This window comes from Colossoma macropomum, unplaced genomic scaffold (assembly GCF_904425465.1).
Source record: "Colossoma macropomum unplaced genomic scaffold, Colossoma_macropomum, whole genome shotgun sequence".
Classification (NCBI taxonomy): Eukaryota; Metazoa; Chordata; class Actinopteri; order Characiformes; family Serrasalmidae; genus Colossoma; species Colossoma macropomum.
Genome location: NW_023494808.1, coordinates 16,413,202 through 16,481,535, shown reverse-complemented (window position 1 = coordinate 16,481,535; position 68,334 = coordinate 16,413,202). Strand labels below are relative to the sequence as shown.

At 39.0% G+C, this 68,334-nt stretch overlaps 3 protein-coding genes across 4 annotated transcripts; 2 read left to right on the top strand and 1 right to left on the bottom strand.

Annotated features, from left to right (window-relative positions):
• The first annotated feature begins 19,176 nt into the window (after window positions 1–19,176).
• mrpl39 (mitochondrial ribosomal protein L39) lies at window positions 19,177–29,271 on the top strand. The gene is given in 11 exon segments (XM_036557768.1): window positions 19,177–19,356; window positions 21,042–21,229; window positions 21,231–21,249; window positions 22,055–22,194; window positions 22,378–22,477; window positions 23,711–23,778; window positions 24,091–24,203; window positions 26,181–26,246; window positions 26,415–26,568; window positions 28,954–29,001; window positions 29,117–29,271. Coding segments are annotated over 11 exon segments (1,011 nt in total). The 5' UTR covers window positions 19,177–19,319; the 3' UTR covers window positions 29,195–29,271.
• Window positions 29,272–36,639: 7,368 nt separating this feature from the next.
• Window positions 36,640–59,562, top strand: jam2a (junctional adhesion molecule 2a). Of its 2 annotated transcripts, XM_036557199.1 has the most exons (11): window positions 36,640–36,880; window positions 46,220–46,285; window positions 46,856–46,966; window positions 47,158–47,307; window positions 47,593–47,777; window positions 50,335–50,437; window positions 52,598–52,705; window positions 52,853–52,865; window positions 54,122–54,193; window positions 55,543–55,576; window positions 57,426–59,562. In XM_036557199.1, the coding sequence occupies exons 1-11, from the start codon at window positions 36,844–36,846 to the stop codon at window positions 57,462–57,464; spliced, it is 918 nt and encodes a 305-aa protein (XP_036413092.1). In that variant the 5' UTR covers window positions 36,640–36,843; the 3' UTR covers window positions 57,465–59,562. The 2 variants fall into 2 exon arrangements, with proteins under 2 accessions (XP_036413092.1, XP_036413093.1); XM_036557200.1 differs by lacking the exon at window positions 54,122–54,193.
• A 204-nt stretch (window positions 59,563–59,766) lies between these two features.
• Window positions 59,767–63,878, bottom strand: atp5pf (ATP synthase peripheral stalk subunit F6). The gene is made up of 4 exons (XM_036557201.1): window positions 63,753–63,878; window positions 63,285–63,461; window positions 60,716–60,840; window positions 59,767–59,886 (listed from the first exon to the last, which is right to left on the bottom strand). Exons 2-4 carry the CDS (start codon window positions 63,452–63,454, stop codon window positions 59,858–59,860), a joined length of 324 nt encoding a protein of 107 aa, XP_036413094.1. The 5' UTR covers window positions 63,455–63,461; window positions 63,753–63,878; the 3' UTR covers window positions 59,767–59,857.
• Window positions 63,879–68,334: the final 4,456 nt, after the last annotated feature.

Sequence of the window (68,334 nt, the reverse complement as noted above, 5' to 3'; positions counted from 1 at the left end):
GTACACGTGGATCAGACACAGCAGTGCTGCTGGAGTTTTTAAACACATCAGTGTCACTGCTGAACTGAGAATAGTACACCAAACAAAAATATCCAATCAACAGCGTCCTGTGGTATAGGGGGGCATTAGTGCACAAAGCATGGGTAACTTGCACATCTGTGAAGGCACAATTAATGCTGATATATATATATATATATATATATATATATATATATATATATATATATATATATATATATATATATATATATATGTTTTGGCAACATATGCTGCCATCCAGATGAAAGGTTTTTCAGGGAAGACCTTGCTTATTTCATCAAGACAATGTCAAACCACATTCTGCATGTATTACAACAGCATGGCTCTGTAGTAAAAGAGTGCTAAACTGACACCTGCAGTCCAGACCTGTCACCCACTGATAACATTTTTGGCGCATTATGAAATGAAAAATACGACAAAGGAGAACCTGAACTGATGAGCAGCTGAAATCCTATATCAAAGAAGAATAGGAAAACATTTCCCTTTCAAAATTACAGCAATTGGTCTCTTCGGTTCCCAAATGCTTACAGAGTGCTGTTAAAAGAAGAGGTGGTAAACATGCCCCCGTCCCAATTTTTTTGGTTTCGTGTTGTTAGCACCATTTCAAAATGGGCATAAATTTTTCAAAAAACAATACAATTTCTGTTTTGCCAAAACATGTATATATCATTCAGCATTAATGGTGCCTTCACAGATGTGGACGTCACCTATGCCATGTGCACCAATGTCCCCCTGTACCATGATGAATACTGGCTTTTGAACTGTGCACTGATAACAAGCTGAGTGGTCTTTAGCCCGGAGGACACAGCGTCCATGATTTCCAAATAAATTTTAAATGTTGATTCATCAGACCACAGGACACTTTTCCACTTCCCCTCAGTCCATTTTACAAGAGGTCAGGCCCAGAGAAGGTGGCAGCATTTCTGGATCCTGCTTATATATTTCTTCTTTGCGTTTTAGAGCTTGTGGATGCAGTAATGACCTGTGTTCTCGGACAGTGGTTTTCAGAAGTATTTCTGAGCCCATGCAGTGATTTCCACTACAGAATCATGTCTGTTATTAATGCAGTGCCGCCTGAGAACCTCCCTTGTCCCTTGCATACAGATATTTCCCCAGATTCTCTGAATCTTTTAATGATATTATGTACCATAGATGATGAAAAGCAAAAATTCTCTGCTATTTTACATTGAGAAACGTTTATTCTTGAATTGTTGCACTATTTGATTGTGCAGTTATTCACAGAGTAGCAAACCCCTCCCCATCTTTACTTCTGAAAGAGTCAGCTTCTCTGAAATGTTCTTTTTATATGCAATCATGTTACTGACCTGTTGCCAATTAACCACCAGGTGTTTTTTTTTTCTAGTATTACACAACGTTACCAGCCTTTTATTGCCCCGTCCCATCTTTCTTGGAACGTGTTGTTGGCATCAAATTCAAAATGGGCAAATATTTTTCAATAAACAATAAAATTTCTCAGTTTCAACATTTTATATGTTGTCTTTATACTATTTTCAATCAAATATAGGGTTTAAATGATCTGCACATCATTGCATTTTGTTTTTATTTACATTTTGCACAGCGTCCCAACTTTTTGGAAATGGGTTGTAGATATATTGACTTGATTTTCAATGTGTTAGGTTAAGGTAGACATAGGTACATAGGACTGTACAGAAAACTGGACATGTTTGTATGGATATAAAATAAAACTTTATATAAAGGTTGAAAGGAAGAATTGAGAGGCCCAGGTAAAAAGGGATGAGACACAATAACTTTTTTTTTAATTTCTCATCTATGCAACCTTGTAGTATTTCCTGTCCTTTGCATGAGCTCATCAACCTGTTAGAGATGTTAAGAGAAACCCACCTGCCACTTTGGTTTTTGAGGCGTGAAATGAGAACGAGAATGAGAACATACAAAAAGCCATTTCACATTCTGACTAAGAAATTCTCCAGCACATTCAGAACAAAAGTGAAAGGATGTACAGAAGTGTAACTGCTCTTCTCGTATTGAGTTTTACTCACCTTGCTACTTTATCTCCTCATTCAAATTTCAAGCACTTCAATTTCATAGAAATATGATGCGTTGATTATAAAAATAAATTCCATTCCACTCATATCACAAACACTTATAACAGTGTGTGGTAAGACTATCTCCTAAATCATTGTTCCTCTACTGGAAACTTTCTTATTTTCACGGATTACAAATGACACATTTCTATGCATAAAAATTTCCAGTGAGAATACTGAACCAAATTGAAATTGATGAAAAAACACCTAACTTCAACACAACAGTGCTGGCTGTATAAAACTGTCATCATGGTTGAAATGAATAGCAGTTCAAACAGAAAACAGTTCTAACATGGAGCGGATCAACAATATTTTCAGTTGGGGGGATTCCATTTAAAAAAAAAAAGTGCCATGTTGTTTCTTGCCAGAACTCTTCCAGAATCTTTACCACAAAAGCCATTTTCATTTATTTAAAGTGACCTTTGCTGAGCTTAAATATCAAGAAGTCTTTGGCGTCATGAAGCCCTTTACAAGAAGCACACTTTGATCCTTAAATGTCATTGCCTTAATTCGTCACATGTAGCACTGTCCTTGAACTCTTCTGTTTTTCCTCTAACTCTCTCTTTTCCTTTGTCTCTCTGGTTTACGGTGGTGCACCCACACTTCTCTGAACCACGGGAGTAAATTTAGACCGCGAAAGACGAGGTGTTAAGACTCATGCAGATACAGAATCCGTTGGGGACGCAAGCAGCCATTGGTTTTCCGTGTGAGTGAAATTAGCCGTGTTCGACTCTACTTTCCCCACCCTCTTCCTCTTGATCGATGCCTCACTGTTTCTCTCAGCAGAAGGCGTCTGGTTGCAATAACTGAAGGAAAGGAGACCATGTTGCACCCATGATGGACTTCAAAGCCACTGATTGCTTCTGGTAATGAGCGATCCCCTGCAAGGTTACAGGGAGCAGGGACAAATATCATTTCTGTATTCAGATTAAGGTTTGCCAGAGTGAAATAGTCTTGTTTAATGATCATATTTCAGGTTCTTTTTGTGTGTTTGTGTGTAAACTCTGGATGTTTTAATCATGGTGCTTCAGATGAGACCAAAGAAAAATTTCCAGCGTTGGTTGGAGAATAAATTCTGTTCTATTTTCAGGTTCTTTTTTCTGAAATTTATTGTACCTCCTTTATTTTTACGTTTGGGAACTGTTCAGTTTAAACATTAGGATTTGATCAAAACATTAAAAAAAATCTGTTACATTTTTTGGGGTTTGGACTACTTTTTCAAACCACTGTACATCCTTGTACACATTAGTGCAAAAGAGTCCACCACTCCTGCACTAATTTGGGCCAGTGTGGCTGCAGGAACAAAGCACATGTTGCTGCTTTGAAGACTGAGACCACCTGATTAAGCAAGCAGTCAGTTGTGCTCATACTTAGTTGGAATGAAACCCTGCAGCCACACCAGCCCTTTGCATATTAACACTGGACACCCCTGCACTATATGTATCAGTACGGTTAAACGATCCAAGTGTGAAAACGCCCAAACAGACTTAGGGCGTTTTCACACTTGGACCGTTTCAAGTGGCCTCTGCTGAGTCATGGTTAACTGTGCATATGTGAACAGTCAAATGAACTCAGACTGCCTTTAAACAGACCCACGGACAAACCAAACCCTCGGTGGTCCCCGAATGGTTCTTTTTGTTGCCTAATTGATTTGTGCATTGTGAAAACAAAATGACCCTTTGTGGTTAAAGAATCTCTAGGCTTACTGTACATACATAGCCACCATCTTCCAGCACAGTCTTTCAGAATGGCTGCCCATGGATTTGTGCAATCTAATGAAAAGACTGCAGTGCTAGAATATTAAAGCAATAAGTCCCAAGAATCCATAGTTACAGTGAATTTAACATGGTTAAAGGTTGATGCTATGCACAACGGAATTAAACATGCTGCCCATGGTAAAATCACTGTAACGCACAGCCCTTTTGATTTATAAACAACTGCAAACAATAACAGTATGATAATACTAGGTATGCATCGATACCGATACTGGTATTGGGCCGACATAGTGCTCATTTGCTTGTACTCGTACTCATAAGAATTCACCAGCCTGATACCTGCTGATAGTGTGTGAGCATACAGTGCTGCACTAATGAACATATAACTCAAGCTGTAAATGAAGGAGGCTCTGCTCACACAGAGAAGTGTTACTGACTCCATGGGGTTCGGACAGAAAACCTCTGGTCAAACATTCCGCCCTGGCAGATTCCCACCAGGAATACACTGGGCGATTTTAACCTGCTGTTAAACACGTCATCACAACTGCTTCCCCAATAAGGGTGGAGACACGCAGCATAGGTCAGCTACTTGATGTGGAGCATGTTATTTTGAATGAAACAGACTTATTTTCCTTTTTTCATAGACAGAATTATCTGTAGAGGTTGTGTTTCATGTAGCATGGATGGAGCATTTTCATACTGAGCTGGGCGATATGGCCAAAAATATTATCACGATAAACAAAATTCATTCCGTTCAATATCGATAACTATCGCAATAAATGTCAAATCATTATTTCTTTCAAGTTTGAAGGCTGATTTTTGCTCCTGAGTGGTTAATTGCTGTTTTTAACGATCTTCTATGGTCGGAACATGACAAACACTCGCCAAACAGTTGAACATTTCACAAATCTGTCTTGGGAGAGTGGGAGAAAGTTTCTGGTTAGCTGTTTTTACCAGCTGGAAAAGCACATCCGCAATTTTTGTAATAGTCATAATTTAAGAAAGAAAACAGATTATTTTTAGCTGTCTGGTGACGAGTGCTAGGCTATCCTGTTACAAATGCTAAACAAGTGGCCAACAACAGTGCTGAACTGTTTAGTTACTCAACAACGTCAGCTTAGTACGAACAGCAAACATTAGCTGGCTCGGTAGGTCAATGATGGATCACCTGCCTTACTGCCATCGCTCCTACCACATTCATGTCAGAGCACATCACAGTATTCAAACACCAGCTAGCAGACGTCTGGATTTCTCTATAGTAATTTGAGGGGTGAGACGCAATATATCTAACACTAATCCTCCTTTTAGGTATGTTTAAACTGAAATCTTTGTTTTTGTGTCTTATTTGTTCTACAGTAACATCAATTTGCGGTGTTGTGCGAGTGACAGAGCGCTGCTTCAAGATAGCCAGCTGCCTAAAAACAGCTAGCCTGGAAAGATTCTCCCGCTTTCCAATGCCTCACAGCTTCCTCAGTTTACTTTCGTTTAAATCAGGGCTGTAACTGCATGAACCCACTTCTTTCTTTCACTTTTGTTGCTTGGGAATGCACTAATACTTAAATACGACTGTTTGAGCGCCGTAACAGCGCTGTAGATGTGTGGTGCACATGTAATTTATCGCTGCTAAAGCTTGTTAGGATGTAAGAAAAGAGTTCACTCTAAGCCAGTATAGTTACACCACTTATCTCATCACTCACACTTGGTCACAGTAGAACAGATCACGATCGCTCCACTCAAACAGGGAATGTATAACTCTACATTTCAGACGTTGCTAAAGTATATTTGGTGACTCATTTTACTTGTGGACCTCACCCTGTCTAATCATGTCGAAAAACTCAGAAGTCCGCCCTCTCCTGGCGACAGCACAGTAGTGTTGCTTTCCTTGCAGTAGAAAACGCCTCCAGGTCTGTCACTAGAACATAGAAATGTGAGAATGGTGTATTACATCGAAGATTTATCAAATATTGCTTATAGTTCTATCGAGAAAAGTTATATCGCGGTAATTATCATTATCTTTTTATCGCCCAGCCCTAATTGTGTGTATATTTAAATTTACAGTTTAATTATACACAACTATTTAAACTTAAAATTACATAGTGTGTGTCATGCTTTGTAGGACATTAAATTACAGCTCAACCAGCCAAACTAAATACTTCAGACGTAAAACTCCACGAGTGAGCTCCTCAGATGCAATTCCTGCTGTCACTGTGCTACAGAGACTACTGTTAAAAGAGACAGATGAGAACAATCATAAGTACAAATCGTACTTTACTTTACTGTACAGTTGTACAGAAGTGCTTTTTTCCACTGCAGCGCTACATGATCCACGGTAAATAATATGGTAAAGTGTAACTAGCTAATGCGCTTCATGTAAAATAATTGTACATATTTTGAACTGTAAAGATACACTGCATTCATTCACACTAACAACTACTTCATTGTAAGTAGGTAATTCATAATGGTATCGGAATCGGTATCAGCGAGTACTAAAAATATGTTCTTGTACTTGTACTTAGTCTGAAAAAAGTGGTATTGATGCTTCCCTAGATAATACAATGTTTAACAAGCACTTTTGACCAAAGATAACTTCATGAACGATAGTTTTTAATAGTTTGGTGGTCAATTTTATCAAAGCTGTGAAAATGGCTCAGCCAAGCAGATCTCCTTATTATTGCTGTCAAAGAGATCAGATGGAAAGACTTCTGCTCCTCAGATATTTGTTGATATATTATTTGTTGATATATTATGTCTCCTCTTGAGTTTTTGGGAGAGATCTCAATAAAGTTACACCTTGTGCTTATATTTGCCAAGATAATAACACTCATCTTGATCTACAACTACACTCTCATCTCTTCTTCATCTCATGCCTCCTTTCTGCCTAATGCTGTTTCTTCTAAGGAATTTTAGGAGAATTACCGTTAAGTCTCCTGAGCCATCAAAGAGTAACATTTGAATGGTAAAATTTTCATCTGGGTGAACAACACTATCCATAATTAGGTGTTACCAAGGGGTTCTAAAGAGGACCAGAAAGAGAACTGAGACACACTTACATTGTGAACACAAAAAGCAGTGCGTTCCCTTTTAGGCTCACTTTAAGAACTGAGCTTGACAAAAACAGCCTGTTTAATTCTAAGCCATGCCATGTTGGAAAATGTTCACATAAAAATGAATTATGACTGTTTTTGGTACATAAGCCCCACAGATATTGTAAGTGGGTAATGGGGGAAAGAACAAAATACTTTGTTACATTAATTTTCCGCACCCACTGTGCACGATGTCACCACAAAAAATCAGAATACGTTTTAGAGTCATTAGATTTTAACAGAAGATGATGGGAAAACGAAAATCTTTTAAATGATACACGATGAATCGTGCTAAATATGACCAGTGACATGAACTCACAATGTAAAAAAGGGCCACTTTGATTTCAACTTGACTTATAATGCAATAATATTTTTTTCCACACCAATTCCTATACATGGACAAATGAAAGGTAATGAATAAAAAAAAACTGTCAAAAACATTTTGGAAAAATACCCAAGTAACAGGATGACTCTCACTTGTGTAACTAACTGAACCCATGCAGGTTCTAACCACATATGCCAATGTCTGATTGCTCTCTTTCTTTATTAAAGAGAAGCCCATTAATAAGTGCAGCTGGTGTTCAGTGTACACCAGGGCTATAAAAGAAAAGGGAGAATTTCACCTAAGCATTTTTTTTATTATTTTTTACAGGTAACAATGTGTTCCTCCATGCTCATTTGTATTTTTTCATGTAAGAACATTCTAATAAAGTGACTACCAGAAGGATTCAATTATGTTGTCAGCATCCTCAAGTTTCTTATTTAAAGCCACTTTCGATAGTAGCCACACAGATGTTGTAGAAGCTCTTATAATGGTAGGGAGTATGGTTAGTTCAGAGAACACGAGGGTAACGTGAGCTAATAAGGTCACAGTTGAGTGTGTTGCATGGCAGGTGTTTTCCAGAGTGTGGACTCCCCCACGTTGTTGTATTTCCAGAACATATAGTGGTTCTGGGGAAAGACCAGCCTACAGGCATATGGACATTTCTGTGTACTCTGTCCTGCTTTAATAATTTTGTCCGATTATTACTGAGCCTCCCTTTTGCCTTGCAGATCATTAGCATATTAGATGTGTCTTTTCGTTCTTCCTGCTATTTCATCTCGTTTCAGAAGATAAGAAAGACAGTTTCATATTAAGTCAGACTCTTAGTATTAAAGTCCCTAGTATTTGGAGGGGAAAAAAAAACAACCTTCTATGCAGAACTCGAACACATGTTATTTGCATGGTTACTACTCTGCTTCAACTGCAAAATAGGAAGTGATATCATCTGTTGGTTATACGCACACATGTCTGGGGAGGACGCAACTGTTACCGGGTGGAATTTACATTTTACACATGTGCTGAGAGAAGCATTTTCGATTTGGTATCAGACGATTTTGGTATCATTGTGTTCTTATTGCCTTCGGTATGGATGCACTAGCACTCAGTATAGATATGGCAGAGCATTTGTTACACTTTATGACCTGAGCATGTATGTCTTCTTTCCATCAGCTGTCATGTCTTTTTCATATTAAGGTTGAGCTAAAGAGGTCTTTGATCCTGCTTACTGGAAGTATTTGGTTAGCCATGTTCATGATATGGCTAACAGCGTAGGCTGTAAATTTCCAGCATTTATTGGAGGGGAGCCCCCTGTTTCTCCGTAAGTCCCTCACCTTTTTGTCTGAAGGGTTTTTTTTAGTTCTTTCTCTTTTTGTCATCGTCTCACATTAACCATTAACATTCCTTGTCTTCTACTTTTAAATTGATGTTAAATGAACATTTTTGGCTTTGGCGAAAGCGGAAATCAATTATATGTGTTACATTTTGTTTGTATTTGCCATGTACTTGTGTCTATTTGTCACTGTTGCATTCTTAACCAGTACACTCCAAATAATGTTGACCAGCAATGCCAAAAAGGGATTTTTTGGAGCCATGTCATAGAATATTTTGATTAAATGAGATGAGAGCAGACCTTTTTAATGTCAAAAACGTCAACATAATGTAAACAGCTTTCTTAGAACTGTACGTCTGAGCCAAGAACCATTTAAGAATCAGTTTTAATGGGGCTCTCAAACTGACTGTATGTACTACACCTTTATAAGACAAGATAAGATACTTTATGAGATACGTTATTGACACTGCACAATTATGTTATCAGGAACTGATCTTGTTAGATTTTGTTATGTTATTAAAAACTGATCTTGTTAGATATTTGGTAGATGAGAAAGAAAATGGAGAGATAGGAATAGTTTTATGTGTATTTGCATTCTTTCATGCTAAATAACTGAATAAAGCAATTACTTGTAGGTTTCAACTATCAGTATTGTGCAATTTCTTTGTCACACATAAAGCATAATGGAGACACATTCAAAATGAGAACAAACGTTACTTTGCATTGGTGTAGTAGCTTAAACATTATTTGAATGATATCATAGTTTACAGCAAAATACAAACAGCTATACCAGTGGACAACGGAATCATCAAGAATGCTCACTGTCAGTTTCACAAACACAGAAAAAGTACACGGCATTTCCCAGGCTAACTTGGATCAAACAATAAAAAATCTCATTAGCAACTAATTCTGCTCTGTTTCAGTCTAGCACCTCTATAACAGAAACAGAAACCAGTGATCTGCATTAACTTTTTGAACTGACCATTTCAGTCAGGGAGAGGCAGTTCACCACAGAAATCAGGAAGAACAATGGGTCACTTGATCATTTCAAAAGAATTTTGTTCAACATCTTGTGGACCCATCAGTACAGACAAACAGTTTGAAGAGCAGCAGTACCAGACTGAAACTACAGTTCAATTAAGGTTCAACTACACACATTCCCTTTAAAAGGCTCTTTTTATGGTTAGAGTATAGAATAACTGACCAAGAAACCAAGAAAATAAATTACACTATTGGATCTTAGCCTATTCTATGTTTACTTTAACGCATCTAATAAAGGCTGAAACTGGCCAAGGACTGGCCAAGCATTAGTACATACACTGGGCCAGGGTGGACATGCCCAAATCACACACATGCCTCAAACTGAGTTTTTAAGTAATTTCAAATACACTTGTTTAAGTGGTGTCTGACACTGTATGACATACCTCTCACATTTCGCCATGTCTGGCTTACATCTCATAATGGACAGCAGTCCAACACCTGAATTTCAGCAAGATCTTGCTGCTATACATCATTGGAAAGACTGCCCTCACCATGGACTTCCATCTCCTTTGATGGCTCCCTAGTCATTCCGTCCAAAAATCCACAAAGCCTCAGTGTTGCTTTGGATGACCAGTTATCAGTCTTGGCTCATGTTTCAAACCTGACTCAGTTCTCTTCAACTTATAGAGGATTTGACACTATCCCGGCACTGATGCCACCCAGGTCTTGTGTTCGGTCTTCCTAAGTTCACCCGTATGACATCACTGTGTTCCCTTCACGGGAGTTACTGTAGACAACAATCAGTGAGGCCAATTATCAAATCCCAAACTATACCTAAAGCCCTTTGAGCCACTAGTATGACTCCAACGTGTCCAAACAGCACAGTTCCGTACCACCTACTCGCTGAAAAGCCATCTGATTTCAATCCAAAACATTTTTGTCTAATTCAGCGAGTATCTCCTCACGGTCTGCTAGCTCTGCCCTGCATGCGCACTGGAAAAAAATTCAGTGTTCCTACACAGCCTTGGCTCTATAAATGGGAAATAAGGTGGTTCCAGCCAATAAGCAACAGAGGGCATCCATGCTTGCGCACAGGACAGGGCGAAGGGGAGGGGTACGTACTGAACTCCACACATGGTCAAGAAGGAAAGATGGCTGAGAAACAGCCAAAGCGGAGACAATCTGAAGAACGAAGATTGAGAAAGAAACTCTTAGATCAGGCAAGAGGGATCCAGTGGTGGAGAGACCTCCGAAAGCTGACAAGTCTGCCTATTTGCGTTTTCTCATACCACCTTAAATTGTGCAGCAATTCCATTCTGGCGCCTGAGGCACCTGAATGTAACTGCTACACCATTTAAGGTGGAATGGGAAAATTTGAGCAAGAACTAATAGGCCAGTATTGTTTTGTCCCATTCGCTAAAGTTTGTGATAGCAACTTCACAGTGGCAACTGTAGCAACAGTTTGCTAACCCACATCCTAGCTAACAATAGTTACTTTACTTGCTGTGTTGTTGTTCGCTCTAATGTCATATCATGGTATTTGTCCATACAACATTTGCAAAGGGTTTTATGGCCATGAAGATCCAAAAAAAAAAATTTGCCAGCCCAATGTTTGCTTTGGCAATGCGCGTCCATGAATTTGGGGGTTGGAGCTTCTGAAAGAGCACTGGAGGGTTGTATTTGTTTCAAATATCAGCAATCATTCTTCAGAATCGTATACAGGGCCTTTAATTAAAAACAAAACTTGTAATTGTATTGTACTCCTGTTTCTGCCAGTGTCTTGGCTCAAGGGTATATAGCCTATTTGCACTAGCTTAAACATACGCTTCCAGGTCAAACTACAAACTACTCTTGTAACTCAATCTGCTAAATTTCATAAATATAAGCTATATGTTAGCTTTAAAAATGGAAAAAAGTAGTCACATAGCTAAAAACAATAATGGGAGCCATATTTAAGTCCAAATTTTGTTTGTCCTTAATTTTTCTGCACTATTTTTTTTCCTTAGAGGCTATAGAGTGTCAGGAACCACATAAGTAAGTCTATTTGAGGTTACATCAAAACGTGCTTGGTGCATGATGATTTATGTATGTATTTTATATGATGCTAATTGGGTATATGCTTTCATTACGTGTTAGCTACAATAGCCTTGTAGCTCCAGTGCAAAACTGAAAAAATAAAAAACATTTTTGATTGACTACATTTGGGGTGATCATGTAAAATTTTATTTTAAACATCAAAAGCCTTTGTCGGACCTTCAAATTTTATGTTTGGGTTTGCATTTTTAGTTTTTCTCCATACTTTATTCTTCCAGAATTCGGTCAGATTATATCTGGATTACAAATACATTTTTAGACCCAATTAAAGCCAAGATGGAGATCTGAATAAGATTGGTTCAAGCAAAGTTAAATAAAAATAAGGAAGCCAACTACCTTCAAAAATGACCATCAGAATTCCCAAATTCCTTTATTTTGTTACATTACATTGGTAAATAAAACAATGCAAAGGAAAAGTTAACATTTTAAGAAGGACATCTGAGGTCAAGATACACGCTTGAGGTTGAACAGACGTGGCGTGATCTCAACAGTCTTAAAACACCTCAGAGTGAAAATCCATGATTGACTCATGCCAACTGAAATCTTAACCATTGCCATTATGACTACAGAATGGTTGAGATCATAAAGGAATGCACAAAACTGATGTCCATCGCAACCGTATACACTATCATTAAGTGTTAATTACTTACATCCATCAGTTTCAGCTATTGGTTCCAAAACAGGCGTATTTCACAGATTACCACAAAACTTTGCAGGTTTTCTGAATTTTTTTTCCCAAGAAAGATTTCAATGCGAATTTGAATTTTCCTTTTCATTTTATCGCCACTGTGATGATAATATGCACTAGAATTACACTGTTCACCAGAGACATTGTGAATGGTAACAAATACTTTAATATTTAAGTTGGCTTGACATAGTTGAGCTCAAAACTTTATCACACATTTTCTGAATCCCCATAACACCCCTCTGTTGAAGTCAATGTGGAATCTGCATGAAGCTATAAACTGACCTACGAAACTTTTTGAAAGTTTGCATTGTTTGTAAGTGTTTATATAGTTGCCATGTTTGTAGTCAACATGGCCTCACAACCGCAAATTCGTATGAATTTGCAGACCCATATGAAGTCATATAGCAATAGCTGTGGGGTGGGTTTGATTTATAGCGGGTTGGCCAATTTTTATTAAGGAGTCTGTGGAGGATTAATTTAATCTGTCTTTTTGTAATTTTGATTGTGTTACTTGTGCTATTTTATTGAATTGGGTTCGGTTCAGTCAGCATCATTCAAAACTAAGTTACAGCAAATCAAGTAGTCAAAAAATATCTTTTATAAGTATGTGTCATATGTCTATAAGCTGTATGATGACAGTGTGCTGTGTGTGAACTTTCAAACTACTCTTTTATAACAAGAGTTGCCATAGCAATCTATGGCATCACTTGTTATAAATGAGTAGTTTGAAAGCTTACACATTACAGAATGTACAGATTAACTGGACTGCTCATTGTCTGTTAAAGGTGCATCTTTAGATCTTTAGAATAATTTTAAAAGATCGTCATGATGACAGTACTTTTCACACAGAGGGAACTTTTCAAAGAAATACCTGGTAAAGTCTACAGAGTGACATCAATTTTGAGAAAATGTCAAATGAAAGCCTAAGAAGTACCTAAATTTAAGTTACTCCAAACTTCAGGCCAAGTTTGACAGTTTTGCCTTTAAAACATTATTTGATGTATCATACACACTTTAAAAGTAGTAATTTCTGATAGCAAAAACTGAGTAATATTCTTAATAGGTGTGCTGAACTAGTTCACAGTGTTAGTTTCAATTACACATGATCACCAACCAACTACTTTCCCCTAGCATGGGGGATTTCAGATGAGTCATCCCAGCAAATATATAAAGACTTTATACAGGGCTGTGTTCTTTAGACCTGCTCACCTAGAGCCGGTGTGTGGGGGGAGAGAGAGACAGAGAGAGAGAGAGAGTGTGAGAGTGAGAGTGAAACTGAGGGAGAGAACTGCTTTGTTGAGAAAAATGAATGGAATACTATATGGACCATTACTGAAGACACACCTGAAGATGCACATAAACATACTTGGAGAACAGAGGAACGATCCAGTGCTCTGGAGGAATATGTTCATAGAGAACATGCACCATTAGTGGAAGACCAGAGGAAGGAAGTGAGCCTAAGCAGGTAAATGTAGTTTAGAGCTGAAATAAGCCCTACATGGCCACGTGGTGCTCTTCTGCAACCGCTTAACTCTGTGGTTTTTGTAGCATTTCCTGGACCGCGTTTCAGCCAGTTTTAAGTTTCACAAGCTCTGAGCAGTTTTATTCACAGGGTACTATTAAGAAAAGTTAATATGTTAGGTTCAATAAGGCAATCTTTTGTAATATTTAGGTTTTCCTAGCAGAACTACCTAAAACAAGAACATTGAACTCTAATATTTATAGTAAAAGTTTGAGATATTTGGCTAAGAACCATTAGCATAGAGAGTATCTAGCATTGAGACATGACTAACAATTCTGTGGTCTTCTGGAGCTGATGGATACACTTCAAGTGAAGCCTTTTTTTTATCAGAACAACTTAAACCAAGAACATTGAGCTTATCTTTAAAGTGAAAGGGTTACAACACCTACTGTTCTTAAGTGTGTTTGTTAGAAATTAAGGCTTTAATTGATGCAGATCTCTCAGCTCTAGAAGAACATATTCTTGGTTGTTTCAGCACTCTAGAACTGTCGTAGGCCTTCTATGCTATGCTTTTCAGCCAAATATCTCGAAACATAAAGGGGGAAAGTAAATATAGCTGCTAAAATCATGACAAACCTGTGATCACTAACATCATCTCTCAGATTAGTCAGTGAGTGATGAATCCTACAGAAAGTCTTGCGTCAGAGAGAAATGACTCAATGGTACCAACATTTAAAGGTCACGTTACACATAGATTGTTAGCTCTTATTATAGGAAGGATGTGAAGGTGGGGGCAAACACAAACCACACTATGCGCATATTGGGTTCACTTTAAAAGTTTCTTTCCACAGTCCTTTATGGCTCACGGCCTACCACATCTTTTGATTTGCATTCACGGTCCACTGGATTCAATCTGACGTGTTCTCGCATAGCAAACAGCTTTGAACTAGCGTCCATTTCCTTGACTATGAAAATACCTAGTTTCAGTTTGAGAGACTGATATGATACACAGTATATCTCCTTTTGCTTTCTTCTCAGTAGGACAGAAAAAAAGTCAGATGCTGGGCAATACCCTGAATAACCCTCATATTTGATAGGCAAAGTCTAGCAGCTTAGCTTGAATTCTCTCTTAGCATTACTATTACACAGTACTCCCATAATGTTTCTGATCTGTTTTCTCTTTCTCTAGCCTGCAGGTGGCATTCATGTCGGACAATGGACACACCTGATGACCTGTTCAGTTCAGGTTTAATGCTAATCGTGATAGGGGTTGTATTTAAGTGAACACCTATGCTGTTAGCATTATCCCTGCGCTGGTGAGTTTGCGTCAGATCATGAAGACAATACACAGATACACCTGTGGAACTAAGTGCATTCTGTCTTAAATGAGGCTTTCTCATAAACACAAACACAGAGGTTGTGTTAATGCTGTTCATGACTGGGGTTGTGAGAACAGCACTCACTCCAGCTTGGTAGCATTCACACATTCAGAAGCCAGCAACATTCACTAATCACAGACTGCACAGGAATTAAGTAAGTCAACTGTTGCATTACTGTGTATGCCGTATGGTCACAGTCTCCTGTCAAAGTCATTCTGTTTGAATTGTATGTTATCTGTGATTATGTAATCTTTAAACCAATGCTTTGATGTGATCTGACTGAAGCATGATATTTCCAAAGAATGTCTTCATACTAGTACTGGCATAATTATATATAGAATTAATGTTATAATATTGTATGTAAGAACGAATAAACTGCATGAGAGGACTTGCAGCCTCATATGAAGAATGCAACCTTCATTATTTCTTCTATTATATGTATTCCCAGGCTACTGTGGGACAAATAGTAATGTCAATGGGCAGGTTTCACTAAAGGAATTGCACCTATTTTTGCAGAATAGCATTCAAAATACTTTTGTAAGTCATTTTATCTTTACACTGAAATAGACCATAAAAATCACAGATGTTTTTATATTCATAGATCATTGAAAAACAAATACTTCAGTATAGTGTATTTCCCACATTAAAAATCTTTACCTTATTTACTCTTTTCTACCATTACAGATACTGATTTATCCTCTTTCTCCTACTACTCCACTACTCTATGCTACTATGCTAACTACTCTATTCTCCTACCTATTCTCTCTTACTCTTCTGTCCTTGGAGTTTTGATCTCTTGTTCCTGTCTTCCTCTCACCTCTCCTCTTTCTCCTCTCTTTCTCTTTTTGTTAAAGCTGCAAGAACAAAAAGACTCCAAATCTGCAAGTTCTCAACGATAGCACTTCTGATTGTTGTAAATAAATCTAGGTCTCTATTCAGTACAGGCATTTTCAGGCATTTTTACACTAGGCCTGTCACAATTATTACATATTCACCTGATCACCGCCCATATGTAGACTGTTTCTCTGCATACTTTGTTAGTACTTTTACCCACAGAAGCACCACAGAGCAGGTATTATCTGGGTGGAGGATCATTCTCAGCACGGCGGTGACACTGTGTGGTGGTGATGTGTGTGTGTGCAGTGCTGGTACAAGTGGATCAGACACAGCAGTGCTACTGGAGTTTTTAAACACCTCCATGTCACTGCTGGACTGAGCATAGTATACCAACCAATAATATCCAGTGTACACTTGAGGATGACCAACACAAGCTGTGCAGCAACAGATGAGCTACTGTCTCTGACTTTACATCTAAAAGGTGGACCAACAAGGCAGGAGCATCCAAGAGAGTGGTCTTGAGTCTATATATATAGACTTGGCACAACCACACATTGTCATACATCACTAAAATGTTTATTTCCTGTAGAATCCAACTAGAATATCTGGGCTCATATTCACAAAGACGCTCAGAGTCCTCTCTAATTTACTACGACTTTATAGATGAGAACAGATCCTAGATCCTCATTTCCTGAGAAGCTTTGTGAATATGGGGCTTGAACATGTCTATTTTCTTTGTATTAATAACAGCATCAGCACAAATAGTGCCTGCTTTCTGAGATCTCACTAGGTAATGCAGCTGTAAGGTAAATTATTAAAAGTTTGTTTTTCAAAATGAGCTTTTCTATACATTCAGAACTGAAAATCTCAGCTTCTAGAATACCTACATTCATGAATATTTAACATGTTAATTCCTAACCATATTCTGAGGGATATTTCAGAATAATTTCTTCATATATTACTATTAGCTAGATTTGTGCTAGATTATATTCAATAAAATGATATGAAAACCAGTTTCATCCAATTTAAATGTTTCTGCTCTTAATTCCAGCACCTCTCAAAAGCTAGATTTCTGTATTTAATTTTATATGCAAATGTTGCAAATAACATCTCTTTTGCATATCTAAATATATATATTTTTGCGAGCTTTACATACAAAAAAATACAGGTAAGAAAATCAGTAATTAAGTGCCGGAGATTCACTATGATAAAAGATTACACTATTCTTAAATTAGTTTCTTGTTAAAACAGGGGTTAGAAAGTGTTAAGTAGTAATAGGGAGTCGATTCCAAGAGTCTGGGAGTTTTAGTCGACTCTTGGCCGACTGACTCTGAGTGTCGAAATGCTTGGAGTCGACTCTTCGTTCATTTTGACTGAAGCGTGTGTCGAGTTCGAGTAGCGCTTGTTTGTTTACCAGCTTTATGACAATCCAGCGCTGCCCACCAGTCGCTGATAAAGGCTACGTTCACATTAGCAGGCTGGCACAAATCCGATTTTTTGCCCTAATGTGACTCAGATCTGATGTTTTCAGGGCTAAAAATCTGATCTTTTCAAATCCGACCTGAGTCACTTTCATATGTGGTCCTAGATCGGATACGTATCTGATTCGTGGCCACGCGACCTTAACGAGAACGCTCGAAAATTCATGTGCTTTTTTTCCACTGCGCGTGCGCCATCAGTCAGCGTTACCATGACAGCAGCGCCGAACAGAAGTTAAAGCCTGTAAACGGTGGAAAAAAAACACATCTCACCCTTTTCTCCTTCGTCTGGCTCTAATAATGAACAGCTGATAGCTGATCAGAGTTAATTATCTTCACAGCGAAGGCTCGTTCTGACCTGATGATGCACGCGATTCATTCACGTGACGTTACTGAGTAGGATGTGCGCATGCGGGTCATTTCAGGACGCCGGTTCGTTCACATTAATGACAGATTTGAATCACTTAGTTACCTAAACGAGTGTGATCCGTCGTGTCAGAGAGATCGGTTTATTTGACTAAGTTAGCTAGTTATCTTGAAGTGGACGGCTGAGTTTAGCAGGCTGGCTAACTCCTTCAGCTCGAGTCGTCTTGGTTAACCTAGTTAAGCTAGGTTAGCTAACTAACTAACGTGTTAATTTATCACTGACATTTTAAAGTGAGCTTACTGACTGAAATATTTATAAATAAACACAAGAATTGTCAAGTAATATAAATTACATATGTTAGAGTAGCTGTTCAGAATATTTGCACTAAGGTTTGAAGAAATTATAAAGTGAGCAGCCAGTTTTATTACCGACCGCGGATGCATTTTGGTTTACCTTAGAAACCGTCGGAGAGGAGAGCGGTTTAACGGAGACGGTTGACGCTGTCAGAAGTGTCGCGCATGCGCAGACGTTCTTACATGCGCAGCGTACATAAACTGACATGAAGTGCTGATGTCCGCCGGTGTGTAGGGGCTCAACACGCTGTGTCTGGAGATAAAAACGTTGTTCTACTGAAAGAATTTAGTCAGCTGCCGTACAAAAAGGGCCACATGATTAACTTCTTTATGCAGTGTTTGTGTGCTGAATGCTTCTGAGAGTCGCACGTCACCTTTGACAGCGTGATCTATTTCGTTACATGGTCATTATTTTTAATAAGGCGTGGCCGCGAATTAATTTATTGAGAACACAAGTTAATACATTGAGGCCAAAATGATTGAGAAAGCTGCACTGAGACGAGTTTTAATAAAATCTGAAATAAAAAAATTAATGTCTCAGTGTAGTTTCTGAAATTACTGTAAACAGATAGCAGTAGGAGGCTGTGTTATCTTAAGGTCTTCTTGTTCCCAAATTGTTTTATGTTATGTAAATATATGTATAAAGTCTTTGTATGACTTATTATTTAATATCATAACAAACGCTATTAATATGACGAGTGAGTCTGACTTTTTGGACTGAATAGCTTAACTTATTTGCTCAAAACTAAAATTGTACTAGAATCCTTAAGACAGGTCACCATCTTATAGTTATATCTTATAACTATATCATGCAGCCTAACCTACCCCGCATATATTAGAGATATTAACTAATAGAAACACCAATTAAGAAATCATTTATTATTTTTTGCTCGAAGACGCTTCGGCAGCAAATACAGTGGCGGGGGCTAAAACGGAACCTAAAAGTTGATCTCGGTTTGAACACGGAGTTTATAGAGCAGCGGTCGTTGGGAGTAAACGGGAGCATGGCGCTCGGTGTGTGTTCATTAGCTTAGCAGGTGAAGAAGCGCAGTTTTTATCCCGTTTAGATTCACTTTCTGCTCCTCAGCACTCAGCGCAGACGGTGAGGAGCTTTAGGAGCTCGTCATGGCCTGTGGGAGAGTTTGTCAAATGGTCCAGCGCCGTAAGTTTGTCTTTTAATCTGAGTGCAGACACAAACAGAAGCGTTCAGAGTCCGGGCTGCTGCTGACCTTCATCACAGCATCTCAGTCACTGTTTACAAATTTTCACCTTTAAAAGTGATATTATATGGTAACAATCACAGTGTCTGTTTAGTCTGACTTGACGACACATACACAAGCACTGAATAACGTATTTATTCAAGTAGTATTTATTAACAGCTTATGCTAGAAATACGTGGAATGCGTTTTATTAAGTAAGTGACATCGTATTGACATAAGGAGCCTTAAAGGAGAATTGCACCCATTTTTCTAAATTTCTGTTTAATTCAGTTGCTGAAACGTAAACAGACTTATTCAGACTGGTGATAGTGGTTTGGTATGAAATGGTTCATTGTAGAGACTGCTCAGATCTCTGTAAAGTGGTGATGGGAACCGGGGGTCACAATGTCTACAAAATAAATGTAGACATCCAAAACCACCACTGAATATACACGTCTTTTGAGGTTTATATGTAATGTTCCTGATGGTAAGTCTTTGGAAAATCTGAAAAAAAAAAAGTTTTCTTTGGGCACTGTGTTGCCTCACAATATCATGCATGTTCCTCTCTGCCATTAATGGATTTCTGAAATATGTTTTGGAACCAAAACCTTCTCAAAACGGTTGTTAAACAAGGTCTCAGACATCAGGCAGTGTCTTCTTAACCATTTCAAATAATAACTCTCTGTGAGGGGAATTTTAGAGGTGGACGTCTGGTTCCTATCACCTCCACTCTGAACAATTCTGACTCAATAAGTTTCTCTAGAACGGAGCATTTCACACCAGACCTCTCTGAATGACTTTGTTCATCACAACCGTTTATTTATATAGAAATTTGAAAATCGGTTACCTTTTAAGCTAACAGTTCTTCTGTTTGTAACACTGTTATGGAGCACTCAGGTAATGGGACTAAGGCAGAGGCGTAGTTAAGAACACATGGAGTGCAGGTTTTGATGCCTTCAGACTAAAGGGATTGCTTTTTTTCTTCAACAGTACGCTGCTATTTACTTATCAAAACATGAGTTGTTGTGATTACTGGCACAAGCTGTTTATAGATATTTAAGTATTGGTTTTTTGGATGTTTGTGTTGGTGCTTATTCATGTGTTACGAAGTCCTCATACAAATACCGTCAATATGATGGTGTTAATCAGTGCGATACAGTACAATACAAAATGTTTTCTGTAACGAAAAAGTGAACACCTTTTAAATAACACAGCTATACTAATATACAGTAGGCACAGTACATTTTTTTTTCTGTGAGTTGCAAGTTCTTAATATGCTGCAAGACCTACTCAATTACAGTGTGTATCAATATAATAAAGATTGTCCATTTCACACAGCCATATTTGACCATAGCGAGTCTCTGAATTTTTTTTTAAGAATTGTCATTACTTCTTATGAAGGCCTACTTTTTCAGTTTGTTTCAATATAAAATGTGATAAAACATTGCAAAGGTAACAGTTATGTTTGCTTTTTCCATAAAACAGCACTGCACACAGAATTTACTTTTCATCATATTCAAATTATTATAAAATATCTCCTCTTCTAGTTACTACAGATGTAATATTTCTGGAAAATGAACCTGTTTTTGTTTTTTTAGGTTTGAGAGTTAAATGAAGTGCATTTTGATCAGATGATAATGTCCTGCAGGTCTGGCATCCAGTGCGGCAGCTGAGCGGATTTCAGCAGCGGAGGTGCGCAGCTGGCGGAGTTCTCTGTTCTCAAAAGAGCGGGACCGTCAGCGGTCACTTTATCCACGCATAGAGAAGATAGAGGTGACCGTACAGGGACCTGGGCTGCAGGGAACACTTTTAGTTATGAACAAAGGCTTGTCCACTCCCACATAGCTGTGCAAGACGTAAGTAAACCCCTGCTGTACTTTACTGTTCAGGTCTGCACATTCCGCCCCCCCATTCCTTGTTTGTTGTCCCTGGTCATATTAAGCATTATTCATATTATACAGGGTGATTCAAAAAGATTCATCTGATTTCAAAATGGCATATTTTTTACAACTGTGAGGCGCCTAGGAACCAATCACATACCAGTTGAAAGAGGGGGTCATATGAATGCAGTGACCCATCTCATGTTATTTAACAGAGATCAGTCAAAATAAAAACAATAAATTGACAGATTTATTTCGTGTTTTGTACAAAAATTTTTCCAGTTAAGATCTTGGGCGATTCCAATTGTGCATACCTAGTGTACCTTCATTTGATTGTGGTGTTTTAGATGAACACACCTGTCAAAAAAAAAGTAAATGGTAGATTTTTCTGAATCCGATTGTTTAATCAGACTGTAGAGGGTGTCGACATATTGCTGTAGTGCATTGTTTTGCACTCTGGTCCTGGAGGCCAGCTGTCCTGCACACTTCAGTGCTTTTCCTGGTTTAATGCTTCAGCTCAGTAAGAGATTGTTAATGAGGTAATTAGTTGAATCAGGTGTGTTGAGAGCAGGAAATGTGCTAAAATGTGCAGAGCAGGGAATCTCCAGGAGCAGGGTTGGGAAACGCTGCTCTAGTGTGATGCGAGATGTTACATGTGTTGTTTTTTGTTATATAGAATAAACTCTCCTGTTTATTAAATGTATTTGCTAATTTGAACTTTACTAATATTTTTTCATGTTTGTTCCCTTGTTTGTTTCTTTGCTCTCTCTCTGTTTGTCAGATTTGACGGAGTGGCACGTCAGCAGTGCGGCTCTTGCTCTGGTGGATGGAGAGCCGTGGCACCTGCATCGTCCGCTCACTCGCTCCTGCTCCCTCACCCTGCTCACCTTTAAAGACGACAACCCTCAGCTTGCCAACCAGGTGAGTGATGAAATTGTTGTGAAATGGAATGTAGTTGTGGAACCATTTATTTGAAGCTGAGAATAAAAGAGTCCGTGATGGGCTGTGATATGAAGATCAGAATATAGGTCAGACATCATTTTTGGACACAATGGGCACATTCCTGTTACATCATTATGAATGTGTGGGTTTTTGTGTTCTTAGGCCTATTGGCGCTCCTGCGCAGCCTTGTTAGGCCAAGTTCTCGACAATGCCTTTAAGGAGGAGTACAGTGTGGAGCTACTGCAGATTCCCGAAGTGCCAGGTATAGACTTTGTTTCAAATCATGCACAAACCATTATCACTATAATCTATTAATCTATTGACAGTTTTTGATTAATCTACAAATCTAGTCTGCATTCTGCTGCTCTTGCTTTGCCTGTCAGTGCAGGCTTCTGCGTGACAAGCGGTTTTATCTTTTTATTATGCAAAATAATAGAAGCCATATTACCCCATGAACTTTCTGTAGAGTGCTGCAGTTTGTCAGAATGACCACATGGACATTAGTGTGCAAAGGGTTGGGCACCTTGGTCACATTACATATTTTAAAATGACATGGGGGGGTGTATTAGGAAAATCTCAGAAGTTGTATTTTTACTTAGTATGTTTTAATTTTGCCAGTTGTTAAGGTCTTCTTGGCCATATTTAAAAAAGTGGTTGTTGTTTTAAAATGGTAGATGTGCCTAAATGTAATTAAATTGAAATATAAGCCAACCAATCACAAATCATTGCCATACCATGAACATACCGCACTTAAATTATCTGTGATGTTAAAAACAGAGCCATGTGTGAATGACAGCGATACCTGCAGAGAAACATGTGATTTGATCAGAAGTGTTTGCATACGACTGTAACACATGAACATAATAAAGCTTCATTTTGTTTTTAACTAAAGGATACTTCTTTTTTTATATATAACATTGTTAATGACTAACTAAGTTTGTCAAATATACATTACAGCTCAATATTCATTCCCAGCAAACACTATTCCATACTACAGCAGCCTTTTCCACAACTGCTATAGCTGACACTGATGTAGTGTGATTTTCTAATTCTACTTCATATAATCCTCACCATACCCTTTATTAGAATACGTATACTGCACTTCCACTTACTGACCACTTTGTGAGGTCCATCTACCACACCGTCAAGATGGGCAATTACAGACTATTTACTGTCATCCACCAATGGGTGAACCATCCTCTACCCCATTCATCACTGGTCAGTTTCTGACTGCAGGGCAGCTGTTGACTAGATATAACTTGTGAATTTGACTGTTCTTAACACAGCTTAGTATGTGTGTGTGTGTGGTGCTAGTTTTAGTATTAGATGTCCAACGGTGACTGTGATCAGACTGACTGTTGATGATGGCTAACAAACTGTATAAAATCAGAGGGGCTACATTTTTAGCTGTACACCTGTAAGATGGAAATGGCGGTTATTTCTAGTAAAGTGGCCAGTGGGTGTATCATTGTTTGGTGTTTTGTTTTCTGTTTAGTGACAGCGGGGGCATTCTGTTGTGATTTGGTGCTGGACTCTCGATTGGATTCCTGGATCCCCTCAGAGGTCAGTCTGTGTGTTATTTGTAATGTCTGCAGGGGTGTGATCATGATGTCAGTGTACTGTTTAAGGAATGATTGGCCATTTCCAAGCAAGCTAGTTTAATGTCCCAGTAGTCTACTGCAGCAAAGGTGACACTACACTGTTGGAGTTTAACAACTTATAGGTGGTAACATTTTATTTACATTGCTGTTAATCAATAAATATTGATAATTAGGAATGCAAAATGTTAGGTGTACACACATGGGGATAGTGAGGAGTCATTAAATAAATCATTGTTTACATGCATTTCTGTAACTTTCACTGACTGACCAACAGGAGAGCCTGCGCTCTTTAACTCGTGAAGCTCACCAGCTCATCCATAAAGACTTACCCTGGGAGCCTCTGGAGGTGACGCCCCCTGTAGCCCTGGAGATCTTCTCTCACAGCAGGTATCTCTTTCCCTCTGACTGAACGGTAAAGGTTTCACATATTTTGGGGTTTCTTTAAATATTGTACATTTTTCTTGAAATTTGTTTTTTTCCACTGTGGTTCACTTATGACATTTGTCTGATTTTTTTTTTTTGTGTGTACCAAAAACAGACATGATGAATTTTTACAAGACTGTTTTTCCAACCTCTCATTTTTCTCTTAGACTTAAAGTACCCCTAAAGTCATAAACTACGTACCCCTGTTTCTAGACTCCACCCCTCTATGTTTGATCAGAAAAGAAGCAAAGTATGCTCCCATTATAACTTTAAAAATCAAAGAGATACTGCCTTTTTTCGTCCCTCTGGCACCAGTTACTTCACTTCACTATCTGGAAAAAGCTGCTGCGTGGTGCCCCACAAATCACAAAAAAAAACAAAACAAAAAAACAACAACAACAAAAAAACAAACAAACTATATAGCAGCTTGTGGGAGGCAACACAGCAGCTCAGGGCAGCACAACACATACACTGAGTGCTATGATAACACATACACAAATATCATGCTGTATAACCATAATAAGCCATCCAAGATAAGTTAACCATCTAAAAACTCAATTTTGAGTGCAAGGAGTCTTTAAACAGGCTGTTTTTGTTGCTGATCCTTTAAGACATATCTATGTTAATGATCTCTGTTCTAATAGGCTGCCCTGTATTGTGCCTCATTCAAAAAGCAGTCTAGACTCAAACACTAACTTTAACATGAATGGGCGGGGCTACAACTGCTGTAGGCTAAACGGGTAGATATATGTAAATATAATTTTACACAAAAATATTGAGTTCAAAATAGGCCATTTTCGGACTGTATGGACTGAGGGCTGAATAGTTCTATTTGAAATATTAACAATCTTTACATACATTAAACTCTATTAATTAAATTTTGATTCCATTATTTTCTTTTAAATGGTTTTCCCAGGACCAATGTTTACAAACTTAGTCAGCACCATAAATAAACTAAATTTTGATATGCAGCCATAGTGTTTTGCTTGCATGTATAGAATCACTGCAAAGTTTGCCATTTGCAGAACTGGTTTTAAATACAATACAAAATGCAATGCAAATTAAAAAATTACAGTGCAAATACAATAACTTTTTGTCTAAGGAAATAAATGATCGCAGAGAAGTGATAAGGCTTGATGAGGCCATCTTCTAGTAGGTATGGAACTTAAAAAATAATTTTGTGTGTCGCATTCGTGGAATGTTAAAAAAGCGTTGAATGTTATGTGACTTTTAGTATCCTAATTTAAGCAGCATAAAATTGCCTGTAATTTTTTTTAAGCAAAAATCATTTGACAGTTCATAATTGGTTTAGTTGTTTGAGGTTTTCCTGTCTGTAATAGTAACTGTAATAATAATATAACTGTACCTGATAAATCTCCACAATCAATCTCTTCCAGAGCAGAAAACTCTTATCTACCTTTCTGGGAAAGTCAGGTTCACATTTTTCAAATTCACATTTTTGATAGTAATGCATTCAATCCATTCCATTAAAGGGAAAATTGTTAATATATTTGAAAAATGAAATTGTTGAGATGTAAACAAAGTCGTTCAGAGTGGTTTGATGTGAAATGTTTGTTTGAAGAGAGACTTACTGACTCTTTATAGACAATCTATCGATCTGTCTTTCTTTACAGTTTTGGTAAAAGGAACCAAAGCTTGTGACGTCTACGATGCAATTACAGCCATTTTATTCACTCAGAATTGTTCACGGCCATTTAAAATGACCAGAGAACCTGCGTGTGTTTAGTTTTAATGTCTAATGCTGATCGTAATAAAATGTCGGTAAATTTGGGAAAAAAAGTTTTCTTTCTGTATTATTTTGCCTTGTAACACCTTGCATGTACTTCTCTGCTTTAAATAAATTCAAGTATATTTTATCTTATTATCTTATCTTCTCTAAACTCTATTCATCTTTATAACATCTATTTTGTGCCTATACAGATGTAAACAGGAAGAGGTGGAGGAAAAGGCTTCTCAGAGTCCCAGCGGCACTGTGTCATTATACAGGTCAACACACACACACACACACACGTGCTGTTTGTCCTGACAATAATGGACAGGTGTATCTGTATTCATAAATGCGTCACCATATCCTCATAAAACTGTATATTCTCAGAGCACACTTATTTAAACTGATATCATCCATCTCTGATGTACACTCTTGTTGTATGGCAGGTGTGGGGATCATGTGTTGCTGGCTGGAGGCCCCCTGGTGGCCAGAGCAGGCCTGTGCTCTCAGTATGAGGTGACAGCACTGCATACAGTGGGAGAAGGACAGTGGGGTTTACAGCGCCGGGCCCAGGGACTGTCATTGCCCTTCAACCTAACGGTACGGTAATATCCATGAAACAGAGCAGGTGCTCCCTGGTGAAATGACGTTTTGTTGAATTTTTTTATTATTTATTTTTTTTATTTTTTTTTAAAGTGAAAAGTTAAAACACTCTCAACAGGAAAAAAAACTAAAATGTGGCATTTTTAGTGAACAACTTCTATTTATTTGCTGAATTTAGCTAAAAATAAAAGATAGAAAATATGATATAACTTTTACAGAGGCCATATTTTATATTTTATGTGTTTCTCCATTTGTTTAATTCAGCAAATAAACATTATTTGTACAGAAGTGTGTTCTTTGCAGAGGTGTTATTGTTACTTAGAAAATCAACAAAACATGTAATTTGACCAGGGTGCCCAAACCTTTGCATATGACTGTACGTTAATGTAATGAGATTTTATTCCAAGGAATTTTAGGCCATTTCTGTTGGTCCATTCATCATGAAATGTTCAGACAATGTGAAGGGCAGCAATGCACATTTAGACACACTTTGGATTTGGATTATTATGACGATAATTGTGACATAAAATCACTGCAGGGTAGAGGCAGTTGAAGCTTTTTTCAGTGCTAGTGAGCTAGCTGTTAACCCTTTTGTTGCAGGCTAGCATGAAATTGGGATTTCCTTGGCTTTTAACTATGTTCTGTTTGCTGCCCTTTCAATGCAGCATCAGCTTTCACTACTTTGACTTTTTAACTTTATAACTGTTGACTTTAACATCATTAACTGACCTGTGATGAAGTGTTTGCCACAGATGTACATGTATTGACTGGCCAGGTCTCACAGTTTTACCATTTTCATCCTCTCTGCGGATGGCCTGAAGCCAAAGATTTCTCCTTTGCTGTCCTACGCTGTTTGGGGAAATAAGGAAAATCCTAAAAAACTGTTTTTTTTTTTTTTTCTTTTTTTATTGTTATACATGCAGCTTTCAGGCACAGCGCCACTAGAGTTTCAAAATGGCCGCTGGCACTCTGACTGGGTTTGTTTTCACCCATAAGGGAGCGTGGTTGATGGGATGACAGGGAAGTGATGTATGCCTGCTCTCATCTATGGAGTGAAACAGTTTTCATATGACAGCAATGGTGTGCAAATTTTTATTAAAGTTGTTAAAATTGTGCACAATCCTTGTTATTTTGACATTTTGCATAATATGAAAACTCCAGTTACTCTTTGCATTGTGTTAACATTTAATGATGATCTAACCAACAGAATCGGTCCAGAAGGACTTACAGTTACATTAACTTCCATTGCCAGTTAAGAATCATCACATGTTAATCCAAACTGCAGTTTTCACTCCACTACCCCTAAACATGTAGCACTAGATTCAGTGATTCTGGGATGTTTATTGAATTTTAATATCACGACATTTGGATAAATTACCGTAGTTAATGCTTCATGCCATCAACTGTATTTAGGTTGAAGACGATGCAGTTATCTAGACCATATTCTCCCGACCCACAGCCCACACAACCGACCACCACGGCCTATAAAATTTTATCGACCAGATCATTTAAAATGCAAATAAATATAAAACAAACATCAAAGTAGCCTGTCACTACTGTTTTACTTTATAAACCACTGTTGTGGATGAAGTTTTGTTTATGTAAGAAGAAATTGGTATTTCAAGGAATAAATAAACCATTAACGCAGCATGTTTCAATAGATGGTTTGACCATTTAAATTTCCTTACAACTCAATCAAAGGAGAAATGCCTTTTAAATACAGTTGGCATGAACAAGAGCTGCTGGTTCTATATTGGCCTGGGTGATGGATGTGCAAATGAGCAAATGTATTTAATGTATTTCCAGTGCCTTAGCTATGAGCTCAACCACAAAGTTTTATTACATAGTTCTATAGCCTAAGAATAGCTTCATTAGTTTGCACTGAAGTGCCTGTAATTACCGAATAATAAGCCTTAGTATGAAATAAACCTGGATTGTTAAGAGGTTAAAGTACTGGTCACATGCTTGTTATGTCCCGATTAATGTTTAATTTCACCAGTTAAAGGAATGTAGCTACATGTAACCAGTAGAAAGCAGCACAATAATAGTGATAAAAATCTGTTACGTTTGGTGTTAGTATTTAGTACTGGTAATTCAATTTTATTGAAAATTCTGCTAATGCTAATAGGACTAGGGATGTATCAGTATAGCATATCACACTGTATAGTTGTATCACGATTAGCATTTTAGCTTGGAGCTAATGTTATCTTATGACTAGAGCATTAGCAATGTGATCAAATTCAGGCAGCACTGTATTGAATCAACTCAAATAATGCATTTTGTGAATCATTACACCTCTAATAGGTACCCATAATAGCATGTCTCTGTACATTCACTTTGTCAGAACGTTCATTCACAGAAATATATTCCCGTTTGTCCCAGGCTCACCATTCAGTGTGGAGGAAGCTGAGGAAAAGAGCAGAGAACTTAGTAAGTATATTAGACTAAATTATATGTTGATCTACTGTTAATCTGATTACCCAGTACATATTTTGAGTGCATATTACTGAGTTTTGTAGCACTTTCACTTTGTTATTTATTCCAGGTTAAGATTCAGTCCTCTGCCACTAGTGAAAGCGTGACCACACCCACTCCTCCAGAAGCCACACCCTCTTCTTCCTAGCTGTGACCTGCACCCACCCATACATACAAAAATAACCGTGTATTTGTGTATTATATTGTTGAATAAACTGCATACAACCAAAACTAGTGTTTTGGTGTTCTTATTTGAAGTAGTCAATAGTGTAAGAAAGCGTACAGTGGGGTCCAAAAGCCTAGAAAAAGAATACTAGAAAAAAATGCTTCTATTTTGACTTTTTCTTTAGAATCTTAAACATTTTAACATGAATTTCAGTGTCTTTGTATTTGGTACAGTGTGTCCCCCTTTTGCTTTAATGACAATGTACACAGACAAGTTTGTGCAAAAACCTCTGATCAGTAGATCAGATCCACCCTCATCTTAACTTCAATGGAAGGAAAAGGATTAAAAAACTGGCTGTTTTATTTAAAAGCCTTAATGTGGTCAGTTTTACAGTTTGCTTCAATTTATATAGTGAACTACTGTTTTAACATTTACTTTGAGATGTTTCAAAATTCTGTCACTTACTGTTTGATTAAAAAAACAGATTTTCATAGTCCTCTCAAACTTTTAGACCCCACTATATGTTACTTTTAATATACAGTTGTATGCAAAAGTTTGGGCACTCCTGGTCAAATGATGTTTGATTAACTGAAAATAAGTGAAAACGTCTTCTACAGAGAGCACCCTTTTGTACATTTTAATGAACAATTACTATTTATTTGCTGAATTTAGCATCTTGGATTGAAAAAAAAAACATAAAATGCGCCCTCTACTGGAACTGTGCACTGAAATTTGTATGAAAATGCTGTATTTGAGTTTGTTCTCTGCAGAGGATATGCTAACTCATTTTCACTTAGAAAATCAACCAGTGGTGTTCAAACTTTTGCACACGACTGCACATTAATGTACTTTTGGACCATTTCTGTCAGCTGCAGGCAGCTGCTGTTTAAAAAAAATAAAACACCATTATATAAAATCTTTTCATAGAACAGTAACAATACATGACTAGGAACAACCATTGGGCGGCGGTCAATGTTTTCATATGTTCTGATGACAGTCTGGCTGCTGCTGCTGTCAGCGAGAAACCTAACTATTGTTTTGTGGCAGCCGAGTGTATAGAGTTGCAAAGCTAATTTGTTGAAAGTGGCCAGCGATCACATGGCATGATACCCCTCTGCATCTGTTTGGAGTTAAAGCTTTAAAGGAATGTCATGCTGTGCGTGTGTGTGTATGTAAGGCCGTGTCAGTGGGTGTGTTGGTGTGCTGCATGTCTGGCCTTGCCTGGTCAGCTGGAGGTGTGTGTGTGGGAACGAGAGTGAGAGTGTGTGTGTAAGTAAAGTAAGCGGTCAGCACTTCGGCTGGTCTGAGACAAAGGCAGTGTTGTGTGTGTGTGACCGTCAGGGTCGCGGCAACTGGCCTGTCCGTCATTTGGGGACAGGTGCAAGGAGCGCTGGCTGAGGATTTAAATGCCACTGTGGTTGACGAGCTGTGACTCCACCATCACTTAAATCCATCTCACATTTAAAACCTTTAGCAGCTGTATTGTGTTTGGATATCGAGTGATTATTACCAAAAGACTAAAAGGCTGCGGTTGTTGGGTTTCATCAAGATCTGAACTGTGGCCAGGTGGAGGGTCTGGAAAACCCTCTAGAGAAAAAGGATTTGTTGTGTTTTGGATGCTAGTATGCTGTTCAGCTAGCATGATCACATTGGGTAATCAGCCAAATCGGCACCAGACCAGCTTAGACCAGCATAGATAGAAACCAGATGTTTGAGGCGTTTATTGCAGGGTTGTCCAATCATAAGTGCAAAGGGCTGGTGTGGCTGCAGGTTTTCATTCCAACAAATCGGGAGCTCACACGATCAGTTGTTTGAAGACTGACCAATTGATTTAAACAAGTGGAATCAGGTGAGCTCCTGCGGCCACACCAGCCTCCTGCGGTAAGTTTGGAGACCCCTGGTTTAATGCCTCTAAGAACTCCTATCACAGAATGTTATTACATTAAATGATTATTCGCTGCCTGATTCCTGAGACATAGATTCTTTTGCCATAGATTTGAAAAGATTTTGGCCTCAAATTTAGTTTTTAAAACTCAGCAATGAGCTAAATATATACAAAATCATAATTTATGGGGTACTTTCTGTTTGGAGGTGACCGTCCCAAACCCTAACCCTGAAATTTACATTTGTGAAAATAATACTTATATGTTTTGATCGCTTTTAATTTTAAGTATAGATTTAGGTTTATCATGAGTTTCATTTTAAATAAAAAAAAAAATTAAAATTGTCCCATTTTTTTCATGTCACTACTGAAACACAAAAAACATTTTAGCCACGCCCGTGCATTTTAGAGCAGAAAGTGAGGCTACATCCCTGTCCCTCATGGCCACATGGTGAGCAGATAGATCTCATTGTTTTGAAGTAAATGTGTCCCAAATTCTGGAAATCAGTGGGGAACATTAAGAATTGTTACTACAGAAACACTTTTTTCTGCAGTTTGGTAAACTTTTGTGTGTTTTAATGAAAAATATTATGATTTTATGTGTGTACAACTGTTCAAAGCTGTATTGGCTAGTCATGTACTGGCTAGCGTTTTTGGGTTCTGCTCAAAATGAGCTAAAATTGTCACTACCGAAACAGTCACTACTGAAACATTTGTTAAAGTTTCTGTAGTGTTATTATTGTTTTAGTAGTGACATAATGGAATGTTTCTACATTTTGTTTTAATGAAATAAACATAATTACGGTGTGCGGTCACCCAAAGCAAAAGGATTTTAGTCTGAAGGCCAAGCCAGTTAAAAAGTGCAAAATGGGTTATCAACTCTGTAGAATGATCCATCCATCATTTTTGTTTAACATCCTAAGTTTTTCTGAAAGTAAAGATACCCTGACGCACAGTGGTTGTATGCTGGCTTTGTCCTTTCATTGCATGTGAAAAATAAATAAATATTAACTTTTGTAAAACCTGGGAGAAGAATTAAGAAAAAAGCCCCCCCGCCGAATCTCATTTTGTTGGCCTGCGTAATGCAGGCCTGCTCTTGAGGTTGGGCTCTAAAGCCCAGCTGCTGTCTGTGTAAAGAGACCCACCCTTTCGCTCCTCAGGACAAATGGACTGCCTGCTGCTGCTTCTTATCGGGCCAGTGGAGATGTTTGAGACGGTGCCATCATGGCCCACCAGTGTTTATCCACCTCCCTGCCAAATCTGATCTCAGTAGGGCCAGCAGTCTTCTGCGATCCATCTGTAGCGGTTATGCAGGGCGCTCACTGATCTGGAGCATTTCTCCAGTGTTCCCTTCAAAGGCAGCTCAGCTCAGTGTATCATGAACATAGCTTCACATGAATATCTACCATTACACATGTATGCATTTTGGAGTTTCACTTCAGTTCTGCAAATGTGGAGGGATGAAGCCTAACAGAAACATACGCACTCAGTTTAGACTTGAAGGAATACGTTATATAGAGTCGTGTGCAAAAGTTTGTATGCCCCTGGTCATATTACATGTTTTGTTGATTTGTGAAAATAAGTCCTATAAAGAGGACACACTTCTGTACGTTTTAATGGACTATTACTGTTTATTTGCTGGATTTAACATTATGGGGAAAGAAACCTGGAAATGTGGCCTGTGCAAAAGTTATAGCACATTTAATATGTTTTATTTGTGTTTTCCTAAAATGTTGAACTCAGTAAAGAAATAGAAATTGTGCACAAAAAGTGTAATATTTACATTTGTTCATTTTAGAGGATGTCTTATTTTCACTTATTTTCAAACTCATATAAGTTGAGCAGGGGTGTTCAAACTTTTGCATATGACTGTAAAGTTTGTAGACACCTGTTCTTCAGCGTTTCTTCTGAAATCAAGGATATTAATTGGAAGTTTTGTAACCCTTTGCTGCACTAACAGCCTTGATTCTTTGGAATGGGATACACTGTTGGAACATTGCTGTGAGGATTGGATTGCATTCAGCCACAACAGCATTAGTGAGGTCAGGTCCTGATGTTGGATTATTCGTTCTGGATCATAAATGTCACTCTAACTCATCTCAAAGGTGTTTCATCACTCATCACTCCAGAGAACGCAGTTCCACTGCTCCACAGCCCACTGCTGGGGGCTTTATACCCCTCTGGCTGACGCCTGGCAGTGAGCACAGTTACCATCCTATTGCCATTGCTTCTCTATGGAGATTATTCAAGATGTGTCAGCATTCACTCATTAAAAGCGGCGTCTGAATACTTTTGAACCTACAGACATTTCATGCGAGTTTCTTCAACAAATCTCAGCGTCAGCTATTGTTCCCAACGGGGGCTCACTGTGGGCTGTTCTGCACTAGTAGAGCTTTTGATCTAGCATGCACAGATCAGATGCCATGAGGAGATCTAACACACTCAAGTGTCACAGGTGGATTATCCCGGGAATGGCGTCGATTTCCAGCCCTTTTCAGCACAGCTGCACTCAAGGCTTTCCCGGGAGTCTCAACTCGTTTGATCCGCTTCACAGTTGCTCAAGTTCCCATGAAAGTTTGATATGTTTACGCGCGCCAATCGTCTGTCTTGGAGTCTTTACCTCTTCAAGATCGTTTTTACACATGCATATGCCTGATTATCCTTTCAGAGAAGCTGAAACAGTCAGGGAGCTGAGGTGATTCCCCTCCCTGCCCTTCACCCGTCACACAGCCCCAACACAGAAAACGCCAGCAGCACAACTTAAAGTGCGCGTCTGAGCGCCTTGTTTATTTTATTTCCCACCCGTTTTCTGACAAGCCACGCCTCCGGCGCCACGATTGGCTGACAGCTACTTAATAATCACTTTTGGCCAATAACTGTTGATGTTGTTGGATATATTTCATCTATAACATGTTTTCTCTAGAACGGTAATCATGAAAATGATAAAAGTCAACAGAAATCTGTTTATTTTGGCGTGTTTTGTTCATTTGTGTCTGACTGTATTTTTCCAAAAGTTAAGTGACTGATTCACATCTCTGAAGTTAGGCTCGTTCTGTAGTCAGTCATGCCCATATTAATAATTCCGGGTCTAAGCAGTTTTTCTCAATGGGAAAAATTAATGGTGTTTTCAAAAATTACAAGGTTGTTTGGCAGCCGAAATATAAATAATGCTAATTGCTACACTAAAGGTAACATTCTTAAGCATCGACTACTACTACACTGTTACACAGCATTTATGTTAGTGAGCCTCCTAGGCTAGTAGAGTTAGTGAGTTAATAGACTCAGATGTTAGTGAGCCTCCTAGGCTAGCAGAGTTAGTGAGTTAGTAGACTCAGATGTTGGTGAGCCTCCTAGGCTAGCAGAGTTAGTGAGTTAGTAGACTCAGATGTTGGTGAGCCTCCTAGACTAGCAGTTAGTGAGTTAGTAGACTCGGATGTTAGTGAGCCTCCTAGGCTAGCAGAGTTAGTGAGTTAGAAGGCTCAGATGTTAGTGAGCCTCCTAGGCTAGCAGAGTTAGTGAGTTAGTAGACTCAGATGTTGGTGAGCCTCCTAGGCTAGCAGAGTTAGTGAGTTAGTAGACTCTGATGTTAGTGAGCCTCCTAGGCTAGCAGAGTTAGTGAGTTAGAAGGCTCAGATGTTAGTGAACCTTCTAGGCTAGCAGAGTTAGTGAGTTAATAGACTCTGAGCCTTCTAGGCTAGTAGAGTTAGTGAGTTAGTAGACTCGGATGTTGGTGAGTCTCCAAGGCTAGCAGAGTTAGTGAGTTAGAAGGCTCAGATGTTAGTGAGCCTCCTAGGCTAGCAGAGTTAGTGAGTTAATAGACTCTGAGCCTTCTAGGCTAGTAGAGTTAGTGAGTTAGTAGACTCGGATGTTGGTGAGTCTCCTAGGCTAGCAGAGTTAGTGAGTTAGTAGACTCGGATGTTAGTGAGCCTCCTAGGCTAGCAGAGTTAGTGAGTTAGTAGACTCAGATGTTGGTGAGCCTCCTAGGCTAGCAGAGTTAGTGAGTTAGTAGACTCCGATATTAGTGTGCCTCCTAGGCTAGCAGAGTTAGTGAGTTAGAAGGCTCAGATGTTAGTGAGCCTCCTAGGCTAGCAGAGTTAGTGAGTTAGTAGACTCGGATGTTGGTGAGTCTCCTAGGCTAGCAGAGTTAGTGAGTTAGTAGACTCAGATGTTGGTGAGCCTCCTAGGCTAGTAGAGTTAGTGAGTTAGTAGACTCAGATGTTAGTGAGCCTCCTAGGCTAGCAGAGTTAGTGAGTTAGTAGACTCAGATGTTGGTGAGCCTCCTAGGCTAGCAGAGTTAGTGAGTTAGTAGACTCAGATGTTGGTGAGCCTCCTAGACTAGCAGTTAGTGAGTTAGTAGACTCGGATGTTAGTGAGCCTCCTAGGCTAGCAGAGTTAGTGAGTTAGAAGGCTCAGATGTTGGTGAGCCTCCTAGGCTAGCAGAGTTAGTGAGTTAGTAGACTCAGATGTTGGTGAGCCTCCTAGGCTAGCAGAGTTAGTGAGTTAGTAGACTCTGATGTTAGTGAGCCTCCTAGGCTAGCAGAGTTAGTGAGTTAGAAGGCTCAGATGTTAGTGAACCTTCTAGGCTAGCAGAGTTAGTGAGTTAATAGACTCTGAGCCTTCTAGGCTAGTAGAGTTAGTGAGTTAGTAGACTCAGATGTTGGTGAGTCTCCAAGGCTAGCAGAGTTAGTGAGTTAGAAGGCTCAGATGTTAGTGAGCCTCCTAGGCTAGCAGAGTTAGTGAGTTAATAGACTCTGAGCCTTCTAGGCTAGTAGAGTTAGTGAGTTAGTAGACTCGGATGTTGGTGAGTCTCCTAGGCTAGCAGAGTTAGTGAGTTAGTAGACTCGGATGTTAGTGAGCCTCCTAGGCTAGCAGAGTTAGTGAGTTAGTAGACTCAGATGTTGGTGAGCCTCCTAGGCTAGCAGAGTTAGTGAGTTAGTAGACTCCGATATTAGTGTGCCTCCTAGGCTAGCAGAGTTAGTGAGTTAGAAGGCTCAGATGTTAGTGAGCCTCCTAGGCTAGCAGAGTTAGTGAGTTAGTAGACTCAGATGTTGGTGAGCCTCCTAGGCTAGCAGAGTTAGTGAGTTAGTAGACTCCAAGCCTCCTAGGCTAGCGGAGTTAGTGAGTTAGTTGACTTGGATGTTGGTGAGCCTCCTAGGAGAGCAGAGTTAGTGAGTTAGTAGACTCGGATGTTAGTGAGCCTCCTAGCCTAGCAGAGTTAGTGATTTAGAAGGCTCAGATGTTAGTGAGCCTCCAAGGCTAGCAGAGTTAGTGAGTTAGTAGACTCAGATGTTGGTGAGCCTCCTAGGCTAGCAGAGTTAGTGAGTTAGTAGACTCAGATGTTGGTGAGCCTCCTAGGCTAGCAGAGTTAGTGAGTTAGTAGACTCAGATGTTGGTGAGCCTCCTAGGCTAGCAGAGTTAGTGAGTTGACAGTATTGAACACTTCTAGGCACGGCTCGAGCTGTGGGGAGGGAACGTAACCAATCACAGCGCAGTGGGCGGGGCTTGTCAGAATGCAGGCGGGAAAAAAACACGGCAGCGCGAGGAGAGGAAGCGTTGGAGGAGAGGCGCTGCTTGGATCCATGACGCAAGAAAGCGCAAGTCTGCACCTCTCATTAAGAGACCACCACACACACAAACACACACACACACACACACATAGCCTAACATTTACACACACACACTCATCAGGAGGGCACTGACTCTCTCCGGACTCGTTCTCCTCCGTGCTGAAGAGTTGGCGGTGTTGAGAATGCTCGCCCTGATCTCCGCTCTGCTGCTGCTGCACAGTGAGTAGTTGAGCCCGCTCATCTCCTTACAGCCTTACAGCCCGATTATGCACTCTGAGACCCGGATTAGGCTACTCTCAGTAAGTGGTTCATTGTTGTGTGGTTGTGATTGTGAGAGAGTGGGAGAGAAAGTGTGTATGAGGGTTTTTTTGTGGTAAAAGCAGATATTTTAGTGGAGCACTTGAGCCTTCTTAAATAGGTAAATGAAAAAAAAAAACTAAATAATAAAATAAATAAATAAATAAATAAATAAATAAATAAATGGACATGAAAAGTTTTTAATACGCACTTCAGTTCTTCCATTTCATTTCAAAAGCAAAAGTTTAGGCTCCATTAATCTGGATCAAATCGTTTTATGGCCAAAGAATTGACTGCACACATGACAGATGAGGGATCTTGGGATTTAGATTAACTCTGCATTGTTCATCCGGGACGAGAGAGAGAGAGAGAGAGATAGAGAGAGAGAGAGAGATGACTGAGAGGCGGATGGAGCAGTCCACAGCCCAGAAAGACAAATAAAACAGTTCTTTATGGTCAGACACCTGCGACCTCAACAACACCAAGCTGACGGCAAATGGCTTTTAAGGCTGTTAGAAGAAGAGTCTGAGGAAAAGAAAGATCAGTGAGGGAAGAGAGAGAGTGTGAAAAATGAACAGCTTTGTTAGACAGTAGCGGTCAGTCTGGGGGCAGGATGTGACTCGGCTGGTTCATGATGGCCATGGAATGGAAAAAGCTGGCACTATGAGTCAGACTTTAATTTTATTTTAATTAATTTTATTAGTTTTTTATTTATTATCATGTTATTTACTGTTATTTAAAATGTAATTTTACATATTGGTTATTATGTAACATTAATATTAACAATGCTAATTTTACTTTGTTTGTAGGTTGATGTCAGTTTTATTTTCTTACTTTATTTTTATTATTTTTAATTTTTTTTATTTTACTATAAAGTATTTTTATTTTTATTTTTTATTCTCAGATTTATGTTAAACTAATTTATTTGTATTTATTTTTTATCATCAAGTATAGATTTTTTATTTGACATTATTTTTCAGTTAACACTTTTATTTATCAGTATGTTTATTTATTTAGGTGTAGGTCGATGTGTACAGCACACTCACTGTTACTGGTACATGACTGGTCAGGCTGTAGTGGTAGCAGTGTGTTTATGTTTGTGTGTTTCTTTGGAAGCTGAAGCTACTTTTTTCATTTCTTTTTTAATTGTATTGTTTATCTATAAGAAATACAGACAAATACTCAGTTCTGTGTCCAGAGCTTCGTGTCCAGTGAGTCTGGTAAAGGCTCTAAGAGATTGTTCTGTGCTTACTGTACGTTCCAGCAATGATGTGTTTGTCCAAACATGAACGCAAGGGTGTGTTGTTGATGCCTCTGTTTCTGATGGGTCTTAATGTGTGTGTGAGACGGCGGTGGAGGGGGGGGGGCTACTACTGGATGGTTGTGCATGTGTGTGTACGTGTGTGTGTGTGTGTGTGTGAAAGAGGTTGAAGGTGGGGCTCTCTGTGCCACCCGGCTGAGCCAGCTGTTCCCTCTGACCAGTGCAGAATTACACTCGCACAGAGAAGCTTTGTTTTCTCTCTCTCTCTCTCTCTCTCTCTCTCCCTCTCTCTCACTCTCTCTCTCTCTCTCTCTCTCTCACGCACACACACCACACTTGTCAACATTGCGATTCGACCAGGTTTTCTTTCTCCTTGCCAAGCAGCTAACATGCGAACATTTCTAACGTGCCGTGAAAATATCCGCCCAGCTGACCACAAAGATCAAAATGCAATACTGATAAAATGGATAAACATCTAAAACAAAAGTGCATTTAGTAAATGCACCGGAAGTCACTGCATGGCAAGAAACCCAACAGCCGCATGCACATGTACCAGAATTATGCTCCTTGTGTAGAATACTATGCGGTACCATCATTAAGATCCAAATCAAAATGAATAAACTTGATCCAGATTTGATCAACAGTGCAGATTAAGAAATCAATCTCTTTCCTTAAGTGTTTTGACACTACTGCATATTACTATATGCATTTTATTGAAAACAAGCGCCTGTATTGGATGCACATATATTATATACACAAACAAATGTGTGCCCGCAACAAGTATTGGCACCCTGTAAACATGAGCAAAATGAGCTGTAAAAGTATTCAAAATAATCCTAACAGAAATCTGACCTTTGAAATACAGTGACTGAAAAAAAAACTAAATCTTATCATGGAATAAATATTTTTCTCAAGTCTATGTGTGCCACAATTGTTGGCACACCTAGAAATTCTTATGAGTGAAATCTGACTGAAGTATATTCTTATTCATATGTTGTGTTTCAAAGTTCACCTGAGCAACTAGAAACACTTAAGTGGTCAGCCATGACCATTTAATTTATAGGGTATAAATATGAGGTGACAAACAGGCCAAACTCCCTCAGTCATCCATCACTATGAGAAAGACCAGAGAATACAGCAGTGATGAGAGCTGCACAAATCAGGAAATGGCTACAAGAAAGTAAATGAACAGTTGAAAGTGCCATTTATACTAATAAGAATTATTAAGAGTTAAGCGTAATAGTACAAAACTCAGAGCTGTTATCTTTGCAAAGGGAGGCTGCACAAAGTATTAAATGAAGGGGCAGTAGTTGTGGCACACAGGGATCTGAGAAAGATATTTATTTCATGAAAAAATGTAGTAATGTTTTATTTTAGTCATTGTACGTAAAATAGAGGTTAGATTTTAATTGATATTTGATGATCTTCTACAGGGAACAAACATAAATATGACATTTTTGTAAAAAAAAAACTGATGCACAATTTTTATTTAATTGGTGAGTTTAACATATTGGAAAACAATTCAAATAATAAAAAAAACTTTGCAACTTTGCACAGGCTATAATATGTTTGTATTTTTTGGTTTAATGTGTTAAATTCAGCAAACAAACAGTAATTGTGCATTAGTATGTGCAGAAATGTGCTCTCCATACAGGATGTGTTCACTTATTTTCACGCAGAAAAACAACAAAATGTCAACCAGAGGCACCCAAACTTTTGCATACAACTGTATATGTACTATCCATTCACATACATTCACAGGTCATCCCTACATAAATGCTAGCCAGTTGAGCAGTCTTTGTAACTGAAGCTCCTGCCATAATAAAGCCTCTTTCAAAGTCATCCAGATCTTTTCCTCTTGTCATCTTTATCCAAAATTGAGGTCAACTGGACCTGTTCAGCATTTTGTACATGCCACAGGGCACATGGTAGGATGTTAATTGCTTAACTGTATCATGCACTACACCTGTCTGGAAGCATATATATATATATATCACTATTGTCGGAAGAAAACCTCGTATCTCCAAAATGATCGCTTTACAGGAAAAGGAAAAAACCTACTTTACTTTTAATATAAGTAATATAAGAGTTTTTCCCATGTTATTTTGGGCCGTTTTTTTTTTTGGTCCGTTCATCTTGAAAGTTACACACAATGTAAAGAGTAACAGGTATTTTCAAATTATGTCAAAAACTGGAAAAAAAAATATATATATATTTTTATATCATACACTTATATCATCCTACAATATACATTGATCACATATTCATAGTTCCATTTATTGATTTATATGTGTAGAACCTCTGTACCTTCTATTGTCATGCATTCATAGGTCGTCTATGTTCTTGGGTCCAGCCATGCGTATAGAAGAGTGCTTTAAAAGCTTTAACTCAGTGTCCTTACCCATCACTGTAAGTAACACGTGAGTCGCTGTCTTGCTCTGAATCAGTGAGTGAGCATGTTTCCATGCTGACTCAGGTTTTTGAGTGTCTTGGTGTGACAGGTGTGTGTATGTGTATGTGTGTGTTTGTGTGTAGACTGTGGCAGTTTCAGTGGGGACTCGGGGAGGAAGTGCAGGCAGCATGTCAGACTTGTCCTCCCTAGTTTCTTATCTGACCGCGACTACTCCTTTGGACGGCGTTCGTCAAAGTGGTCTCTCACACAATGGCCCAGACTCTCTCTCTTCATTTGCCTCTCCCTCATCTCCCTTTTTCCTCTATTTTACTGTAGCCAGGATATCACAAAAGCTCTTAGAATGAAAGTGACATGCTGCAAGGCCAGGCTAGTTACACAGCTGTGTTGATAAAAATGTTGGAGTTCTTCAGTCCTGAGTCCAGTTTTTGGGTTTTCTCTTGTAATGGTAAATGTATTGCTTTAGGAATAGTAAGCAGGTCCTAGTTCAGCGCAAAATGCCTCTACCCATAGTGCAGGTGGTGTTGCAGGAATGGCAGCAGCTCGAAAAGGACATAACAGTCGATAAGATTATGCTTGCTGCTATGTATGTATCTTTCAGGTTGCAACTACACTGCGATAACACAGATAAAGGACAAAATTTGGAACAGTTCTCATTTGTCTTGAATTATCTGTTGTATGGAGCAAGGCTGCAGAGGTTGGACTCCCTTTACAATGGCAGTTTAGGTCTGGCTTAGGTAGCTATGTTACTACTGTGTAGGGGAATTTTCACCCTATACAATTTTAATGTATAAATATTTTTTAACATATTAAATTGCGCTGCTTTTGTTTCCTTATTTTTATATAAATGCTGTTTAATTATGCACAAGAACAGCTGTTTTAGAAATGGGGAAAGTCTCTGACCCAAGACCATTCAGTTCAATTTAATTGCAGTTCAGTTCAGTTCTATTTGTAGGAGGCTTTTAACAATAGACATTGTAATAAAGCAGCTTTACAGAAATGCACATTCAAACCAAACCTCTGAAGAGTGAGCTGAGGGGACAATGTCAGGAAAAGCTTCCTAGGAGCATGAGGAAGGACCACTAAGAGGATCTAAGACTTAAAAGGAAAAACGTCCTAAGAGCACGAGAAAGAAACACTTAGAGGGACCAAGACTCTGAAGCAGAGCCCATCCTCCTGTGGGCTGCATTGATTAGTGAAGTTACTATGCAATTAGAATAAACACGTTACATGTTTAGTGTTAAGTTATTTAGGCACCACAAGGCTGATGTAGCTAACAAGTAATGGAAGCTTATACCTACCAATATAAAAACAATTAATCGTTCAGCCCTATGAAGAATGGCTATTCCTTACTGAATTTCACCGTATTGTTTTATGACCAGTTAACAGTTGTAGTTATTGTCACCTTTCTGAAGAGTTCATTAATATGATAAGTATTTCATTTCATGTTTTTGAGTGGTGTTTTATTCAACACACACAGCACACTTGGCACCAAAACATTCTCAACTGCTGAAATCTGTTTTCCAGCCTGGCCAACGAGTCCTTTCTTACATGACCAAACCCAAAGTGCCAATGTCCTGATATCATTCTGCAGTTACTTTCTGTTCCCTGTTATCCAGCTGAAAAAAAGTAAGAGAAAATTAAACTCTAGTATGAAAACAAGGAAGTGGATGGAGAATAGTCAAAGACAAAACTATGTCCTACAGTGAAAACAATCCCAGCCGTGTCTTGTAGGCCATTTCCTTTTATGAGTCACACAGAAATTCCCGAATATGGTTTGGTGTTACTTTATGGGGCATAACTGAGAGCATTACAAATATGGCTATGTGAGAATAAAAGTTAAAAAGAAGCTCAAATACGTATATGACACTGCTGGAGCAGTCGCGTATGAGCCTGAGGTCACCATGCCCAATGTAAAGCATTGACTAGAGCGGCATAAAGCCTCTCAGCATTGGGCTGTGGAGCAGTGAAACTGTGTTCTCTGGACTGATGGAGCTCCATCCAGTTCCTTCGAGTTGAATCAGAGTGGCATTAGTAATCCAGAACATCAGTACCTGACCCCACTGATGCTCTTATGGCTGAATACAATCAAACCCTAACAGCAATGTTCCAGCATCTAGTGTAAAGCCTTCCCAGAGGAATTGCTGGTACTGAAACTCCCTATTAATACCCTTGATATCAGAGGAAACCTTGAGCAAGTGTCTACAAGTGTTTGCTCTTGGATCCATGCAGGCTCCAATTGTGCAGTGCATCCACTCTCTCTACATTTCACAGGTGAAAATGTCATCGAATGACTGTAAGCCTGTTTGACATCACACGTTCTTAAATAGAAACATGAAGGAAGTTCCACTGGGTCAGAAGCAGGAAGCGCTACCTGGAACTACGGGACATGCATGTTGATGGATTTGAGAAGTGTGACCGGGAAGCAGAAGTGTGTTTCCCAGACACTGATAGGAAACACCAAAACTTTCATAACAGGGAACTCCTGAAATAGACTGAATTTTAAAGGACCATCAGTCACTGATTTGAAGAATTGTATTTTAAATCTTTAATCTCTCTGGTTTGATTAGATTTTCAATGTTTGTAAACAAGGAGCCCCGCTCTCCAAGGTCACTTTGAGCAGCCGTGGCTTAGCGTGGTCAAGCATGGTATTTCATAATGTAGTGTTAACAGGAGATTGTGTGTTGCTGCACATGACAGTGATTTTTCTGTAGAAATAGCTTTTTTCCTTCACTACATTTCCCAGACTGTTTTTGATAGTAAAATATCTCTAGTCTAACCTGTTAATCTGTGACAAGTTATTTAGTTATTTAGCTGTACAAACAGTGAACTGCTGACGAATACTATTAAGCATTTTTAGTACTTTCAAATTTAAAAATTAGCACAGTTAAGTTAGCAAATTAGCTAACACATTTCAGAGCTGGGACCCACTAGGGAGTATATATTCTCAAAAATGATATGCAAAGTTTTGTTCTTTGCAGTCAGACCTGTTGTTTAACTAGAAGTAATGTGAGTAAAAAGCACCAGTGAAAGATCTGACTAGGTCTCCTACTCACTGCTTGCGACGGAGACCTATGATTCTGACTCATTTTAGTTGCACTCGAAAGATGAAAGGTCTGTTGGACATGCTTTTCAAGACTACAGTACAATTATATTCAGGCCATTATAAGTTTGATGTACAGAAAGCGACTAATTATGCCTTGGTGATGTGATAATGTGGGTTGATGTGATGGATCATCTCTGGACAGAAACAGGATAGCAAAACAATGGGTGTGATGCAAAAACCAATCAGCAGAGAGGAAGGGCTGCACCGGTTTCCTGTTCCTTACAGGAAGTTGGACTTCAGTGTAAGTTGTGGCCCCACTCTTCAGGAAAGCTAACCTCACCACTGTTTGTTCGGTATAGAGGTCATGTTTCAATAGATACTATTTATACACAAATTGTACTTATATTTTTGGTTGCTTCACTTTCTAAGCAACAACATTGTCTGGACAAGTAGTCCCTTGGCAGCGACCTGGCCCTTCTGTTTCAGGGAAAAGGAGTACGTTTTAAATACAATCAGTTCCCTGTTTTTCCCCTCGAGATGTAATATACCGTGTTTTTCGTTTGTGTCTGTCCACAATTCCAAAGCGAAGTGGTTCCAAATCAACACGTGCTTCAGGAGTTCATGATGGCTGGAGCCAAGACGTTATATTTGACTATGACTTAAGCAAGTACCTGGGAGAGTGGGGCACAAACTTTTTGGGTTTTGCTACATAATTAATATATTTTAAAAATTAATCACTACAAATGAAAACTTTGTTTCCAACATTTAACTTTTTGAACAGTTCAGCAAAAAAAAATACCACATAGGCATGACAAACTGAAGCTAGTTGTTGCTAAAAAGTCTGGTAAAATGATGCAAACATAACTTTTTCAATACAATTTTATGTTCGTTTAACCCAGACGGGCTTTCCAACCCAAAAAGATGAAAATGTATTCAAAATAAATACGATTAGTGAAAAGAGACTTTGTCAAACACTGGCAAATTTATTTCTGACCACAAAATAGGAAATTAGTACCATAATTAACTGAAATATATTTTATTTACACATATTATCAATGTGTACAAGTGACCGAGTGCGGTGGCAGTATTGGAATACAGAAATACAGTTTGTGTACTCGTTCTGTATCATCACAGAAAATCTGAGATAATATAAAGACCAACAATTCAATGAAATGCCACTTTTATATTTTAACAAGTCTGTAAAATGCTATGCTTTTGCTTGTATTTGTACATGAACATATATATTACACTGTGCCACTCCAAAACATGACTACTTTTACATGCATGCATTGTTATTGAGCAGGAATGGAATATAGTGTACAAAACCATGTTTTCATTAGTGTATAATCACCTGTAACTACAAATCATTGTTTCGTTAGCTTAGAATGAGCCCTATATCTACTAGGGAGTGGGTCCTCTTCCAACAGAGGCCGCCATGTTTCTACAGTAGCCCAGAACAGATAAACCAATCACTGGAGGACAAACCAAACATTGGCTTTAGAGAGCGCCTTTCATGTTTTTACATTGAAGTGGCAGCTTGAATTAGGTGGCGCTGTAGCTCTGGTTGGAAGATGTAGAAAGAAGAAGAATCAGTGGTTACTGCTGGTGTTGGCTAATCATTTTGTGCAGTGAGAAGTTTGAGAACCCAAATTTTGGCAAATGAAGGATCATACTTATTATTTAGCAGAAGAAAAAAAACATGATGGCCACCGAATGTTCTACTACACGCTTGGAAAGGGAGGGGTGAAGGGGGGGTGTTCAGTTGCTCACCGTTAGATACCACTAAATCCACACAGCACCTTTAATGACATGATTGAGAAGGCAGATGTAGCATGGTTTTATTATTTGACGAGGCTAGGCCAACTACTCTAACTGATGTTAGCTAGGTCCAGAAGTACTGGAAGTGTTTTCCTTTGCTTACTACTAAATTTTTGTGCCACTTGTTTTTAGCCACCCAACACCATAGCTGTCATCCAAATGAGCACATTAACTTTGGCCAAAGCACTTTTTTTCCCTTACTTGCAGTTAACTGTATATCCATGAACTCTTGCGGATACACGAATATCAAAATTTGTCAGATTGCACATCCCCACATCATATCTGTAGGACCTTTTTGATGGCTCTCATCATAAAAACCATCCAGGCTTAACACTGTGCTAGTACCAACATCACCATGTGGAGGCTGTACTTTAGCCTGGCTAGGTCTCACTGTTGAGTTGTTTATATGTGTCAAAATGGAGCTATATTACAGCTATATTTAAACAATATCAGAGTGAATTCTGTGAGATATATTCACAACTCAGTAATAAAAAACAATTTACTTTTATGGTACAAAAACAGTTTTCAGGGTGAGACTGATTGCTGTGAAAATGTGCAGATGATATTGAAATGGGAATACATGAACATGATTAAAAGCATGTTTAACTACATAAAACATCCATTTTGGCTATTCATAATTGATCCATTTATCAATTATGAATAGCCAAAATGGGCTAGGATAGGTCACTGATGTGACCAAGACTCTGTTGATGATCTCTCCAATAGGTCTCCATGTTGCCCCGGTGACAGTCAGCACCTCCCAATCCAAAGTAGAAGTGCAGGAGAATTCAGGTGAGTGAGGTTTGAAGAAAAAAAAGAGATACACTATATGGACAGAAGTATAGAGACATACCTCTCAATCACTGTTTCATTTAGTCCCATTGCCACAGGGCCCCCAGTGCACAAAACAAGGTCCATAAAGGCATGGCTGGGTGAGTCTGGTGTGGAAGGACTTGACTGGCCCACAAAGAGCCCTGACCTCAACCCCACCAAACACCTTTGGAATGAACTAAAATGGGGATTGCAATCCAGACACTCCAACATCTGTGTCTGACCTCACAAATGCTCTTCTGATTGAATGGGCAAAAATTCCCACAGACACACTCCAACATCTTGTAGAAAGCTTCCCAGAAGAGTGGAAGCTGTTGTAGCTGCAAAGGGGGGACCAACTCCGTATTAATGCCTATGGATTTAGAATGGGATGTCTTAAAGCTCCTGAAGGTGTAATGTGTAGGTGTCCCAATACTTTTGTCCATGTAGTGTACCATGTAATGCACCACACCTGTGTGTGTCCAGTTACGACTGAGATAAAGATGTGAAAGCCTTCTTTTTCTCTTTCTGCTTTTCCGTTCTCTGTTTTAGACGCCGTGCTCTCTTGTCTGTTTAAGACAGAGAAAGATCAAAATCCTCGCATCGAGTGGAAGAAGAAAGATGATGGAATCTCCATGGTTTACTTTGAGGGCAACTTCACAGGTGACTAGCATTTGTGGCCTGTTTCTAAATATGACACGAACTACTGTTCATGCTCTAGTTACAATAAAGGATAAATCCACCTAAAATTTCACAGTTTCGCCAATGTGGCCAAGACCTGCAAGCCTGAACATTTTCTGAGATCCTCCTTTACTGCACACGGACATGCATTCACCCTGACCTGTCCTTCACAGGACCCTTTAAGGGACGTGCAAAGATTGAAGGGGCAACAGTGACGTTGTACAAGGTCCAGCTAAAGGACGCAGGACAGTATCGCTGTGAGGTCAGCGCCGCAGCTGACTCTATTCAGCTGGGAGAAACCAACGTCACTCTCAAAGTACTGGGTAGGAGGCTTCATCCACGTTCATCGGATTTGCTCTGTTCTGTTTGGCTAATCCTGATTCTCCAGTTTGCTCTTTGGAATTTGTGGCTTTGTGCTTGGTAAAGCAATAGTTTGGTGAAAAACAGCAGGAAATCAGTCACGTCGATCAGCGAAGACATGTTTGGTTTAATCAGATTTCACATTTGACTAAACATGGTTTTTGCACATGTGAAAAAAAAGTGTTCACGTGTAAAAATTCTTTTTCCTTAATATGTAGCTTATATCTTTGCTCTCTTTGCTGCCTCAGTACCTCCACACATTCCGTTTTGCGAGATTCCCAGCTCTGCGCTGACTGGCTCACTGGTGGAGCTGCGCTGCAGTGACCAGTACAGCATTCCTCCCGCAGTTTACACCTGGTACAAAGACAAGAAACCACTCTCCCCTCAACGTGCCAACTCCACCTACACCATCAACAAAAACACCGGCATTCTGGTGAGTCCAAACAGTTTATGCATGCCTGTAAACATAAATGTGCCTAGAGGATTTTAAGGGTCCGTATGTGAGAAGACAATAAAATTCTTCACTCTCCACTACATAGCAAGGGAGGACGTTTCTAACCTCCTAAAGATCAGATCTGATTATGATTCTTTAAGGAACGATTTAGTGTATCATGCACTGTAAAATATTAAAAGTCAGTTCAACTTTTAAAGAGGATTCTATTGATTTTTCAGTTTTTCTGCATAATTCAGTTGTTGACCTGTAAACGAAGTCATTCAGTGTAACCACATGCTGTGGAATGGTGTGTTTTAGAGAAACTTGCAGACTCTGGTTTCTTTACAGTGGTGCTGATAGGAACCAGGAGTTGCTATTTTTCTTTCAGTGCCTTGCATGCACCTCTGCACTAAGAACATATTAAAAAATACTTTCTTGTCTAGAAAGTAAAGTTATTTTATTGATCAGAAAACAATGCCTCAGGCATCAGACAGTGTATTGATAACATTTTCTTATAATAACTTCCTGTGAGGGAGCTTTTAAAAGCATTAAACCCATCTGGTTCCTGTCACCACTATGAACGTGTATAACTTGGTACGTTTTATTAGAAAAGTGATCAACAAACCACTCTGAATGACTTTTTTGACTTTGTTTACATCTTAACCAGTGAAATATGCTAATATTTTGAATGATCAATGGATTCTCCCTTAAGTTATTCCACCTAGTTCAGTGAAATGTTCTCCTAACTCACATTTTTAGTACAGCATCTCAGGGCAACAATACAGTTAATGATTACTCAAAGATATAATGTGAAACTGATGACATCACTTGCTGGATGTTTTTTCCAACACTCCTACTTGTTTGGATGTTGCTAATTTTCACCTGCAGACTGACTTATGACCTTCTGAGTTAGATAGTTCTGTCACTCTGAAGCCACAACAATACTTAATTAATTTAATTACAGAGAGCATCGTCTGTAAAAAACCACACTGACATGACAGTTCATACAGCTTTTAAAATGTAAGGTTTCAACATTTTCTGACTTCATTCTGTCTTTTGGTAATTGCGTGACTCTAGAGTGGTGCAGTCTGTCTATCATGAGTCGAATTCTGGTATCACCCCCTGATCACAAATGCTAGGACTTATGCTACTTGGGAGCCCCTGAAAATTGTGTGTTAAATACATAAAAAAGAAAAATTTTGATACATCTGACTGCAGATGCTCAGTTCATTGAACAGATATTATGTTTATGTAACAGAATGTAAGACAGGGATCAATGTTCAATTAACTTTTTATTTATCTTTCAATTAACTCAAAATATTATTTAAGTCAGACACAAATTGTAAACAAAATTTAAATGAAACTGCAAAACTAGGACATGTATGTATTGTATTTATTATTGTTTTATGTATAACCAAAAACATTTACAGTAAAATCTCAAGCTTCACTATGTATGTAAGTACTTTTAAATCATACCAAAATACTGAAAAATCTGACTGGAGCAGCTATTTACACAGTAGTGGATTATAAGCTGTTTTTTTATTTTACAGTTGTATGCAAAGATTTGAGAGCCCTGGCAAATTTACACTTTTTGTTGTTAACACATCCTCTACAGAGAACAGACTTCTGTACATTTTAATACACAAGTACTGTTTATTTGCTGAATTTAACATTGTAAAAAAATAAAAACGTAAAATGTGGTCTGTGCAGAAGTTATGACACATTTTAGATTTTATGTTTTATTTTTGTTCAGTAAGTTAAACTCAGCAAATAAACAGAAATTGCGCACTGAAATGAACATAAATGGCATATTTAAGTGTGTCTCTGTAGGGGATGTGATCACTTATTTTCACTTAGAAAATCAACATGTAATTTGACGGATGGTGTTCAAACTTGTGCATATGACTGCACGTTTGAATATGATTCAGGTCAAAAAATGAACATGTTCACTATTGAATGTTATTGTAATTGATTATGATCAACTGTAACTCTACAAAACTGCATACTGATATGGCTGAATTTTCACCTTTAGATGGATAAATCCTGATGCGTTCATGCTTTTTTACACCCCGTCTAGGCAGCTTACATGTTAGTTTTGTAATAGTTACCAAAAATGATGCTATTTACTGAGTAATATATCTTAACTGAGCAATAAACCTGCAATACATAAACAGGTCACAGCAGTCACACCATGGACACCTCCTCTGAATTTGTAGTCCAGCTGAATCATTTGTCACAAAGTAGAGCCAGACAGACCAAATACTAACAGACTCAGAGAGCCAGAGTGACGGATTGATATTGACAGACAGGAATAATCACACTAAATAAACACTGACATCTTGACCCGACACTGACATTTCTAACACACGCATACACGCACACGCACCAGTGCACATACACACACACACACACACACACACACACACACACACACACACACAAACAAACACACACAAAGAGCCCTTGACACAGATGCTGAAAAAAATTTTTTACTCAGTGCCCAAACAGCTTTCTTAATTCTTTCTGTGGTGTATTTTCCCTTCTTTCTTTTATACAGACATTTCAAACAGTCACTAGAGCTGATGCAGGACAGTACCACTGCGAGGCCAGAAACGGGGTAGGACAGCCAAAGAGCTGTGTAGGAAATCACATGACCATTGGTGAGTGCATGCATGTACATGTGTGTTGGTATTTCTAGTAGTAAAAACATTAATTAAGCCATTTATAATGGGGTTATAAAGCCAAGGTGAAAATGTGGCTATTTCCAATTTTAATCTATTCCTCTTTAACCCACATCAAACCGAGAGTCTCACCGGTGATCCATTCTGAGAATTTGAGAGACGGCCCCTGCAAATCGATTAAATCTGCCACCAGAGGAGTTGTGCTGCTTTCAAGTGCAAGTAGGGCGGTAGTTTCCTCTGAGGAGAAACTCGAGGCATTCATGTAATCTAACTGTATTTATTAGTAGCTCACACTGGTCGCACTGTCAAATCAGTCACTCACATAAATGTCTACAGTTACACAGAATTAAGCAACAGGAGTGAGAAACATGCTACATGCTAAAAACATTAGCTAACAAAAAAACAAACATTACTTAGCACTGCTCTCTAAACATGTTAGAGCACCAGGTTAGAAGTTAGAACTATGTTCTAGGTCCCAGGATGTCCCAACACACCCAATTCATATTTTGTTTGTTGCAGCATAATCCATCCATCCATCCATCCATCCATCATCTAAACCGCTTATCCTTCTGGGTCGCGGTGGGGTGCTGGAGCCTATCCCAGCTGTCATTGGGCGGAAGGCAGGACACACCCTGGACAGGTCGCCAGTCCATCGCAGGGCAGACAGACAGACATACACATTCACACACACCTAGGGGCAATTTAGCATGTCCAATCAGCCTGACTGCATGTTTTTGGACTGTGGGAGGAAACCGGAGTACCCGGAGGAAACCCATGCAGACACGGGGAGAACATGCACACAGAAATGACCCTGGTCACCCGGCCGGGAATCGAACCCAGGCCCTTCTTGCTGTGAGGCGACAGCACTACCCACTGTGTTGCAGCATAATGTGACTGTAAAATCTAATGACTGAAAAAAAAATGACTGCAGTCAGCTTATTTAACTGCGATTAGACAATTATGTAATAAATATGACAGGCCTACATACAAAGAAATAAAATGTGGACTGACTATATGTTCAAAATTCATTTTACCATCACCATTTATCTTATTTGTATGATTGCTTTTTGTCGTTTGACTATTCTCTTCTGTCCCCAGCCTCGATTAAAATAGCATGGATGTCATAACTCAGCAAATTCGTGCTACAAATTTTGATATAGTTGACTTCATCATCCGACTTCGAAGGGCGTTCATGCGGTGCCTCTGGGTGCAAAACTATTTTATTTTATTTTACAATAATACCAAGAGCACTTGAAAGCAGCATGATGATGTGTGTCCAAGTTGGCCAGAGTGAAATGTATGTAGAATCTGAGTTTTGTGTGCTACTCTGTTTCCTATCACTGCACAAAAAAATGCATGAGGCTTCCTTTATTGCTGGATGTTCTGTGATATTTTCTGATTGAACGAGCTAGTTCATTGAGTGCATTTGGGATCGGTATATTACTGACTGGTTTAATCAACAATGTGCGACTTATATTCCTTTTCATTTGCTTGTGACTCCGAATAAAAAAACAGTTTTGGCTCAAGTTCTTTACATATCAGAATAACGGGAACACCAGCAGTGAGAAATTGCGTTATTAATGGGGAAAAGTAGATTAAATGGCGGAAATAGTCATGTTTGTTCATGACATTTTAATATAGTGAGGCTGTAACAAATCAGAAATAATTTGCACTGCAATGTCTCAGTGTCTCAAAAATAAGGAGCGGCTGAAAATGTGCCGTATGCCAAAATGCAAATTATCTCATTTTCAGTTGATCAGAGCATTCAGCGATAAAAAAATCACAATATTTGAACTTGAGCTAACACACTAGCCTCGAGCTAACATGCTCCAGTACAATACAATGTGATATGTTGCACCAATGCATCCCTATTATATAGCGATAGAAAAATAGGGCAGCACACAGGAAGCTCCAGCTGCACATGCTGATACATTTTACTGCCTAATTACTGTGGAGACAGATTTTAATGAATGTTAAACACCACTGGGTTAATCAGTCCATACTGGTATTTTTCTTCACCATCACTCCACGACTGTTTGGTGTGTTTTCTTGAAACTCCACTCATTTTTATCTTGTTTTTCCATGAGTATAATGTTCTCTTTGTTTCCCCTCCTCACTCTGTCTCTCTCTCTTTTCCAGATGACCTGAACGTTACAGCAATAATAGCAGGGATAGTAGTGCTGTGCCTGGTCATATCAGTGTGCACTCTCGGGGCATGGTATGCCCACCGGCAAGGCTACTTTAGCCGTAAGTTGACTACAACTGTCACGTTTTCCACCGCCCATGTATGTAGGTCATGACGTGCTTATCAGTACAAGATGAAAATGTTTTGACCAGTTGTCCTTTGTTTTTATTTCTATGTCCCGTCTTAATCTCTCTATATCTCCATGTCAGGACACAGAGGAAGGTAAGAATACTAACTGACTCAATTCAGTCAGTACGTGTGTGTGTGCCTGTATGTGCGTGTGTGTTGGTTTTGTTGTGTATTAAGGGCCTGATACCAAGTTAGAGATTGCAAACCACTAAGAAGAAATTATTCCGGAGTTTATACACGTACACTGATTTGAATGTAATCTTTATTGCAATGGTCTCATGTGTCATTTCTCAACAAACCATCAACCCTAAAGAATTCCCATACTCCCATCAGGATGTAGTTATTCTTTAAAACTGGGATGTATCACAGAGACATCTGAATTGGGATGCTGCTGGCTAAACTTTGCATTAAAAATTTGTTGCTAATTCGTTGGTTTGGCCAAAAATCTAATTTACATGATTTTCTCTTTTCCCTCCGAATATAGTTGATCAACCAAGATGTGTTCAGAGTTTGCTTTGCACAGCTAATAGGCTAATCTAGATAACAAGTAATGGAAGCCTATACTGTGCCAGTTAGCATTGTGCAGACTGTATGATTTTTGATACTTTTTGACATTCTGTAATCTATAAAAATCAACGAAAATATCACATAGCCATAAAAGTAGTCATAGCCATCTTTAATTTTGTCCAGGCTTTTATTCATGTTTATAGGTATCACACTCTCCTCGGCAGGTTAGTCTAAGTGAGCTAGCCGTCTAGCCATGCAAACTTTGCAATGCAAAACATTTATCTTTGAGTAACTGTTTTGTCTAGTTGGTGTAGAGCCGTGTTGTAGTGCTTTTATTTTTGTTGTTGTTAGCCATGTAGCCTTTAGCATGCTAACTATTAACTCTATTTAAGATTACTTAACAACTTGATGTGGTGTGAAGCAGATGTGTGATGACTCAGTCATGCAGTTTACACAGTGCTAACCTGGTGACTCGAAGTTTCCATTACTTGTTAGCTACATTAGCCTTGTAGCTTCAGTGCAAAACTAAAGAAGTACACTTGTCTACTACATTTTGGGAAAAGGGGAAAAATTACATTTTTGGCCGAACCATCATGTTTTCAACTAACTCCGTGCCTTTGAAGTGTGATTGGCTGACACTGCCATGACTTTGTGAATATCATTCTACATTTGCATGCAACCAAGATAATCTCCACCACTCTTGCAACTGCTGGTTTTTATTGCGCCCATAGTTTCGTTTAAAGTCACTCATTGGCTATAACTCCCAGCATGACGCACAGTGTGTGCTATTGCCCCCAACTGTGACCTCTGACCCCTGACCCCCCCATGGCGCCCTATTGCAGGTCATTCTGGATCCCACAGTGTCATGGAGCAGCTCACATCAGCAGCCAGAACCTCAACAGAACAGAGGACATGTGAGTTAGAGAGACTGACAGAAGGAAATACATGACTGTTATTGCAGCTTAAGTGCATGACAAGAGGGGGTAGTAACATCAAGATAGGCTGCATTTTTATTACAGTGAATCGCTTCCCCCGCCAACTGTTGGCTGTTTTTAATGTAAGCACGTTTAGACATCCAGCGTCAAAGCGTATGCAGAGCTCTGAGGCTAGTTCTGAGCGCCAATAAAACATGGACAAACTTTCTACACTTTTTCAATACATTTGTTTTTCAACCATCATGTTGTATTGTCATTTTGTAGTTTGCCGTTAGCATTCTGACGAGCCCTGGGTATAAGCCATTTTTCTCCTTGGGAAAAATGAATGCCATTTTCAAAAATTGCTAATGTAACGCTTTGTAAATATACATATGAATTACAAGGACATCAAGTATTCAAGCAATCTTGCAACACATGCTAAATAAAAGCTAACAATCCTGCTCATTTAACTGACCACAACCTCACTGAAATATGCCTTGAAAACCAGCAAGCTTTGTCAAAAGCAGGTAATTTGCTCTGGCAGCAGTAGGCTACAGATCGACTGGCTGTTGTTACACAATAGTGCTGATTTTAGCTTCACCTAGCTTTACCTAACTCATGACCTCAGTTAAATATGCAGTATTGTTAGCTCGCTTGTAGCATGCATTAGACAACATTGGTATATTGGTATATATACGAATATATATGTAATGAGCCACAGGGTGAGATTTTTGAAAACGTCATACATTTTTCCCATAGAGAAGAACAACACTGCTGGCCAGCAAAATTGGATTCTCTTTCGCACATTCTGAAGTTCACAACTTTTTTCGCTCTCCTCACCTGCTCCATAGTAAATTAATGATAGGTGATGTAAAAATGCATTTTGCTGCAATGTAATTGCAAAGGGTTGATATCGATCGTGAATGATGTGTCCGAACTTCAATGACAGGACAGTGAACCTAAATGAAACAGTCTGTACTACAAAAGAAAAGCCATGTGTTAATGTGCTCTGCATAAGCAGTGGTGGAAGACAGAATGTGAGACAGGCTGGAAAAGAGAAGGACAGCTGGGAGACTCAGGCAAATGGCATCATCTGAAGCCTAACATGGTCACAGGGTTAACGTCTGGGTAGAGATCAAAGTGTGTGTGTGTGTTTGTGTGAGTGAGTGTCAACAGAGTAATTAACATGTGTAGGCCTGTTGGAATAGGTCAGCAGTTGTTTTGCAGCAAATGGAATTGTTCTGAAGAAAATATGTGTAGATAAGTCATGTTGTTTAGCAAAGACAAGCTGTTTGCTGATTTTGCATCCTTTTTGTGTTATAAAACCCTGATGTGTTTTATTTCCTCAGCCCCCATGCTGGTTATGGCCCTCCTCCACAAGACGTGAGTATTAATTATTGTTTTTTTTTGTTTGTTTGTTTCTTTTGCCAATAACGCCACATATTTAAAAATATTCAAAACCAATTAAAATACACATGTACTAGAAATACATTTTAATGGTGGAGAGTATGAATATAAGACAGACGAAATGCCAATTTTTATTATTTGAGCCACATTTATATCTAATTTAACTGATCTGACTGTAGCCTTGATCAAACTATATTAATAAATGTAAAGGCCTTAACATGATATATTAACATTATATTATTAAAACCTTATATTTCCCTTTATTTATAAACACAACTGCAGTAATGTGCTTCAGCCTGTTAAGTTATTCACTTATAGTGCTTAGGGAAATATGGGTAATAATCTACCCTATTTAATCTTTTGGTTTAACCAGTGTGCTAATAATGTAATCCAATGATAAAGAATTTGCAGTCTGTCTTCATATAGTAAAACATATAGGCCCAATAGTCATTATTTATTTATGCATTTATGACTGTTGTTAACAGGTATACCGCTGTGTGCCATATCACAATACTTAGCATATCAAGTCTTTAAATATACCATTAAATGGTGTTGTGGCTCAAGTGTGGTGATATGAGGCCTGTAGCAATACCCACCACTAGTAATTTATCAGGAGGGTTACCTACTTTTCCATGCATAGTACTAGTAGTAGTAACTCCAATAGTAAGAGTAGTAGTAGTAACAGTAGAAGTAGTAACAACAGCAATAACAGTAGTAGTAACAGCAACAGTAGTAGTAACAGATATAGTAGTAGCAGTAGTAAAAAGTAAGAGTAAAAGTAACAGCAACAGCAATAACAGCAGTAGTAAAAGTAATAGCAGTAGGTGTAGTAACAGTGGTAGTAGTAACTAATAGCAGTAGCAGTAGTGGTAGTAGTAATAACTAATAGCAGCAGTAACAGTAGTAAAAGCTAATAGCAGTATTAGTAACAACTGTAGTAGTATGCATAGTAACAGTAGGAGTAACTAAAAGCAGTAGCAGTAACAGTAGTAGTATTAACAGTAATAGCAGTACTAACACTAGTAGTAGTAACAGTAGTAGTGTTAACAGTAATAGCAGTAGCGACAGTAGTAGTAATAGCTAATAGCAGTATTAGTAACAGTTGTAGTAGTAGTAGTAGTAGTAACAGTAGTAGTAACTAAAAGCAGTATTAGTAACAGTTGTAGTAGTAGTAGTAGTAGTAACAGTAGTAGTAACTAAAAGCAGTATTAGTAACAGTAGTAGTATTAACAGTAACAGCAATAGTAACAGTAATAGCTGTAGTAACAGTAGTAGAATTAACAGTAATAGCAGTAGTAACAGCAGTTGTAGTAACAGCAATTGTAGCAATATTAGTAGTACGATTTATGTTAGTATGAATGACTCATTTCTGCTCTTCTCACGCATATTATTGTTAGGTCTATTTTCACCAGTCAGTTCTTTGCAAACTTTGTACCATGTAGGCATGACATAATGGAATAATTATAATCATACCACAAAATGCCATTTGTTCTAGCGATATTTATCTAGCGAACATTAAATACCCACAAACTGTGGAGGGCTATCTGACCTTTTAATGCAGCTTCCTATCTGGCACAAACATGTAATGACGAAATCTTAACCTTTCTTTAAGTGGTAAAAAGCATGTTACATAATTGACCCACATCACTTGTTTACAGGAATGATTCACATGTCCTGACTCAGTGAAGTCACTGGCTATTTCTGACAGCTCATATTGACATGTGTATCGACACATACTATCCACGTCCATTCTGAATTTATCAGCGTATCAAATGTAGCTCACATTGACAGTAACTTAAATCTTAAACTTTGCTTGCTTTTCCAGACTCAGGACTTCAAGCACACTCAGTCCTTCATGCTGTGAGGAACCATCAGCCTCAGTCAACACAAACACATGTTCAGCATTAACAGAAACACTGGAACCAAAGGGCCTGTGTCATAAACGACACCAGCTCACACTGCCGCTGTGGATAGAGAGCAAAGTGGGACAGAAAGCAGCCTTCTTCATCTCATCTCACTGCTGCTGTGAGCACCCTTTCAGACAGACTTTCAGAAAAAAAGACTACTTGTGTGGCAATGCTATGTGGGGCTCAATCGTTGAAAATGTATTTTACTACTGCCCCCTTGTGGTGTCCAATGGCTATGAACGTTGCAGTGCGTGTTTCCATTGTCCACCTACGCCCTCTGGTGGTACTTTGTATGCACACAAAGATGATGGTTCACTCAATCAAATTTACACAGTTGTCCCCTTAACTCAAATGTAATCAGTCAGCCAAGACATGATTGGTGCCTGAAATTTGCTTCTTAATTTTGCACTGGAGCAAACTTTAGACAGCTGATCATCTGTGTTATAGTACAGAGACTTTAAATTACATTTGTTCATTAATTTTTTTCTGGGGTAAACCTGGGTAAGCTTCCCAAAACCGTGATAGCATGAAGTTCATCTTGAAGGAAAATTCCACCAGTTGTTCTTACATTTACATTTCTGCGTGACTGAGCTGTTAAACAGACATTGAGAGTGGATCGATATGAAAACCTCTATTGTGGAGAAACTTGCTGAGTCACAATTGTTCACAGTGCTGGTGATAGGAACCATGTCTCAAGAGATGAATGCCTCCATTACATGAAAGGGTTATAAATACGCTGCCCGATGCCTGAGACATTATTTTACACAATAGTTCTGCGAAAAGCGGCCTAAAAACTGATTTTTAAAATACATTTATGGCAAGCAGAAGTATGCAGGATGTTAAAGGGCAAAATATTTGCTCAAATAAAACTTTTTTTCTTTTTCACTATTTCACCACTGTCAACATTACATGTAAAAAATGTAGAAGCCACATACAGGTTTAGTCACTGTTTTGGATAATAAATACAATGCCTATATTAGCGTTGTAGACATTGTGACCCCTGGTTCCTATCAGCACCACTGTAAAGAAATCAGAGTCAGTTTCTCACAACGAACCACTTTATATGAAATCTTAATGAAGGAAACATGTGGCAAAGTAAATATGACTTCCCTGCCGAGGAAGAACCCCTGCACGGACCAGCATCAATTCCATGCTGGTTTAGCTGGTCACCCGGTCACCCAGCATGCTCATGCTGATTGACCAGCACACCAGTATCCAAAACACAACATACGCTGGTTCTTCTAGCAGGGTTAGAAGCCACTGGCTAACAGCCAAGATGATCTTAATACTACAACGCTTTTGGTAAACTTGGTAAACCAGATGCCAATTCACATGCTACCTGTATTCCCTTGTGCCTTATCAGGGAACTACACTAGGATGCTACTTTCACTGGTTAGCAAGTTAACTGGATCAGCATGTATGCTGCCTGTAAAAAGTCTGAGAACACTTATTTTGGCATATTTACGTTGTTAACAATAATGATGCTTTCAGTAGAAAGCTGTTTAGGTCTTGGTGTTGTTCTTTGAAAAATGTCAAAACTTTAGGAACAATTGGCAAAAATACAAATCTCACACATTTTTCCCTTTGTTTGTCAGCACTGACACCTTTCAGCTGTTTAAACCACATCTGGGCCAAAAGATTTTCAATATGTGCTTTGGAAAATAAAGCTGTCAAATCATTTAGATAGAACTGGCTCTTTATACCAAAGAAGATCCTTTGATAAACATGAGCACTACTCTGAAAATATCAACAGAAGGCAGTGTGTCCTCAAAATTGACAGGCAGCATATGCTCAGAGTAATAACTTCGTGCTAGACTGAGGCTAGTCAGCTCACTAACCCAAGAATCTAGCGTTGTTGTGTACCACCCAGGAGTGAAATGATGTAGTATTATTAGATGATATTTGTACAAAGACATTATTTGAACCTGTGCCTTTCTTCTTAGCTGTACAGTACTTTTTCCAAATTGAGTGCATGGATGTGAAACAGTGAATGAATGATTTACTGTATGTTTTATCAGTGTGTTTTTTTTTACATTAAAGTGTGAATTAATTGCATGTTTGAACTGCTTTAGCCTTTGCAAAAGACTCTTCCACATGAGCTAATTTCTTTACAGAAAAAGTCCATTCTTAGGCAAGATATCCGGTCTAATGCATATTTTAATGGAGTTTGCTTTCAGGCTTTTTTTAAATGAGACTACACTGAGTTTAAGTGTGTAGATCAATCACAGACCTAAGCAGCCACAATTATGGACTCAAAAACATTTTTTTAAACCAAGGTCATTTATTAAATATTTACTTCCATCATTCAGAAGGTGACAAGACATAAATGCAGTTTTTAGCAGAGGATCGCTCACTTAGCCACTTCATCCAGTTTGGGTTCTGTTGAGAAAAAAAGAAGTGAGCATTAGAGGACGGACATAAAAACAAGCAGATTCAAAAAATATATATAGCTTTGTTTTGTTGTGATAAATGAAAGCTAAAAAATCTAAATGGCTGAAATTTCCCACTGTGTTACTAGTGTGCCATCTCAAACCACCTACTAGGACACCTAATAGTATGTAAAAAATGATGCAGTACCATTAGAAGTGCACTCCTTAGTATAGCAGGTAAAGTATAAAAGTATGCAGTTTGAGACGCAGCATTAGATCACCTAGTAAGACGTTTTGGGGTGCCCAAACTTTTGCATATGATTGTAGCTAACTAGCTACCTATGAGTAATACCATTGTGTATCTTGCAAGCAAGCATCACTCATGTGGTTGGTCTTATAAAGGAATGAACTTGCTGTGCGTTTTGGGCAACTGCATTCTTTAACACTAGAGAACCATCAGGGGATTCGGCCTGGAAAATTTTGGGGGAAAAAAAAATTATTCAAATATGAATGGCTAGTGTTGATGGAATATTAAGGAGAAACATGTGGCTGGTTTTCCAAGACACAACAACCAGCAGTTTATTCTTTAATACACAGGATAACCTCAGACCAAGACTAAAAGATACTTTGACCTCACTGCTCTGTAGAGCATTACGTTCGTTCTCGTGAGATTCAGAGAACTAGCCAGTTTCAGCATTTGATTACACCGTGGAAACCCCTACACTGCGCAGCACTGATGTCTTTAGGCACCGTCAGGCCAAGGTTTGCTAATTTGCATATAAAAATATAATTCTATGGCAACTACAGAGAGAATCTGACTGGAAACACTGAACACTGACCTGGGAATTTGAAGTCGGGGAACTTTGTGAGGTCGCCACCTCCATATAACCTCTGCAGTTTGGCGATCTCTTCTGTCATGTTCTTCTGATAGCTGGGTCCAGCATCCACTACTCCACCAGCACTCCTGCAGAGACAGAGAGATGGGTTATAAGAGGAAAGACGAGGAAAGAAAAAACATCTTCCAAAGCAAATATAGTTACATTTAAATCATTTAGGACAGTACAGTGGGTAATATGTTGAATAAAAATAATTTGTACTCAGTTTTTGATAGTACTGTTTAAATGTGGCACCTCAGGTCCTTTTTTTTGTCTGTCCCAACATCAAGCCTCAAAAAACTGCGTATTGTGAAAACTTCTTGAAGTATCGTGATGATATATTTTTGCTGTATTGCCCATCTCTACAGCCACCTGAACTGCAAAGGTGTTAATGAATCAGGTATGTCAGATGATTAACCATAAAAAGGTGCAGTGCAGGTGGGTCTCCAGAGAATACTAAGCAAAAGGATTTCTCAGTCAACCCAGACCCAACATCAACCCTGTCCAATATGATAACAGGTAGGGGACACTTCAGCCAGACAGTCCTCATTTTGGTAGGAGTGCACAGATACACATTTCCTAAAAATTGCAACCCCTAAAACTGTGGTGTCAAACTGGGTTGCTAAAGAGTTTAATTCAGAAGCCACGTCAGAAATCCAGGGGTGCAGCTGAGAAAGGCTGCATTTCCAGGCCGTTATGTTAGTGAAAGGTTTCCTGTTTTGTAGGTTCTTTTGTTTCTAAGAAAAACGCAGCGCAAAACCATTTGGAAAAAGGCAGAAACATCAGTGAGACGCCGCAGCACAAGAGTTTAATGAGATGTAAATTCTAACATTGTTTTTACATGCAAGATTTAAACGTGACGCTCTGCTTATGTAAGTAAGCCATGATGTGTTGGTACAGCCTGCACAGGCTGTTTCAAACATGCACAAGTACTGTATGCCAGAGCAGTGTTAGAAGATGTAAAATGCTAATCTCTGCAGGGCTGTGGCCCTACAGAGACTGATACGCCTGCCCAAAAAATAATAAGTTACATCAGGAAAAAAAAAGCCTAGTCACTGAGTGTGGCTGAGAAAGGATGTGAATTTTGGCTAATTCTTTTGATGACAACCAACTGATGTTAGTCTGTGCTTAATCGTTAACTGACAAACCTAAAACAGCCAATACAATCCATAAATAACGCAAACATAACAGTGTTTTATAGCTACCAGTAATGTAACAGTTTACTTACTTACATTTACCACATATTATAAGCCTACATATACATGGCAAGACTGGGGCTAGCTTAAAGTTCAAGTGCATAGTTGAAACAACAATTAACAAAGTCAGTCGATCTCACATTTTAAGCTTGTTTGTCATGGGACTAACTACACAGGCCAACTGTTAGCTAACAAACACATCTGTAGGCTACTGCTTAAGGCTTTGGTTAATAGAGGCAACATGATGTTTAAAATAAGTCAGTTGCAGCTGGCTTTAGCACTCTCTCATGGGGCTAAATATCCAAGTTGTGATAGTGCTGTAAACCACATTTAGGGTGGTTTAATCTCTGCTGTATCCCTTTATCAACGGCTCTGGCACTATTAGTTAAACTTAAGAGGAGTCTAGACTCCAGAAAACCCTGAGTTGTGCATCACTAAGTAGACAGGTTGTGCTCTTGCGCCTCATGCATACACTCCACAAACGGTCCTCAAAATGACTGAAAAACCCACCTGTGCAAATATCAACTGTTCATTGGAAATTAAATGACCTTTTTAACTGGAAGCATTGGTCAAACATTTATGTATTTCTATGTATTTTCAATCTTTCCAATACAGCATTGGAATTGTTTCAGCAGGGGTGGGTAATATGGCAAAAACAGCAGTCATCACAATACTTCATATACAATATGCAACACAATATTTTGTTAGACTGTGCACAATGATTTTTATTCAACACGTCTCACACTGAAATACTGCACTACGTCAAACAGGGCTAACTAGGCTCTCTTTGTAATGAAATATGCCATTTATCAGAGCTCTTTTAGTAACTGATGATATTCATGATAGGCTCAGAAAACATACTATGACATAATTTATCACCATAATGATTGAATACTGTCACACTGCCCACCCTACGGTACTCAGTCACACTTTGGTCTGAAGCTATCCAGCTTATGGAGAACTCCAGGCCCACCAGGAGCCCCCAGCAGCAACTTTGTCATTCCTGCTTTAACCTTAGAGTCATTTCATTAACAAATAAACAAATTCACAACCACTTCTGCAGCTGAATGAGGTGCAAAAGCACAAATTTATTCACTGCAGGACTTGATTTGTGCCTCCAACGCACGTAAAGTTAGTTGGTTTCCTATTCGCCAGCTTCTTGTTCGAACTTGCCCGTTCCACCTTAAGTGGTGCAGCAAATACATGTAACTGTTGTAACATTTAAGGTGGAACGGGAAAATTCGAACAAGAAGCTAGCTTCAGCACCAACTCTGACTCAGAAAACACGTCTAATGCAGTTTCTTTAGCAATATAAGGCAAGAGTTTTTGAGACTGACTTGCTCTTGACGTTGTATTCGCGGATTTTGTCCACGAACAGTTTCTGGACAGGGTCAAGCTCCTTGGCCCGGTTGAGGAGCACGGCGGAGAGGCCTATGTTCCTCCTCAAAGTCACCCTCACCGCCGAGCCGAGCAGGGAGGACAGCCGGAAGAGCCGCCGGAGCGCCATTCTGTCACTGCGAGGGGAAAGAAAAACGCTGCGGTTACTGAACAGAACAAAGACGAGAGGCTGAGTTCGCCTCCACAGTTTTACGCTCCTGTTTCTCTCCTCCGCCTCAGACACTGAGCCGCTAACGCCGCTAACACTGCTAACACTGAGAGCAGCGCTGCGCGTGACACGCTCACTCCAGCCTGCCGCCGCTCTCAGCCTCAGCACGAGCGCTCAGACCTAAACCGGCAACACAACAACAAACACGACTCGCTCCGAACGGAAAAGAGAGCTGAGAAAGGAGAAACTCTTCAGTCACCTTCGACACCGAACTCCGTCCTCAAACAGCACACACAGGCAATGGCTGCCGCTCAGACCTCTTCTTCTGTGAGAGTTCAGACAGCCACGCCACAGCGCCCCCTACTGACCGAGAGCGGCAGGTACAGGACAACAGGCGCATGCGTAAACCTGAAAAGTCCCTGACGGAAAAATTACGTTTTCCTGATTTTCTAGGTGAAAATAAGTTAACATATCCTCTACAGAAAACACCGTTCAATATAGCATTTTCCTGCAAATTTTAGTGCTCAATTTAAATTTATTTGAAGAGTTCAACGTACATACATACATACATACATACATACACTATATGGACAAAAGTATTGGAACACCCCTCCTAATTACTGAGTTCAGGTGTTTCAGCCACACCCATTGCTAACCGGTGGATAGAATTAGCCTCGCAATCTTGATAGAGAAACACAGGCAGTAGAATGTGTCGTACTGATGAGCTCAGTGACTTTAAACATGGCACTGTCATAGGATGCCACCTCCGCCACAAGTCAGTTTTCCAATTTCTGCCCTGCTAGATCTGCCCCATAAACTGTAAGTGCTATTATTGTAAAATGGAAGCACCTAGAAGTAACAACAGCTCAGCTATGAAGTGGTGGATCACGCAAACTCACAGAGTGGGGCCACTGAGTGCTGAAGCACACAGTGCCTGTCCTCTGTTGAATCACTCAGGGTCCGATTTGCCTCTGGAAGCAACATCAGCAAAAGAACTGTGCATCAGGAGCTTCATGAAATGGGTTTCCATGGCCGAGCAGCTGCACACAAGCCTAAGATCAAAATGCAAAATGGCAAGCGTCAGATGTAGTGGTGTAAAGCGCCACCACTGGACTCTGGAGCAGTGTAAATGTATTCTGTGATTAATCACACTTCTCTATCTGGCAGTCTGATGGAGGAGTCTGGATTTGGCAAATGCCAGGAGGACGTTACCTGCCTGAGTGTACTGTGCCAACTGTAAAGTTTGGTGGAGGAGGGAGAATGTTTTTTTGTTGTTGTTTTTCAGGGGTTGGTCTAGGGCCTTTAGTTCCAGTGAAGGGAAATCTTAATGCTTCAGCAAACCAACACATTTTGGACAATTGTATGCTGCCAACCTTGTGGGAACAGTTCAGGAAAGACCCTCTTCTATTCCAGCATGACTGTGACCCAGTGTACAAAGTGAGGTCCATAAAGGCATGGCTGGGCGAGTTTGGTGTGGAAGAACTTGACTGGCCCTCACAGAGCCCTGACCACAACCCCATCAAACACCTTTGGGATGACCTAGAACAGAGATTGACAGCCAGGCCCTCTCATCCAACATCAGTGTCTGACCTCACAGATGCTCTTCTGGATGAATGGGCAAAAATTCCCACAGACACACTCCGAAGTCTTGTAGAAAGATTCCCAGAAGAGTGGAACTTAATATTAATACCTATGGATTTACAATGGGATGTCATAAAAGCTCCTGTGGGTGTAATGTGTAGGTGTCCCAATACTTTTGTCCATATAGTATACATACATTTATAAATGAATAAATAAGCTTGCACTCTGTAGAGGATGTGTTAACTTATTTTCACTGTTAAATCAATGACATTTAATTTGACTAGGAACACCCAAACATTTACATACAACTGTATCACAGTACTTTATACAGTAGACATCTTTTTGTTAAAAATGTGGAGGAGTGGCTAACTTCACAGAGTGCACGTGTTGCACGCTTACTAATAATAACTTTATAGTTTACATAAATTTCAGGATATGCACATATTTATTTTCTTCTAACAATAATTTTGGTAACAGGGTTGAATGAGCTCTAGTCATGCAGCCAAATCAATGTTTTGTGTGTAAATTGAGGGAAAAAGAATGAGAACACTGATCTGTCTGATAGTCATTCTGCAGAAAACAACAAGGTTTATACTGTTTATATCATAATAAATGGAAAGTTCCATTTTATACAAGGGGGACCAGGTTTGGGTAACAGGGCTGCACATAAAATGAATTAAATAAATTTAAAGAAAAAAATGATTTTAACATCAAATTGCTTGGAAATGAACCAAATAACATTGTAATTATGGAGTTACTGGATAATTTTAATGAATATATTCCACAGAAAAGTTCGATGTCAGTGACACTTTCCACAGAAAAAAAAACATAACTTTATTGTTTTTAAAATTTAATGGGACATTAACTCTGTTCATGGAAAACACCATTTTTACATTGAATTTTGCAATTTTTGGCAGAATCATTTTCTAAATACTTCATATTAAAGCCTATTTTTTTTTTACTGCATTTAAAACAGTAAAATGCATCATTGCTGTAAACAAACATGAAGCGCTGTAAACATTACTTATAGTAACTAGCTGGCAATTCTGCTTACAGTAAATTTAATTTTTAAGGGTAGGTGTTGCTAATAAACTGAAGGTGAGCAGAGCTAGGAATCAGTTAAAGATTTTCAATACCAACACACATATTTTGGAACATAATTTAGACAGTTCTCAGTCTAGATTTTGGATAATTCATGCTTATTGGAAATTGTCAGTAACATAAAAACACTTTCGATGCCCAGCTATAAGAATCATTCTGTTTTGTGATGTTTCCAGACAAGGTTGACACAACACTAAACATTACACACAAAATAATCTGACACCACATCAGGAATCTGTATGTACATTCAAAACTTTATTTATGGAATACAGTGTATAAAGCATAGTTTTCCCAGTCAAAGCAAATGTTCCATACACTTACACAGAGGAAGAAAAAGAAACATCACAGAGAAAGAAACTAAAGAAATCCTGCTTTCTCTGTATCTACAGTGCAGTCTGCCCACATCCCCAAGACCTTTTTAAAACCCTAGCCAAAGAACCGCAATTACAATCACCTCAGGCTACTTAATTAACCAACCACGGCAGAGTTCTCTACGTCCGTCTCTTCACCGCTGGCCAGACTGCTGTTAAGAGAGAGCCCAAACAGCCCGATGAGAGAAAAAAAGAAAATCCCCAAAAAATGATGTACACAAGAACTTTCAATTGTACAACATTCCTCATTTGTTTTACAGACACTCACCACAGCAGTGCAGACGTTTAATGCATGCTAGATGGGTGGTGTAGTGAAGTGTTTGTCACATTCATTAGAAGAGCTGAGTGAGAGACTTCTGTGTGAGGCCTACTTACAGTGCGCAGCCCCCTTCCCGACTCACTAAATCAGACATAAATCAGACCTGATCATGCATCAGACTGCTGACTCCTTCGAGGATTACTTCACAGCTTTAAACTTAATCTCGATTTGCTGGACATATTTCTTTCTCTGTACTTAGAAAGAACAGAAGACTCACACAGTTGTTGGACAGAAATCCATACAATGATCTGACCACTCGAAGCTTGTTCGGGCAGTTAATCGACACAGCTACTCCCTCTTACACTACACTGCACATCTAAAGATGGCCAACAAAGCTGAAATTTGTCCAGATCGTGACACTGAGCTAGTGACAGGCGCATCGGGTTTAAAAACAGGCTAGAAGCCTGTATATGATGCATATTTTTGGTAGAACACTTTCATGAACTCTCAAAACACAAAAAAGCTGCAAATCTCTATAACTCTTTCTGATATGAGACTATTTTTCTCAGAGAGAAGACTTTGTGGTAATCCATTACCATTGTAGTCAATTCGCCTTTAGCCCTTTAAACAGAGCATGATTTATTCTGTTGTATATAACTGATTTCCTGGACACAAAACACTTTTTCAGATGGCAAACATGGGACGTTTTATTTTATTTGCCCTCCATTTGATTTTTGCAAACTTTTGCAACACACTGACCAATCACAGACATCTCTGCTGTTGGCATGGTGACATGCTGTTGGCATGTGTCCCAGCTACTACAACTTTTTCGCATGAGGATCACAATCTCCATAAGCGGTTCAAACGGCTCAAACTAGGCAACATCTGAGTTACATGTGGAAGCTCAGTTTCAGCTTAATGTTTATTTCAGCAACTGCCCATTAGCTTCTATTATAAACAAGTTTCGAGTAATGAGAATTCTGTTCTTTGCAAAGCACAGTGAAATTAATGTCTGTGGTAATCACAGCAAGATCACAGATGCAGTAAACAGATCAGGCTAAAAAATTATGAGTACTCATACCCTGGAAAATGGAGCAATGTATGATCTTACAGCCACTGATCCAGATCAGTCTTCCCCTCCCTTCCCATTGTTATAAGGGGAATAAAAACTGGAGCCTAGCTGCATGCACTGCTTCTCCCTTAGACCTGTGTTCTTTCACCATGGCTTCCAGGTTTGTGCCATTATTCTCCAGCTCCGATAAGCAATTCATACGCCCACTGACAAGTCGCAATCTGGCAACCCGGCTGAGATCCTGTTACAAAGCCGCACGATAATAATAACGGGTTAAGCGGGTCACGAGAAAATGGGAGAAAGGACAGGACAGAACAGGAGTGTACACTGTGTGCGGCCAGAGGGGACAGGAAAGGTGTTGGACTATCTATCCAGAAGACACCAAAGAGTCTCTCTCTCCCTTTCTCTTTCTCTCTCTCTTTCTCTCGGTCTCATTTCCTGCCTCTCTTGCTCCCTC

Bases quoted from the DNA above. Each gene is read 5' to 3' on its own strand.
- atp5pf (XM_036557201.1), bottom strand. From the start codon at position 63,454: ATGGCGCTCCGGCGGCTCTTCCGGCTGTCCTCCCTGCTCGGCTCGGCG. The intron at 60,841-63,284 runs GTCAGTCTCAAA...CTGTCTCTGCAG, and splicing joins GAATACAACGTCAAGAGCAA to GAGTGCTGGTGGAGTAGTGG. The intron at 59,887-60,715 runs GTCAGTGTTCAG...TTTTCTCAACAG, and splicing joins CCCCGACTTCAAATTCCCAG to AACCCAAACTGGATGAAGTG.
- jam2a (XM_036557199.1), top strand. From the start codon at position 36,844: ATGCTCGCCCTGATCTCCGCTCTGCTGCTGCTGCACA. The intron at 47,778-50,334 runs GTGAGTCCAAAC...TCTTTTATACAG, and splicing joins ACAAAAACACCGGCATTCTG to ACATTTCAAACAGTCACTAG. The intron at 54,194-55,542 runs GTGAGTTAGAGA...TTATTTCCTCAG, and splicing joins CTCAACAGAACAGAGGACAT to CCCCCATGCTGGTTATGGCC.